The sequence below is a fragment of the Pituophis catenifer genome, unplaced genomic scaffold (genome assembly GCF_029215685.1).
Source record: "Pituophis catenifer annectens isolate HBS135680 unplaced genomic scaffold, rPitCat1.0.hap2 SCAF_1, whole genome shotgun sequence".
In the NCBI taxonomy this organism is placed as follows: Eukaryota; Metazoa; Chordata; class Lepidosauria; order Squamata; family Colubridae; genus Pituophis; species Pituophis catenifer.
The window spans coordinates 80,635,466-80,707,554 of record NW_027256881.1 but is presented as its reverse complement, the minus strand read 5'-3'; positions in this window follow the sequence as shown (position 1 = coordinate 80,707,554).

Here is a 72,089-nt window from a genome sequence, read left to right as displayed (position 1 = left end):
TTAATTTTTGCTCTAAAAGATGCATTAGAGATTATTTTTGGGGAAATAGGGTACTAAATGCGTCCATCTGGCTGATGATCTTAACTGGGGCTTATATTTGGGGTAGAGCTTATATTACAAGCATCCTGAAAAGAATCATGCTAGGATTTATTTTTGGGGAAATATGGTATTAAATGCATCTTTCTGGCTGACAATCTTAACTGGGGCTTATTTTTTGGGGGGGTAGGGCTTATATTACGAGCATCCTGTAAAAAAATCATGCTATGGCTTATTTTCCGGTTGGGTCTTATTTTCGGGGAAACACGCTATCTATCTATCTATATATTTTAAATACTTGTACTCATTTTTTCCTGCTATTTAAAAGCACAAACAAATGTTCTCGGGAGGGCTTAAGAGTCTTTTGCATAAAAAGTAATCACAATAATAGAAAGGGTTTAGGCTTAATGGATTTCAGCCCCAGAGCAAACAGTGCTCAGTGGAGCAGCATGGAGTAATTGTGCTCCTAGGGCAAATGTTAGAGATAGTTTTGCTTCAGGCATTCTGTCCAGGAAGCTAATGAGAACCTTTAATAATCAGAGATTGCTAATACTCTAGGTCAAGTCTTGGTAAATTTATTCCCTATCACCACATTCTGTGGTTCATTAATTTTAACCCTAGGAATGAAGTCTGGTTTTATTCTTTATTCGCTTAAAATGGGAACAGTTTTATTTAAACAAAAGCAAAGGAAACCTCAACCTGCTTTTTCTTTTTGCAGATGGTAAGCAATTTTGTTTTGTTTTTATTTCAGACAATATGTCAAGGGCAAAGCAACAACGGTCTATTCCTTTGGTCAAAATTACTTTGGAAAAACTAATGAAAGCTAGAATATTTAAAGGAATTAGCCATGATAATAGCCAGACCTCCACAGTAAAAATACCATGGATTATTCACTTTAACCTACAGGGAGTAGAATTAAATGCATACTTTAAGATACAGTTCTTTTTCTTGCACCAAATAACAACACTTTCCCCTTTTGGAATCTAGATAATCACATTTATTAATTAGTTTTAATTAGAGCCGCAGTGGTTAGAGTGCAGTACTACAGGCTACTTCTGCTGATCACCGGCTGCCAGCAGTTTGGCAGCTCGAATCTCACCAGGTTGACTCAGCCTTCCATCCTTCCCAGGTGGATAAAATGAGGACCCAGATTGTTGGGGGCAACATGCTGACTCTGTAAACCGCTTAGAGAGGGCTGTAAAGCATCGTGAAGCGATAAGTAAGTCTAAGTGCTATTGCCGCTATTGCTATTTTCAGTTGCTTCTCCTCTCTAAGAATTAAAAGAGATCCAACAATCAGTTGCTTTTCTTGCTATCAATATTTTTGAATTTCAGCAGTGGCTTCAATTTGCCAACCTCTGATGCACTGCAGTGATGGGTTGCTACTGGTTCGCCCCGGATTGGGCGAACCGGGAGGGGTGGCGGCGGGAGGCTCAGCCCACCCGCCCGGAAGATTCTTCGCATGTGCAGAAGCGTTGCACATGCACGCAAGTGCATGCGCCCATGAGCGAACTGGTAGCAATGGGTTTTGAAACCTGCCTCTGATGCACTGCCCAAATTATTACAGTTGAAGAAAAAAATGCCTAGAGAGATCTAGTCTTTGAACCGAACAGATTTTGAATCTGTTCAGCTAGACTGGGCTCAGTTTGTAAGCATCTTCCTCAGAGTGGGTGGCAGAATCAAGGAACAATTCCTATCTGGGTAGCAAACCACTCCTGATTCTTTTCCACAGATAAACTGCCTGTATCTCTTAAAGTCATCTGGAACACATTGTCTTTCAAAGCCAGTAGTCTCACGATGAAACAGCAAGGGATGTTTGTCTAGGCATGAGCCAACCCTGCGTGTTTTATCTAGCACCGACTGCTGATGAAACGGCATCATTACCCATGTGGTGGTGGGCAAGCAGGAGGGGAGCAGGGGAAAGCCCCATGATGTGAGCAGAACTCTGCTGATGTTTCATTGGGTGTCATCCAAATCTTAGTATAATCTATAATATATATTTTGAACCCTTGAAACACTCAATGAAAGTACGGTAGCAATCTATAATACAGGTAGTCCTCAATTTATGGCCACAGTTGAGCCCAAAATTTATGTTGCTGAATGAAACATTTGTTAAGTGAGTTTTGCTCCATTTTACCAACTTCCTTGCCACAGTTGTTAAGTGAATCACTGCAGTTGTTAAGTTAGTAACCCAGTTGTTAAGTGAATCTGGCTTCCCCCATTGGCTTTGCTTGTCTGAAGGTCGCAAAAGGGGAATCACTTGATCCTGGGAACCGTCATAAATAGGAACCAGTTGCCAAGTGTCCAGATTTTGATTGCATGACCATAGGGATGCTTGCAATGGTCGTAAGTGTGAAAAACAGTCATAAGTCACTTTCGATGTTGTAACTTTGAATGGTCACTAAGTGAACTGTTGTAAGTCGAGGACTGCCTGTACAGCATGTAAGCAGTTGTCAGAAATCAGTTTCGCATGCGAGAGTTTTAATTCTATGATGTGGTTGGAATCATGTGATGCTCATGCATGATTGCCCTGGAGACTAGGTACCTGATTCTTTGTCCTAATGTTCTTTACTTGTTGTTCTACATTATCTTCATTTCTATGTGTAATAAGGCTGCAATTTATCTTACAAAATTTACCAGTCATTTATTTTCTCTTGCGAAATGTTCCAGAAGTGCCTGTTCTGGTGTTCTGTCAAAAGTCAGATCTTTTGTGCCCATTTTTTTTTAACAGGGGTGCATTTGTTTTGCTAATCAAACTCAAGAGTGCAATTTTGGGGATACCATTACCTTGCTATTCTCTAATCCATTTTAGTACTTTAATAATCTCCCATTTCTGTGTCATTTTATAAGGGTCTACTTTCCCTACCATCCTCCTTCTTGGCAGCACACCAGAGTTATTGTAGATGTGATTGATGTCTAAAGGAGAGAGGTACAGTACTTACTACTTGAGCATTATTTTTGATTTTCTCTTATTTTGACCAGTTTAAATTTTAATTGTTCTTTATTCCACATGTTTCACTGCTGCTTAAAATCTCTGTGGGGTTTTTTTTTAAACCAATGATCTGTTTCCCATACTCCTGTATATCCATCTAGATTTTCTGTTTATTGTACAGTTAGCATTTTGTCTATTTGCGTACATAGCACTTGCCAATTTTTTTGTTTTGATGAAGGAATTCATGGTACATGGCTTCAGCTGTTGAAGTTTGTTTAGGTAATGAAATCGCACCCAGACATTACAGACTACAACTTCTTGATTAAGAACTGAGTATGGTAAGTAAATCTTGAATTCTAAAAATAACGTTGCCTCCTAATTTTCCATGTTATTTTTATTAATAGATGGGATTATGAGAGCAGAAGGGAACAAGAGAGACGTTCGGTGATCTGTGGTTCTTAGATTATATGTAGCTCCTGGATCTCATGAAGTCTTGAGGGTAGCCCCCAAAATCCCTTCCTTCTCCTCCAGCTCATCCTTTGTACTGCTAGAATTAAAAGACAGAGTGGCTTTTTAAATATCCGTAGTAATATTTTAATGGCTTCTTTTTGTTGAAGGTTTTTCTTTAGAAGTTTTACCTGTTCAGAATTTTGAAGAGGGTGTTTAAAGATTTTATCATGTTTTCCTGGCCATGCCAAGGTTATTGCATCAGAATTTTTCTCACTTTTGGGTTTACCAACCATTAGCTACGAAACAAACAAACAAATGTATTCCTCGACTTCTTCCAGGTTGTCCAGCACTGGGATAAAAGAGCAAATTACAGATTGTGTTCCCTTTTCTCCCATGTTAATATATTACTATTTAGAAGAAGTAAGCAGCCTTTTGATTCCCAGATATGAATCCTGAATATTTTTTGAGGAGGAAGAGGAATGCAGCAATAGCACTTAGACTTTTATACTGCTTCGTAATGCTTTACAGCCTTCTCTAGGGCTTACAGAATTAGCATATTTTCCCCAACAATCTAGGTCCTCATTTTACTGAACTCAGAAGGATAGAAGGCTGAGTCAACCTTGAGCCAGTCAGGATCGAACTGCTGGCAGTCAGCAAAATTAGCCTGCAATATTGCATTCTAACCACTTGCACCACCACGGCTCAGTATTGGTGTAGTAAAAGGGATTTTGTAAAACAATATTAATAGGTGGAGTCACTATTTCCATTTTTTCCCCATGTGCAGTTTTAGAGGCAGGCAGTGGTGGGTTTCAAAAATTTTTACTGCCGGTTCTGTGGGTATGGCTTGGTGGGCGTGGCTTGGTGGGTGTGGCAGGGGAAGGTTACTGCAAAATCCCCATTCCCTCCCAATTAGCTGGGACTCGGGAGGCAGAGAATAAATGGGTTCGGGGCCAATCAGAGGTGGCATTTACCGGTTCTCCGAACTACTCAAAATTTCCACTACCGGTTCTCCAGAACTGGTCAGAACCACCTCCGGGGGCAGGTCTAAAATTTTATTTTTTTAATCTTTAATAAATCATGTTAAATCAATTTTAGATCTTAAACCAAGGGTCCCCAAACTCATTTATGCCTTCATGAAGCTGTGGATGTTCAGTGACCCTCCCAAACATTTATTATATGAAAATAATTTAATAAATACTACTTGATCGGTGGTCCAAAACACAGAATCCAGCCTAAGCATCTGGCTGACTGTGCAACCAACCATAAAAATAGAGGTGAGTCATGGCTGCTCTCACTTGTGTCTAACCATCCAACCTTGGGTAACACTTGTCTTTCTGCTAACCACCTCATCTTCAGAACTAGGAACTGCCATGGAGCTCCACGCAAACTTCAAAAGATAAATTAATTCCCATCAACCTTCCATCAGTTATCAACCACCTACTGATCTCTTTTCATCACTCAAACATTTAACAAAACCTCTTACATAGTCCCATTGACTCTTGAGAGTTGATAATGATCACTTTGGGGTATCCTGCGTTGCCCTAATCAGACTACCAATTTCTGTCAGTTTTGATCAGAGGGCATCAAGGATTGCAAGAAACACCTTCAGAGGCTACGATTCACCCCGGGGCCTTAGGCCCGTGATGGCGAACCTATGGCACAAGTGGCATGCAGTGCCCTCTCTGTGAGCATGTGAGCTATCGCCCCAGTTCAGCTCCGCTGTGCATGTGTGTGCACCTCTCACCAGCCAACTGGTTGTTGGGCCTCTGGCACACATGTGTGGGGGGCGTGGTGTGTGGGAGGGCTGCGTGCACATGCGCAGGGGGGCAGGGCACATGCAGGGGGTTCATGTGCATGCAGCAGGGGGCATGTGGGGGGCCCCACACGTGTATGTGGGGGGGCAGGGTGCATGTGGTGGGAGTGCAAGCACATTGCATTTTAGGGATTCAGACACAGTTTGGGAATTCTGTCCAGAAAAGGTTACCCATCACTGCCTTAGGCTGCTCATTCTTGCCATATAACATACACTGAGTTGCAAAAGTAACATGCAGTGATGGACAATATATGAATGATAATAAAATAACAACTGTGTAAGCACAGGCCCTTCAAGTGTCCCATTGTGGATGATCAAGTTTGTCAGAATACAATAACCACATTTAAAAAAAAAAAACTTTTCAGCTTCTTCTGGCACATCTTTTTTCTGTTTCCATGTTTAGCATTTTTGTTCAGTTACTCAGAGGCTTTCAGTGTTTATTTTCCTTTTTGCTGTGGTTTCCGAGTTTCTTCCTCCTGAAATAACATTGCATTGTACTTGTTTGTTTTTTGTTTTCTTGCAGAGCATAAAGCTTGTGGGTCGGTGATAACAATAAAACAATTGTTTTGGTCAGTTGTGGGAAGATAGCCACACTGATGTTCCTTATTAAACTATTTCAAATTATTTTGTTATATGTTAAAAAAATATGAACACAATTAGCTCTTTTTAAATGGAGCTTAATAGAATTCCATATTCCATAGCATTTCCCATAGCATTACCACCTGTTCAGATAATTCCTGCCTGAGGTTAAAGAAAGGATTGTAATCCTAATTTCTGAAAACTCAAATAAGGCTGGGTTAATATAATCTTTTATGATAGAACAAGGCCATCTTAATCAGTTTCTGCGATTAAACTTTTTTGAAATGCTGACCTGCTGCCTAGTCTGATTTCTCGTTTATGCAGTATGGAGCTATTTATTTCCTGGTAAACTTTGCTGGCCTCCCTATGGGTTATCAAGTGGGGGGGGGGAACCAATTTTAGATTACATTCTTTAGCTTTTTCTGGGTAGAACAGCTCAGCACCCTTATCCTTTACATTATGGGAAGGCAAGTTAAACAAATCCACAATAACAAATTAGTTTTACCTTTCTATGGAAGGAACCGCGTAATTGGCATATTGATTGGGTAAGCTGTAAAATAGATTGAATCAGATGAGTTAAAATATGCAGTGTATATATTGTTTGATGATATTGAGACTCCTTTGCAAAAGAGCTTAATTATGGCAGATTGTGACTTTTTAATAAGTAATCATCTGTGTTTCTTCTCAATTAAGTGAAGCTATAACTACAATTAATATTAGAAAACATTTAATATTCAGATAAATTATCAGCACAAGTGTTTCCTTCTTTCCATTTGGAGCATGGAGAATTGTGGTGTCTAAAAAGTATGGGGCTTGCAAGCTGCATTGGCAGGTATTATATAACAGAGGAATTCCCTTGTCCTATATTCTATGAGAATTTTTGCCTTAAATGATCAATGGACTCTGGCTCCAGACCTTAATTCAGGAAGGAACAGCCAAAGGTGAGGGACAACTAGCAATAATGCATTGGAGGAAAGCTATAGAACAAGAACTGTATTGTTTGAGCATTCCCTACACTGATTGCATTAAGAAGCGAAATTTGATTTCTTCATTAATTAGATAGAGATGAAGTTGCTGCTAGATAAACCTCAGAAGCCAGAAAGTGGCAATGCCTGTCTGATTTCCACAGTACCACCTAGTAAAATTATGAAGAAACCTTTAGATTGGTTCATCTAGAACTCTAGAAGGAAGGGAGAAAAAAGAGACAAGCTTGAAACACTATCATCCTTCAAAGAGATTAAAGATTGGTGTGTTACTTGAACATTCTTACAGTGTACACTAATATTCTTGTATTCTTCCATAGTATAATGACATTTTAAAAAATTAAATGTAATTTAATTATCACTAATCAGATGCTAATTAAGTAGAGGTCAGAATATACTGCAGTATTGTTTCACAGACCTTTGTGTCTGCGTTTGGGGATCCATATGCTGAACTTTAAAGAGGAAAGGTCTCATCTTGAAGAGTAGTCATGACTAACAATGCTAAACCTGGAGAATCCTAAAAAAAGTCAGGGCTTTGAGATTGTCCATCAGGTATGAAAAGCTGGGCAGTGGAGAAAGCAGGCCCATAATTATCTTCTCAGTTTGTGTTGTTTCTGTTCGTTAGTTTACTACATACATACAATGCATGTTCACCCATCATTATTTGGGGATGTGTGTCCCTCATACATAACCAAAAGAAATGGCGCAATGAAGATGGCCCTAAATAGTGGCTCCTCTCTTTTCAAACAGAAGGCTTTGAATATTTAATTAACAAAGTCTTTATACTGGTTGAACATTATGACCTGCATTATTTATGTCCTCTCCAAAGGTGAATAAAGAGGCTAGGAAGTGAACCATGATCCTAGCGAGGAGGGTCAGAAATGTTCATAATTATGACTTGTTTTCTTCAATCACAATGCCTGCATTACAAGGGGCTTATTTGCTGGAAATTCCAGAATAAGAAACTTGAAAGAACTAATTAAAAATCCAATTACTTACATGAGAAATTGCCGACCCATACAAATTCTGAGGTACTTGATTGCTAAAAATAGTCCATGAACTATTACATTCTTGCAAAATTATAATGTGATAGAAAGTTTGAGAGAAATGGAAAGAGTGCATGCAAATACCAGAAACATACATTCCATATTTATATGCATCTTTTTCATTGTGTTACATAGCTAACATGACCTGTAAATTATTAGCAAGCCAAAGCCTGTCTAACTTTCTCCTGTAAATTCTGCTTTTAATTTGCAGCTCTGTAGATGTGCAAAATGCTTGTGCTTTTTTTTTTTAATTGCAACAAAGTTTGGCAGCCCAAGACCCCAAATTAAGCATGGGAGCCAAATGGCATATCTAAAAGCATCTCTTATCATAGCTTTCTTGCTATTGTTCCATCACCAGATTTTACTGTTTCAGACCGAATCGTAGCAGATCTCTCGAAGCAAAAGAATAATATTTGCTTAGGTGCAGTATAAACTCATAAAAATGAAACACAAAAGGGGATCTGATTTATATTTCTCATCTTTTATCGTAATACAACTTGTTTATTATATGTACAGTAATTCCTATTTAAGATACAGATCAAGTAGGAATTTTCTGTGGAGGGAGTTGTCATTGATACGTATTTTGAAATTAATTTCAGATAGAAGCTTTTATGTTGCTGCCTTATAGCCGCCTATAATATCTGTATTGCATTTCAATGTTTGACATTCTAAACTATCTTTTGCATACTTACCATTATTTTTCCAATTAATAAATAGCAAAACTACATATTTCCTGATTGTTAGGATTATAGCACTTGGTATATTTTAGGATTATTAAAAACTGTGTACTGATTTTATATTTTGGATGGAATCCTACTTTGCAGATCTCCGAGTTGGAGATGATTAAGTGGGGATTGAAATCGGAAAGGGACAACTTGCCAATTCGCCAGAGCCAACACACCATGGCCAACTCGCCACTGGCCAACTCGCCATGTGACAACTCAACTGCAGGACAATTTTAACAGTTATATTTAATTATTTAAAATAAATATAGAAAAATAATTTGTGCCATTCACATTTCATTTTGTCCCTCCTTTTGCATCCTTTCATTAATGATTCTATTCCAACATTTCTTTGATATTAGTGTAACTCTTGTCTTGCAGGGAGTTGTCCTGTGGCAAGTTGACCTTAGTGAGTTGTCCTGCAGTGAGTTGGTAGTGGCAAGTTGGCCATGGGGAGTTGGCCATGGGGAGTTGACTGTCGCATATTGTCATAGACCCAATAGAAATGTCCTTCTCAGCTGCACTCCTGGGAAAAGCACACATATTTCAGTGATCCTTGGTCCATGCAGAGATGTAAAAGATATGGCATGGCATGGCATGCCATGGCTGTCTGTCTGTCTCTGTCACTGTCTCTGTCTCTGTCTCTGTCTCTCTGTCTCTGTCACTGTCTCTGTCTCTGTCTCTGTCTCTGTTTCTCTGTCTCTGTCTCTGTGTCTCTGTCTCTGTCTCTGTCTCTGTCTCTGTCTCTGTTTCTCTGTCTCTGTCTCTGTCTCTGTCACTGTCTCTGTCTCTGTCTCTGTCTCTGTTTCTCTGTCTCTGTCTCTGTTTCTCTGTCTCTGTCTCTGTCTCTGTCTCTCTGTCTCTGTCACTGTCTCTGTCTCTGTTTCTCTGTCTCTGTCTCTGTGTCTCTGTCTCTGTCTCTGTCTCTGTCTCTGTCTCTCTGTCTCTGTCTCTGTCTCTGCCTCTGTCGCTCTCTCTGTCTCTCTCTGTGTGTCTCTCTCTCCAACCTCTAGAGTCAAACTAAAGATTTTTTGAATCTTATGCAAAGAATAGAAGATAATTGGTACAGTATTTCAATTTTACCCCTTAAGACAGTTCTCTCCTTCAGAAAAATAAATGTCTGTAAAATGTCTGTAAACTGTAAAATTCCAGACATTCACTGCATCAACACTACATGAGTGAGTTCACTACTTCACTACATGAGTAGATTTCATGTCCCAGAATTCCCTAGCCGGCATGGCTGACTGGGGAATTCTGGGAGTCCATACATCTTAAAGTTGCCAAGTTGAAAAAACCCTGGTCACATGGCAGCAAAATCATATTTCTATATCTATCCTGCCATGTATTGGTCATCCAGATTGATGCAGACCATAAAGGTCTAAACAATTGTTTTTCCTCATGCATTTGTTTGTTACAAATATACCACCTGTTGCCAAGAGAGGAAAGCAGAGCAATGGTTCACATAGCTTAGTCTTGTCTACATCAAATTGCCTCAGCTTCCCAGAGTTCCATATTGAGGATTTCCCCATCATAATATCCCAGAATACAACCTCTCTGCATGCTGAAAATGTATTTCATCAGTTAGTTATCCACAGTTCTTCCTCAAAGACAGACTTTGATGTTAACTGTATTATATAACTGACAATATCCATAGACCAATGCAGAATTCAAGAGCCTGGGAGTCACATTAGTATGTACAACTTTAATAAAACAGAAGATCCATCCAGTTTAATACTAACATTTGAAATAGTGGCCTTGCCTGTGTCTCGTCGTATGCCTGGCATCCTTAATGTTCATTAATTTTTCAAAATATGACCAAATTTCATTCCAGGTCTCTAATTCCATTTTGTAGAGAAAAAGCTAAGTATTCTTCAGAGTCTGTGCATGGTAAGTGGCTATTAAATCAGAATTCAAAAGCTCAGTTTGAAAGCCCTGGTTTGATCCTTCATCAGTTCTCATTCAGGCACACACCATTTGATGTCAACAGCTTCAATTGAGTGATAGGAATGAAGGGCCAATTTATCCTCAAAGTGCTCTGCTAATCCTAACCTCGCTGAAGTGATTCTGATTATTACTCTTTCTTTATCTTGTCTTTCATTCACCTCTGCTTTTTATAAATACAAATAACTCATTTCAACGGTCAAGACCAAGTCTTTATTGCTTTTGTTCTTGCTCCAAATATAGCAGATAGATCAACGTCTATCTTGCTGTAATGCAAGAGGGTAAAAGTATTGGATTAAATCTTCTGTACCACTGATCATGTCAGGTAACAAGACCTCTTTCAGTGGGGAACTGGGAGAGTAATTCCAGCACTACAACCTTGCATAGTTGAGCAAATGTCAAAGGTACGATCTTTTACTTGCTTGCTTACTTACTTACTTGTATCCCGCTTTTATTATTTTTACAAATAACTCAAGTTGGCAAACATATCCTACACACCTTCCTCCTCTAATTTTGCCCACAACAATTTCATACACTGCTCCTGCTGTTGCCGGGAGCAAGGGGCGAAGGGGCAGCGGTGGTTCTCATGCTGTTGCTTCTGGCTGGGATGCTGGAAGAGGAAGAGCCGCTGTCAGGGAGGCGAGCTGTCCCAGGAGGGCCAGAGAGTGCAGTTCCTCACGCATGGAGACACCGCTGAGGACCTGGCTTGCTGGCAGGGGAATGGCTATGGGAGCTGTCTGGTCACTCTTGCCCTTTGCCCTGTGGCTGCAGCTGCTGCTGCAGCTCTTTTGGGGTGGCGGGGCTGCGCAGGAGCTGAGTCCAGACAGGAGGAACATCGGTCCAGTGCCGGGGTAAGAGGTGCACCAGCCAGGAAGTTGTCATGATCCCTTCGTAGAAGTGGTGGGGGGCTGTGCTGGCTTGTTCTCGGTGGTGGGCTGGGGGGGTTGCTTCATTGACACTCTTCCGGTTTCCGGCGTACACATGTGCACTGGCCAGCTGGTCTTTGTGCATGCATGCATGCCAGAAACAGGAAGACCAGGTGGTCAGGGTGCATGCGAAAGCCGGAACACAGAAGAAAGCAGCTGGTTGGTATGCAAGTGCTCTGGACCAGCTGTCTGTCACATGTGTGCGTGAGAGAACCTGGAAGAACAGCGGGCTTCCACCCACATGGGCACCAGCCAGCTGATCGGTTCCAGTGCTCCGGCGCATGCATATGGTCCAGTTTCAGCACTTGGTGCCAAAAAGGTTAACCATCATTGCACTAGACTAAACTGGATATATTTAGTTTTCATTCATATTTTCTTCTGGGAATTGAAAGACATACCCTGCCTGGTTTAGTCCATATTTCTTCCAAATTTAGATGGCCTATCATACTGTACATAAGTCAACTGTCGTTCTGATGAAACTCTTGTTTTACTGGAGTTGAGTCCTTGCAGCTGTGACTTCACTCGCCCGGCCCTTGTTACTAGCCGCCTCCTATTGGTTCCGACGCGAGCAGCTTAGTTAGCGGGAAATCGCTGCTCGCTTATTGGTTCGTGCTGTCTGACAGCTTGGTATTTAAGCAGCTGTCAGACGAAGTTGCGCCGGTTGCCGCTATGTGGTTTGTGTGGCTTGAGTTGTTCTTAATAAAGTTGATGTTACTTGCAGCCTAGCCTCAGTGTCTGTCTGCCCACCGGATCTTACAACTGAGTTATTTGGTACCACTGTATGGTTCTCTGCTATGTGATTGTTGTACTGCTCTCTGTTTTTATTGATGCAATGAGCCAGTTTAAACTATGCTGAGGATTGGTGGGATATAAATGTTTTAAACATCTATTTTAATTCCCCACAATGTCCACAAAGCTGGGATTGCTGTATTGCATGTGTGAGACATTGATAGCTAGGAACTATAAACAGGTTGAAACAGGTCATATAGGAACTAGTGGTTCTCAGATCAGACATGTTGTTATGTAAATGTACAACTACTTGACTTCAAAGCCATGCAAGCATCTCTTTACTAAGAAGGATAATAGGGAGAAGGTTTCAATTTAAACACTTGAGATGGCTTCAAACACTTTTATGTCTCTGTAATCATCTCCTCTATATAATTTCATTCTTGTGTGCAGTAAAGATTCTAATCTACCTGTACCACATCTGAGAGTTTTTAGCTAAATCAAACTGACTGGTTGAGCTAAGTCATGAAGCATAAGATCTATGATCCTAGGACCTAGGTTGAGGCTATGTCAGGATTCTGAAAGAATCTGATAGTTAGAAGTTCATGCTGATCAGCCACCACTGTCAAGTTAACTTGCTATGGCCCACTGATAAGTGTTGGCCAGGGAAGTGAATGAGCAGGCCAGTAATCCCCCAATTTGATAGATCTAGGTGTAGCAGACTTTGGATGCAGTGAGCACAATGTATATTTTTGCAAATCCCAGAAAATCCCATTCTCCATGTTGTACGTTCATAAAATACATGAAATATGCATGCATAAAATCCCATTTGCCATTTTACACATGCCTAAAGTCTCATTCATATTTAATGGGCATTTTGTTTTAACACAAACCCCTTGCCTTCTATTTGTTTGTTAAATTGAGACCTTACTATAATCTCTTATTTCCACTATAATGTTACACAGTACTGCACAGTGCCCAAACATATTTTTTAATCAATCCATTCAAAAGAATGCTGAAAACCTCTGCTTGACAATACTGTGAGCTGAAGTAGGCCACAAGATATTATTAATAAACATATAGCATCCAGTAAGGGAAACATTTTCATAGACTGGTCTCTGGATTTGATTGATGTATGTAAAACATTTACTGAATTTTTCTTCAGCAACTTTTGAAGGCAAAATGTAAAAATCACTGTTACCCTGAACTGGGCCTGTGATTCTTCAGGAATGGCATCTGACACACCAGTTCCCAAATGCTTTGGAAAGAGTGCTTCTAGTATTGCTATGAAATCATTATGGGAAATTGTTCAGTTTATTAATGCAATGAGGTCATACTAGTGGTGAAATCCTCCGTGGTTTGCCACCAATTCACTGCCCTCACATGTGCGGTGTGGCCCAAAAGCATGCGCGTGCATGCACAATATGTGCCAAACACATGCTGCACGCGGAAAAAGGAGGCTTAAGAAGATAAGTAGAACAGTGAGGGAGAACAGCTGTGCCGCACAATTTAGATTTGCTAGAAAGTAGGATTTTCTGCTTTCTAGCAAACATAAACTGTGCGGCACAGCTGATCATCGGAAATACCAGATCAGACGAACCAGTAGCTTTCTTAAACTACCAGTTCACTTGAACTGGTACCTTTTAAACTACCAGTTCATCCGAACTAGTAGCATTTCCCCCCTGGGTCATACTAACCCAGATTAAACTTTGTAGGATAATGAGTTTATGATCTCAAGAAGCACGGAAGGAGCTCTTTGGGCCTGGCTCCATACAGTAGCTCCTCACAAAAATCTGTCCACTTATCATAAACAAATGAAGAGTTGTACCTGACAAAGTAGCATCCAAAATAAGTTCCTTTTTGTTTTGTAAATAGTCAGATTTTGCTTAGTCAGATGCAGTGGTGAAATCCAATTTTTTTTACTACCGGTTCTGTGGGCGTGGCTTGGTGGGCATGGCAGGGGAAGGATACTGCAAAATCTCCATTCCCACCCCACTCTGGGGCCAGCCAGAGGTCGTATTAGCTGGTTCTCCAAACTACACAAAATTTCTGCTACCAGTTCTCCAGAACCTGTCAGAACCTGCTGGATTTCACCCCTGGTCAGATGCGAGTAGAAATGGTCAAGGCAAGTTTATAAGTAAGCCACCAGAACTGACTCTTGCTCAGACTCAGGAAGAAGCAATATCATACAAGCAGGAATCTGGCCAACTATATTGGCCACTCTCCAACAAAGTCCTTGTTGTTTCACCATTTGCTTAAGCCTTACTATGCCCTTGCAGTTGATGAAGGATAATAATGATGACTCAGATAAAGTTACCACCCACAGAATCCTTCAACTTTGAAATAAATGCAGACTGATTGCTGAGATGACACTGTCAGACAATCCATAGGTTGCTAATAAACAGTGCAATGCTGAGTACTATTGTACTCAGTGTTTGTGATAACACTAAAATCAATTCCAATCATTTTGTTTTAGAGTCCAATACAATTAGGAATTTCTTTCCCTGATATGATTCTGCAAACTATATTAAGTTTTGACTAAGATGCCTTGGTTAAATCCCAAGGAAAAAAAAATGCCTGCTGGGGTATATGTTGAACAGACTGGCATATGCTGCATATATGTACAATATTTTCAGTGTCTGAGTCAAATCCTGGCCACCAGACAACTTCTAGTTGAAGCTTTTGTGTGAATTATTCAAGGATGTGCTACATGCTATCTGGTTAGAATGGTTTATGACTGTCTTTCCTTCCAGAATGGCAACATGGTTCTCTCACAGGAAACATCCTTTATGGCAGACATCTCATGCTGGTGGTTTTGGGATGGTTAAATTCTTTGTAAGCTGGCCAATCTTCTATAGCCATTTCAGCTAATTTGGATCCTAAAGAGTAAATCTTGCAGTTTAATCAGCCTGAAGTGGTAGGTCTGGGAGGACTTCCAGATCAAGACTTCCAACGATGGTGGCAATACAAAATCTGGCATTTGATACAGTAGAAAACATCTGCAGTGACCATTATTTATCCTGGCTTATACACAAATGTGTAACCATAAGCACAAGGATCCAGCGCTGCATACAAGATGAGCTTGGTATTTGGAAAGATTCCCAAAATATTTTTTTTAGTCAATAGAGATAGTTGTGGAACTTCTTGACTCCTGGGATAATGTCAACCTGTTCCATTCAGTAGAAGATATGGTCCTAGAATAGTAAGTAATTGATACCTCTTTGCCATCGGCCAATCTATAATTAGAGAAAGCTCCACAGTATAAAGAAAAATATCAGTGACCTGCAGCATTATTTTTCATCGTAACGTACACACATTGCATCAGAAGTCAATGTAATTTTCTGGAAAACATCCTTTGCCCAGTAAACCATACAATGGCTCAACCATTTGATCAACTTTTTGAGGAAAGAAGATGTGCTAAAAATTGAGGAACCCTAGAATTTCTGTTTTGTTTTTGGAGTAGGTCCATCATGGACTTCCTGTTCTTTCTCTTGGGTCGGATATATTTCTTTTTTAAACTGAATATCTGATTTGTCAGCATGGTACAGAATTTCCTGAATTATAACAGCAAGTTTCTCCTCTGTTGATCTCATAACCAGGACATCATCATAATATGCCACAATGCTGAAAAAATATGGAGTCCTTATGAACTATTGGCAATGCTTTTGAAAATATATTATTTGCTTCTTTTAACTGGCCAGTTGTGATGTTGTGCACCCCTCAGACATTAATTCTCAATTATAAGAATATAAGAAACATTATAAGAATGTTTTAATTTGTTTTAGAGAAGCCTTTCTGCATATAAGTCCCAGGAAAAAAACTGACAAATGTCAAACTTTCAGTGTGCCCAAGAGCAGTCATTTTGTTTTATATACAATTACCAGAATTTGCTAGGTTTTCAATTAGAGATTGTTTACCAGAGCACTGTGGGTCCATTAGGTATTAATTTATAAAGACCCAGCAGTGAAGCCAGGGTCCAATGTTCTTAATATTCTTCAACTAATAACATATTATTGGCCATTCACCAAATATCAACTTAACTCAAGTAATGTGTCATAAAATGCTATTCATCTAATGATACTATTACAACAGAATCCCCTACTATTTTATTCATACCTTTATTTTTTTGGGCACCAATGATCAATTTTAATCAGTTTTTAAAATGTTATTTTGAATTTTGTGAAAATGATTTGTATATATGATCTGAAGTTTTGTTGAAGCATCAGCATGCCAATAAATTTAATTTATTTAGGTAAGTTTCCAACAGATTTTTCCCTAACCCAATTGTGTTCTAGATGTCTCAAACCATCATCATCAAACTCATGCACGATAGTTGGGTATAATGGCAGCTAAAATCTCTCTTTTTTTTGATTCAACTCTTGATAATAATGCAATTATTTTATTTAGGGACAAAGAGTAGCTCCCGGTGGTCTTCTGGGTATGCTTCAAGGTTTTGGTTACCATCTTTAGAGCGCTCCATGGCTTAGGACCTGGTTATTTACGGGACCGCCTACTACCACAAGCAGCCTCCCACTGGCCGGTACGCTCGCATAGAGAGGGGCTCCTCCAGGTGCCGTCAGCTAAACAATGTTGACTGGCAGCCCCCAGGGGGAGAGCCTTCTCTGTGGGGACACCCACTATCTGGAACGAGCTCCCCCCAGAGATACGGAAGATCCCGGATCTGCGCACTTTCCGCCGTGCTCTTAAGACTCTCTCATTCCAGCAAGCCAGCCTGGCCTAATCTTCTCCCCTGTTTTAAAATTCTTTTAAATCAAAATTTTAATCTGTTTTAAATTATTGGGATTTTTAATTGTCTCGGGCTAAATTATTTAATCTGGTTTTAATTATGTTCTTAACTTTTGTATCTATGTATTTTATTTTGTGCCTGTTCATTGCCCTGAGTCCTTCGGGAGTAGGGCGGTATATAAATCTAATAAAACATAAACATAAACAAACAAACATAATGATTTGATTTGGTTCAAATACTTGAAAACACTAATTTGTTCTCTTTTGATACTGGGTAACTTTAGGTCAGTCATATTATCACAGTCCAATCTATCTTACATGATTGTTGTGGGGATAAAATTATAGACAGAAAAAGAGAATGGTATAAATGCAATTAATACATTGTGATAATAATCTAAACCATTTTATAGATGCAGTTGGGTAATAAATGCAAAATTTGTAACTACACAGCACTAATTGTAAGCTATGGTGAAACTGTAATTAGGCAGTGCTTTAATACAACAGAGTTTAAATTAAAATGTATAGAAAATAGAGCATTTTAATTAAAAGTAGATTGATATATATATAAAAAAGCAATTATTTTGAAGATAATAAAAAAGGAATCTTACGCAGAATTCTTGGGAGCTCCAAAGTTGTGGATAACCAGAACAAAGGTCCTGTCACTGTTCTTTTTGTTCTGAGCTCATTTGGGTTGAAAATACATACACATTTTTTTAAAAAAATAAAAGTAATATTAAAACCTGAACCTAACTGTAACCCTAACTTCATGGTTTTTAACATTATATGGTCCTTAACAGAGGAAAAAGAAGCAAAGTTGACAGTGATGGAATTCAATTTTTTTTACTACTGGTTCTGTGGGCGTGGCTTGATGGGCATGGTGTGGCTTGGTGGGTGTGGCAGGGGAAGGATACTGCAAAATCTCTATTCCAGCCAGAGGTGGTATTTGCCGGTTCTCCGAACTACTCAAAATTTCCGCTACCAGTTTTCCAGAACCTGTCAGAACCTGCTGAATAGCACCCCTGAAAGTTGAGTAGGGCTTATGTTTATTTAACCATCTGTGATCATCTTTGTAGGCTGTTGTCACAACTTATTTTGGATAATTTGCTGGGACCGGCATTTCTCTCTCTCTCTCTCTCTCTCTCTCTCTCTCTCTCTCTCTCTCTCTCTCTCTCTCCCTCTCTCTCTCTCTCTCTCTCTCTCTCTCCTAGAATTTCATTTTTGCTATCCTCCTCCTTCTTGCCCTTTGCTCACAAAGTGAAAAGAATTAGTCAACCATTACTTGCCCACAAAAGTCTCTTGAAATCAGGCTAAAGACCATAGGGGGGGGGGAAATGGAAGGCCTTCATGTGGTGCTAGCAGTTGTCCCGTCTTGTCTACAAAGGTTTTCAAAGATCATTGTCTCCAGAGAGTTCCCAGTCTAAGGAATGAGTGTATATTTCACTTTTTTTTTTTAAAAAAAAGTCCTCTTACTTTTTTTTGGAAACTTTGTAAAAATAAGGCACGAATACAACAAAACATTCAAAAATACAAATTATGCACTTCCCAAGAATATATTGCCTAAAATATGGGGAAAGAGAAAAATTTCCTTGTACTTGCCATTAGTTACTATGCATTTATCTACGAGTAAATGCAAGGAACTTCCATTGCTTGTTTAATTATCTAACAGAGCACACAAGTGTGAGGGGCACACAAACAATTTTCTTTAACAATTCCTACAACTTATTTCTTTCTAAAACTATGCAAACCAAATAAACTGGACTCCCTTGAAAATATTAAGCATCACAGATCCTGTGAACAAGATGAAATGCTATGGAAACCAGTAAATTTGCATTTTTGAGATGAAAGGAATCCCACAAACGTCAATAATAATAATAATAATAATAATAATAATAATAATAATAATAATAATAATAATAATAATAATAATAAAAAATTAAGATGCTGATGCTGTACACTGGAATAATGGAAGCCAGGACTTTCATTTTACCTGTCCAATCATTTCTGGTTTAGTTATATCAATCAGAAAAGATCAGACTGGAAGGCATATGAAAACATCAGCTGGCAATGTCAATGCTAACAATGTTGTGCTTGAAAATGTCATCTTTTCATGTCTACGTAAAATATCCTGTTTGTGAATTAATGTAACAATCAGATTACATTTACCAGAGTTTATATTATTCTGAATTTAATGATGTATTATTGATTGAAGGGAAATATCTTTAGATTGGAATGTATGTGTCAACCCTCAAGCTGACCTGACCGAAACCATTTTGAATCTTCAGAGTTACTACACTGGAGCTGAGGGATAGAGAGGGGGGAATAGAGATAGCTGGGGTTTTGTAGCCAAAACAAAATACTTTCTCCTGGGAACCAAGGACATTCCCACACCTGGTCAGAGAGAGAGAGAGAGAGGGAGGGAGAGGAGGAGTGATGTTACCAGGCAACCGGATGGAACCTTGATTGGACCATGTGACTGATTGTTTGGGGAAGGTGAAAAATGTTTGCTTTTAATTAGGTGAAAACCGCTGGAACCCTTCAGAGTCGGTTTTCACCAGAACTGTGCCAATATGATATAACCAATAAAACTATTCTTCGAGGAATCTACCTGCCTCGGAGTTTTGTTTGCTATGGGTGTATTACTTGGAACTCTGACAGTATGATTTCTATATATATATATTGGTAGCCCTCAATTTACAACCATTCATTTAGTGACCATTCAAAATTACAATGGCGCTGAAAAAAGTGACTTATGATGGGTTTTCAACGCTTACAATTGTTGCATAATCCCCATGATCAAAATCTGACCATTTGATGGCTGCCATGTGTTTATGCCATTTGCAGTGTCCCCAGGATCATGCGATTACCATTTTATAACCTTCCCAACTGGCTTTCAGCAAGCAAAGTCAAAGGGGGAAGCCAGGTTCGCTTAATGACTGCATAGTTCACTGCAATAATTGTGATTTGTTTAACAACTGTAGCAAAAAAGGTCATAAAATGGGCACAACTGCCTTGCTTAGCACCAAAAATTTTGGGCTCAATCGTAGTTGAGGACTACCTGTATTTATCTGAGGATAATTTTTTTTTCAAATTTTCTTACTGTGGTTGTTGTCTTTTAAATATTAGACTGATTAACGCATAGTTATTGATCTTTACTGTTTTTATAAATTTCAAAAACCTATTTTACCGTCTGTTTTAGAAAGGGACATAAAATAGCAATGTTTTTATTGAAAAAAAAAATCAGATAAATTTTAGGGGAAATGTGTGTGTGTAAATGTCCATTGATATGTGAATTTTCATGCAGAGCATTAAAGAGAGATTGATGCAAAAAATAGAACAGTATGAATGTACTTTGTGAAATTCACCCAGCTAGCATTGAAAACTGATGACACCCACACTAAGGTTTAGCTCCTTAATGATCCTAGAACTGGCTGTGATTCTCTCTAATTAAGTATTCCCTTGACCATTTGATTGAGTGGTTGTTTTGCCGACTCTTGAGAAGCTCTTGAGAGATGGATCTGTAGGAGTAAGGGAGAAACAGAGATAATTATAGGAAAATAGTTGCTTTTAAAATATATTGAATGAACTGACGAATATAATGGCAGTTCCCTATGGAACTTCAGCATTTGTTCTAATTTGTTTTATGTATCCTGGGGAAGAGGATAGTAATCTGCATGTCAATTTAGTTTAGTTTTTATCAACTTAGTTTCATAGGTTGTAGGGCTTTACTGAGATTAATAGACAATTTAAGTTAGCTAGGAAAAACAACACAGAGGATCTTGAGTGAGCTTGACCAATATAAAACAGCTTCATTTTTCAGTGGTTCCCTACCCATCCACTAAGAATTTTCTATTTGTAAAGCTGGAGCCTGATATCACATCTCATCCAAAAATTGTTTTTTTTCCCAATTGTTTTCCATAAATATTTGCAGAAATAGGTAAATAAGAATGAAACAAAAAAAAAAAAGCCTTTTTGGGGCAAAACCTGACATTGCTTAACAGAACAGAGTTGGAAGGGACCTTGGAAGTTTTCTAGTCCAACCATCTATCAGGCAGGAAAGTCTATGCTATTCCAGACAAAGGGTTGTCCTTCTTAAGAACTCGCAGTGTTGGAGCAATCACAACTTCTGGAGTTCCACTGGTTATTTGTCCACATTGTTTCTCCTTACGAAGTTTCCCCTTAATTCCAGGTTGTTGCTCTCCTTTCCATCCATTGTTTCTTGTCCTGCCCTCTGGTGCGTTGAAGAATAGGTCTTTAAGGAGCGTGCTTAAGCACACCAGCGTGCCTACCGTCCTTGTCCTAATGTTTCCTTTATTCATATCCATCTCATGTATTCATAATTATGTTTACACTTGTATCTGTTATCAAATACATGCATGACAAAATACACAAATAAATAAAATAAATCTGTGGGCCATTGTTACTTCTCTGTCTGATTATTCTGCTTTGTTTGAAGTTCACTATTGGCTGATACACTCATTGGTTAAATTTAAGAGCAAGCATAGAAATAACAAACGATCCTCAACAAATACAGGTAGTCCATGCTTAGCAACCACAATTGGGGCCAGCAACTCCATCACCAAGTCCTATGCAAAACATCATGTGAACACATTAACTCTGCCAGTTGCAAAGTACACAAGTGGTAATTATTTGATGGGATCCTGCAACAATCATAAATGCAAGGCTTGGTTGCATAGCTACTACCTGTAATACTTTGGGTATGCCATGTTGGCAGACTGGTGAACATAATACTCCAGTATTGCTGAAATAGCTAGATTCCAGCTTTCTGACTGAGCACTGAGTCATAAAATATGTGATTATTGAAACATGGTTGGTCATAGTTTAAAGAGGTGCTCAGAATGTAAAGGAAGTAGAGTTAACCTGTCTCATGATTTAATTTGTTTTTAATTAAGGTGAAGGAGATCTCCACAATAACTTCATGCTTTGTATTCTAAATTACCTTCTGCAAAAGGTAAGAGTAGGCCTCATTTTACTGTCTTGGTAAAGTATCTCCTTCTAGAGGACATAGTTGTTTTGTATTTTAAAGGGTGCATGACAAGCAACTATCCCACCTCAGCTTAGTGAAGGGCTGCAGTGGGGAGTCCCACCAACAAGAGGTTCTTAAGAACCTATACATTGATAGAAATGCTCCATTTGTATGCTGTGTTGCACAGAAACCTACAAAGCTGTCTTGTGCGGACTGTTCCACCCAGAATTCTAGTGGTTTGGACAGTATAATAAACTAAACAAAATTAACTCGTTTCTCTAAATGGCAGTAACTCTATTCAAATTAAAATGGCAACTTTCTGTAGGCTGTCATTCAGCTATGATTATTCCCTTAGCACTATGTTTTAATTGGCCAAATCTAATTTAGATTCTGAAGGACATGTATTTATTATTTAAATTTTATTATGACCGCCCACTCCAGTAGTCTCTGGGCAGTTTATAAAATCTAAATAAGCAGTTAAAACAGTTAAAAAGTATAAAACAAAATGGACAGTTCAGACTATAAACAGTCACAATAATAACAATAAAACACAACAGGAGGCCCACAAATACGTTAACCCCAGGCCTGGGAATTGAAAGTTGAAAGACTATCTTGGATGTGCTACCTCTGGGTTAATTCCCAGCAATTTTCCCAAAATAAAGATCCAGAATATTCTATTAATTTAGGGATTAAATTATTGTTGCCAGTTTCATTTTTTTCCAGCAGTTTTCAAAACTTCAGATTCTTAGTTTCTTATACATGTAAGGCTAATACCGATAATGCTACAAATAGCTTATATTTCATGCCCAGTGCTGCAATTAGGCACATTACAAAATAATAAAATATAACAAATAGATTAATGCAATACATTAGTACTGTCCCATTTAAGATCACAACTAAAATAGAAAGCTTTGGTAACCTAAATATTTAACACTGAGAACAATAATCAGCACCTATATTTAAACAACAATACCTTTCTGAATAAAGAATTATTACTCCAGCCGCCTTCACAAAGACCTCAAGAAAAGAAAACATGTTCTTGTCATAAATGTCAATTTTGATTTATTCATATTCCAGCTGAATGGAACATGATTCCAGAAGACTGGGGCTTGATGGGTAAAGGTTCTGGTTATTTTAATACTAGAAAGTATCACCTGACCCCAGAGAGATGATTGAATCAAACACACAAACATATGAGCTACAAGAAGAATTTCCAAATAAACGTGTCCATGAACTATGCCTGATGAGTTCACACTGTTAGGAAATGATTATAACCCTAACTTGTTAGGTTGGCAATATATAAATCATCAATATAGCTTTAAGACTGCTGTATTGCTGTATTGCATCATACTGTCTCCTGATTGGTTAGCTCTGTAGCCAATGTCCTTAAGAGGGAGCTAGAAACATGGTTTGTCTCTCTTTGCTGATATCTTTGGTGTTTGCTGTGTGCTCTTTACTGCTCTTTGCTGTGTTTGCTACTGTTTGCAGCTGTTTATTGTGTATGACTACAACGACTGGTAAGAAGACTTTGTTATTGGATTATCCCTGGACTATTGTTTTACTATCTACTGCTTTATCTGTATATGACCTGGACTGTGTATTGGACTGTGCCTTACTATTTCCTGAAATTAAACACAACTCAGTGTATCTCTGTGTTGGTTGTGTTATTTTGTAACTACTCTCAATCGCTTTTCATGTACATAACCTTGCTACTCAAGGGTTGCTCTGTGAATTCCTTAACACACACCAGCAAACTAAACTTCTATTTTCAATCATCAACTCCACCATTGAGCTGAAGAAAATGTTTCCAATCAGCTGTGGCCAAATCATCTAGGGCAGCTATTCCCAAAGCAAAGGGCGGTTTGTCATACCTGGCTGCTATTTGGCTGTTGGAAAAGAGGAATTATTTCGGGAAAAGAAATGCAAATGTAATGCAAGAATTCAAAGCCAAACTTCTAATAATTACACATTCAAAGCCATATACTTCAATGGAGTAATCGGTCTTATTATTCTCTCATGTGTGATTTCTTGTAAGGAAAGGAAATATTTATCCATCCCTATTGGAAAGAAGTCATTTTTGTTTAACAATTGCTTCCCATTCTGTTATCAGTTTTCAGAAATCCCTGCGCTTGGTCTTCTAGTTGTCCAGAGTTTCTCAATAGTAAGATAGGAGGTATATAAATTAAATAAATAAGTCTTGGGGAAATGTGGGCTTGAGTTTAAATTTGAAATGAATCCCACAGATATTGGCTTGGATAGTTAAAAGAAAGTGAGAACAAAGAAGCAGATAAAATAACATATTCAACTAGGCTATTAGCTCAATTGGATGAAAATTCATCTCATGTAAAAAGCTGATTTTCCTTTGCCATCTTCACATAATATTTAGAAAGAAGCTCTCCCATCATCTTAAGCTGACTTTCTTTAAGTATTTAATTCATAACTTATAAATTAATATTCCACTTATCTGTTTATTGATCTCTACAATCCAGTTTGTGACAATTAAAACAATACAGGTTAGAAAGTGTTAGAAAAATTGAAACAATTACATTAAAGCTAAAAAGTCAAAATAGGCCTTAAAATAAAAGCTCGACAAAACAGATGTGTTGTGACAATTTACCTAAATACAGAATGGATTGAGAGTACTTTCCATTAACTTAGAGCCACACAGCAGTAGGTTCTGGTCTATGGACTTGATATCCAAGGTTCTGGTGGTGGGTACCTTTAGATAAACTTCTTGGTGATGTATCATTTAAATTGGTTTTAATCAGTGGTGGGTTTCAAAATTTTTTACTACTGGTTCTGTGGGTGTGGCTTGGTGGGCATGGCAGGGGAAGGATACTGTAAAATTTCCATACCCTCCCCACTCCAGGGGAAGGTTTCTGAAAATGCCCATTTCCTCCTGATCAGCTGGGACTTGGGAGGCAGAGAATAGATGGGGGCGGTTCTCTGAACTACTCAAAATTTCCACTACCGGTTCTCCAGAACTGGTCAGAACCTGCTGAAACCCACCTCTGGTCTTAATATTGGCTGTGTCATTGCTTACTGACTCCATGACTCTGGGTTTTAATGGCGTTTATTGTTGTGGCTGCTTTATGAAATTTTGTTATTTTCATAAAGTTATTTCAAAATAACTTTATGAAATGTTTAGAGAAAGACTCACATTGTTTATAATGTATGAGAACATTATAATTTATAATGTATGAGGCATTAGAAAAAAGTGATAAATTCTTGAAAACCAAATTTATTTCTTGACAAGGACAATTCTATGTTAAATAATTTAGGAGTAAAATCCACTGAATTCATATTATTTTTGTGCAAAATTGTAAGTATAGGGCTGATTGTACAGCTTCCTATATAAGAGAGAGGAGTCTTCACATTGTATTTATTATTAAATATTTTAAAGAAATTAGGTAATATAAATATAAGTCAAAGTGTAAAAGAATTTAAAAATAGATAATAAAGATAAAAATTATAAACAGTAAAACATGGATGGATAATCAACAAATTGGAAAGTTCATACAATATCTATTAAATTTTAAAGGCACTTGCCAGACACAATTCAAATCATGTTTAAAAAAATGAAATGAAACTATAGATAATAAACATTAAGACAATATTGTAAATTATATATCAATTATATGTCAAGATTTAAACTTTAACATCTGAATTTTGAATGTGGCACAACTCTATGTATAAAATTATAGTCTGAAATTGTTTCCAAATATAATTGAATTCTACATTAGATTTACTTTTTAAATATGAAGTTATCCTAGAAATTGAAGCATTGCTTCAGAGTTTGGTTAGACATTCATTCAAAGAGTGAATCAAGATTTTTTTATATAAAGACACATAAAATCCTTGCAACAGATATACAATATCAATTCTGTATATTTTGAAGGAGTAGATGCATTGTATGTGTAGCTATGGCTTTGTTCTCATATGTTTATATGAGAACAAAGTTCCTATGTTCTCATACATTGTAAACAATGTGAGTCTTTCTCTAAACATTTCTCCATGAAGTATTTTTTTCTATTCTCTATCTCCTTTGTGTAGCAGAACTGTTGTCTGTTTGCTTGCTGAAAACGTAGTAAATGCTGAGTGGCATTTAATGCCTTGACTGCCCCTGGCAGGTGGAAGTTTTATTATTTTCTTTCTACGTTCAGCAATAGGGCTTTGCGGTGATTTATATGGCTAAAATTGAATCACCCACTCCCAATGTGATCAGGTCTGACTAGGGTGATGCATATTGATCTAAAATCCTGGGAAGCTTTTGCCATTCAGCATTGGAAAATATAAGCACGTATATAGTCAATATACATAAAATTAGGCAACTTTATTTCCAAAAGCTTCTATATTTCTGATATAGGAGGGGAAAAAAAAAATAAAACTCTTCTCTGAACTTTAACATTAATAAGAATAACAAAGACCTTGAAGCAGGCTGTCTTTTCATCTGGCCCAGAACAGGAAGTACAGGTAGCGAGTTCTTTTTTACTTTGCATTTCTAGAGCTCAACACAAGAAGGCGCTAAAGCACTGTAATTACTCACCTGCCATTAGAAAACAGAGACATCTTTGAGCAAGCTACAGATGAGAGAGTCACAGTTTTTGTGCTGTGTTTCTTTTTCCCCCTGGTTTTGCTATAAACAAAAGAAAAAGGCTTTCCTAATAAAGCTCTGTGAATAATAAAAAGGCATTTTTTCATAATTAGTTAGTAAATATTCCCCTTTATCATTCCTTAAATGGAAAGGGAGATAAATATTATATCAATACAACTCTTGAATAGAAGAAAAACTTGGTCAATGAAAGAAGGTAGCTCAAAGTAAACAATTGTCCCTCAACTAATAGAATAAGAATATCAGGAATTAATTTCAAGTTTTTAAGACAAGTTTAAGTAATAAATGGTTCACGTTTTTCAAATGTTTGATTCTAAATTCATGTTTTTACTTTAGAATGTTCTCTCTCTTTCTGTCTCTCTCCATTTTTAAATAATGAGTTGCTTATGGTGACTAGCACATCCTTTTCTGAATACCTCATTATGATGGGTTAAAACAATACAGAGACATATTTTACCTTGGGGAGACACAAAGTAATGGAATGCCTTTTTTGGAAGTATAATCAATACAAATTAAGTTCACAAAAAGTCTATTAATTTTTAAAATACAACTGCTACTATTGAATTTATTTAACAAGACCCCCTAATCAAATTGATTAAAGGTGGCATGCATCGGGTAAAAAACATAATAATAAAACAATACAGAAACAGGTACAATATTTATTCATTTAAACAATTTATAAAGCTGCCCATCTCACAGAAGTAATTCAGGGCAGTGTAGAAATAGGAAATAATAGCTGTGCATTGAGGAATATAAGAAAAAGGTAACTAATTTTCCATACCAATCCATTCACAAATTCTCCTGCCTTATAGACCCCCCAGAAAAGCCAGGTTTGTAATGCCTTCTTAAGAGTCAGCTGGGCTGGCATCATTTGGGCTGGGAGGGAAGAGAAAACTATTCCCTAATGCAGAAGCAGAGACATGTCTCCCATGTTTTCCCCAAGATGGTATTGTTTGTTGATAGGACTCAGGGCAGGGCTAAATATCTATGGAGATTCTCAGTCATCCAGGTCATGGTTGTCCCAATGGTGCTTTTTCAAGAGGCAACTGGACTTTCTGGTTTTTCTTTGAAAATGTTTCACTTCTCATCCAAGAAGCTTCTTTAGCTCTTGTTCTTCCAGATCTTGAACCTCTAGACTGTGTGGGTTTTATTGCAGCAGACCTCCATGTCTGTTCATAGTTCATAATGTTCAAATTTCCTCTTAAAGATCACCCAGAACCATTCATCAAGAATTTATTCTCTTTGGAGGACTTCTGGGGGAGCAATGGTGGACCTAAAATCAGCTTTTTATAGAGCTGATGACCATGAAGGAACAAGGATCAGCAAATGATTCAGAGACATGTGGCCATTAAACTTATTTTGTCAGGGTTTCCATTAATACAATGGGTTCATTACAGGATCAACACAGGGCAGTTGGGAACATTGTATCACAATTGGTATTTATGTGTTACTATTAGTGGTTGTAAGGAAGAGAGAGAAGGAACGTATGGATGAAAGAGAAAAATATTTGCATGTCCATTTTGACTCTGTTCTACTCATTAAATGCCAATATACTGTATAGGTCTGAATAATGCAATGCAGAAATCAAAAGAAAAGGTATATATTTACCCCTTCTAAAAAGTAATGTTCTAATGTCATAATGCTTTATAATATAAAGTAGTAATGTCATAATGCTTCTGAGTGTAAGAAGGGATAGTCCCTATCAGAACTGTCTAATGGAAGAAGAGAGAGAATAGGATATCTATGGATTTATCATATACATCTGAATATAAACTTTATATGCAAAAATCCATGTGTAAAAGAAAACACTGGCAGCCACCCTTGGACTTTGAAAATGTGCTCTGAGAACAACTAATAGTAAGGAATCAGGAGACTGTGAGTTCTAGTCTTGCCTTAGGCATAGGTGACCTTGGGCCTTTCACTTTCTCTCAACCCTAGGAAGGAGGCAATGGCAAAACACTTCTGAGAAACTTTGCCAAGAAAACCGCAGAGACTTGTCCAGATAGTTTCTGAGAATTGCAGTTGACAGGAAAAAAAATAAAAAAATAGACCAGTATATGTAGAAGAACAGCTAACTCTCAGAACTCTTCTCTTAGAAGCCCTTTTGATCTTCACATCTTGGCCCTGTCTATATGAAACTATATGGTAGTTTCAGTTGCCCCCACTTCTTTTTTAGAGCAGTGGTCTCCAACGTCTACAGCTCAGCAGACCGGTGGAGGTGGCAGAAGTGGCAGCAAGAGGGAGAGGGGATGATTTCAGGTGGGCACTGTTTTCATAAATACAGCAGAGGTGGAATTCAGTCGGTTCGGATCTGTTCAGGTGAACTGGTAGCTCCGATGATCTGCTGGTCCCACCCACCTGCCCCCGCCATATCCTGTCCTTTATTTCCTGCTTTCTAGCTCATCTCAATCACACTGTACAGCTGATTCCCCTCCCCCTGCTGTTCTACTTACTGTTGCTGACTTGGAAGGTAAGCAGCTGAGCTTCTAAATGCTCTATGTTCAGCTTTATTTTCAGCGCAAAGTGCATGCTCACCGAATTGGTTGTTAAACCGGCAGCATTCCACCACTGAAATACAGTATTGTGCTTGCTCACCCGCCACTTCCGTGACAGGTTCCAAACAAGCTGCAGTCTGGCACTGTGTCATGGAACGGGGGTTGGAGACCCCTGTTTTAGAGAGTACCACACTTGAACTTGATACTCCATATCATCATTCCGGTCTGGAAAACCCAACGAACTCTAAAACATTTCAACCCCGTAACTTGATATGAGAGAGAAATAGGGCTCCTACAACCTGTGCCATCTATCGGGCAATTAAAATGTCAAAAACTAAAAACATGGAAGTCATTTCAATAAAGTTCCGTCCTGTTCACATAGTGTAGAGCAGAGGTCTCCAACCTTGGCAACTTTAAGACTTGTGGACTTCAACTCCCAGAGTTCAATTGAAGTCCGCAAGTCTTAAAGTTGCCAAGGTTGGAGAGTTCTGGCATAGAAGTTAGTAGAAAAAGTCTTTCCTTCCTTCCTTCGAAGATAAATCAATCTGACCAGAGGGCATCAGAGTCGGATACCTTCATAATGGCTACTGCAGTCATGGCTACTTTGAAAAAATAGGAGTTTGGAGGGAGTCAATCTGTGGAGGTCCAGATGAGAAACTTTCAGGTAGTGGCAATGCAACATCTGAATATTCTTCTCAGATACTAAACATGATGCCTTTGGTCACGAGTTGAATATTTTAATAGTCCAAGCTGTTTAGAGCTTCCGGTTTTCAGAGTTTTCAGCTTTAAGCTGTCATTTTATGCCACATGTAATTAATTTTATTTTGTTTGTTTTAAATACACATTTGAGATGACAAGCTAAAATTATCCAAAATGAAAATAAAGTAATAAAATAATAAACTAAAAAGATTCCCCAAGGAATAAAAGGCTGTTTCGGTGCATGAAATAGTTGCTATAAATAATGCTGTAGAATTAAAGTGCCTAATTCTATTCAGCAATCATAGAATTCATTTTCTATAAGCTAATATCCTGCGAAATGTGATGTTCCACACTGATAGGTAGAATGATAGATTTTAACCTTATTTATTAGTGCATTATACTAAGCACATCAATTCCAACTGGCTTAAATCCTAGAACTTTTATTTATCATTTTGTACCAAAATGGTAACATTCCTTTTAAAAATCATTGCATTAGATACCAATAAAACTTCACCTCATGAATTTAGATAAGAGTTAAAAGACAAAAGCTAATCTCTTAATTCACTATAGCACCATATCAATCTTCTCAAAGAGAGAAAGAGAGACTGCAGGTAGCAATGAGTACATAAAAATGCTGCTATGCTCCGTCTTTTATCATTGCCATGTCCTAGATACATAAGAACGCATAGTTTTTGCTTTGTCAACAATTTCTTAGCAGAAAGCAAACATTCTAGTAGTTAGGAAACTAGTTATGCTGAATTAATTTCCATTTTCTCTTAATAATAACAAGAAACTTCTTCATTTGGGGAAAAAAAAACCCTACTAGCCCAAATGAAATTTGGTGCAATGTCAATTTTTGTTTGGTAATATTGGTCACACCATTAGGCACAGTGCAACAACGATTTTGGGTGGTACACTGTGACCATAGTTGCTGGTGGCACAGTTTGCATCTGAAGTGAATAGCACTCTGGCTGCTTATTCTGTATGAATGAGAAGGACACTTGATGATGTAGCTGTGTGACATTTGTCTACAAATGAAGTTACTGGAGTGCAGCTTTGGTTTGAGAATCTCTTAAAATCAGTGGTGGGATTCAGCTGCTTTGGGCCGGTTCAGGTGAACCAGTAGTTAAATTGCTGTACGGCCCCTCCCCTCCCCACCCCGCCTCTTCCAGGAGTCCCCACATGCCCCATTTTGGCTCACACATAAGTGAAGGGAGGCCTACTAGGCCCAAAATGGAGTGCAAGGGGTGCGGTGCACCCCTCTGCAGCCCATTTTCACTCCCAGGAGGCTGCAGGGAGGCCTCCTAGGCTAAGGTGACCAGACGTCCCGCTTTTGGCGGGACAGTCCCGCTTTTGAGCAATTTGTCCCGCGTCCCGCGGCGTTTCAAAAAAGTCCCGATTTTTCTTGAGCCCCAGCTGATGGCTAGAAGAAAAAAAAAACTGTTTAAACTCTTGCCCGGGGCTTCAAAGGGCCGCCCTACAGGCAATCAGTGTAAAGCAGTTTTTTTTCCCCCTAGCTAAGCTTCAGAAACGAAACCGAAACCAGGGTCTTTGGTGCAGTGTGACAAAATGAGGCAGAGAGAGATTTATTTTTATTTTTATTTTTCCTCCCCAAAAAAGGTAGGTGAAAAATTGCAAACAATGGGAAATTTAGGAGGAGAGTTCAAGATTTTAAAACACAAAGGAAAAAAAGCTGTATTTAACTAGGGAATTGTAATAATTGAGATACTATTAATTGTATATTGTGTTGAAAGCAGAAATGGTTAAGTTGTGGTTCGGAGGAATATATGGGAGAAATTATTTGGTTTATTATTATTGGTAAATATAATTAATTGATTTGTAAGAAATTGGATTGCATGGAAATAATTGGAATATTCATGTTCATATTGATTAATATACAAAAAAGATAGTTTTATAACTAATTGATTTATATTAAAATGTTGAATTTGTATTAAACAACTGTATTACATAATTACATAATTAAACAATGTGAGGATGGATATAAAAATAGATGACAATGGGAAGGGGTATAATATAGAATAGAAGGGAAAAATTGAATTTGATTAAGATTAGAGATGAGGATGAAGGGTAATATTGGTTTTTTTAAAAAATAGATGAGGAATAAATATGGCAAAAAGGAAATATAGAAATTGTAAATTTAATTGAAATGACTAAACGCTGTTTAAATTTGTGAACCAGCCAAATATTCTGTTCAAAGAAAATACATTGTATGTTTGTATGTGTGTTTCTAATTATTGCTATTTATTCATATTTGTTCTCTTTTATTCTTCAAAGTTTAACAATTCATTCTTTATCTTAATATCTTTATATTTGTTTGGGGTTGGCTTTCTTCCCTTTCATCTTTTTTATTGTACAGCAATCTTTCTCCTCAAACCTACCACCACTCTCTTTTCTTTCCTTCTTACTTTCTCTTCCCCCCACCCTCTTTTTCTCCTCCCTACTTCCTCTTTCTTTCTCCTTCTCCTCCTCTCTTCCTCCCTCTCTTACCCTCACTCCTACTCTAATTTCCATTCCTTCATCCCTCTCTATTGCTGTAATCCTTTAATGCATATGGACTACTCAGAGGGCTGAAAAAGTTATTTTTGACTGGTCCTCACACTTTTGACCAGTCCTCGAACTTATGACTGTCCTCACATTTTACATTTTTGCCCTATCTTGTCATCATGGTGAAGAGAAGCAGTTGTGAAATGAGTGACATGGTTGTTAAGAATGCTGCACGGGCATAAATGTGAGGATGGTCATAAGTGTGAGGACCAGTCAAAAGTGCGAGGACCTATCAGAAATGACTTTTTTCAGCCCTCTGGTTAGTCCTTTTGTGCATATGGACTACTCAGAGGGCTGAAAAAGTTATTTTTGACTGGTCCTCACACTTTTGACCAGTCCTCGAACTTACGACTGTCCTCACATTTTACATTTTTGCCCTATCTTGTCACCTTGTTGAAGAGAAGCAGTTGTGAAATGAGTGACATGGTTGTTAAGAATGCTGCACGGGCATAAATGTGAGGATGGTCATAAGTGTGAGGACCAGTCAAAAGTGTGAGGACCTGTCAGAAATGACTTTTCAGCCCTCTGAATAGTCCCTATACACATAGCCATGGCCACCCGGTCACATGACCAGGTAGCCACGCCCACCCAGTCACATGGCCTCCAAGCCACGCCCACACAATAAGCCACGCCCACAATGGTGTCCTTCTTACCAATGTTAAAATCTGTTCACCTTACCCTATAGATATAGCCATGGCCACCCGGTCACATGACCAGCTAGCCACGCCCACCCAGTCACATGACCAGCTAGCCACGCCCACAAAATAAGCCACGCCCACAATGTCCCTCTTTACCAATGTTAAAATCTGGTCACCTTATCCTAGGCCCAAAATGGGCTGCGAAGGGGTGCAGCGTGCCCCCTCCGTGGCCTGTTTTTGCTCCCAGGAGGCTGCAGAGAGGCACCCACCCCGGCCCCATTTTTGCTCCAGGAGGCTGCAAGGAGTCCCCCTAGGCCCAAAATGGGGTGTGGAGGGCGCATCCCCTCGCATCTCATTTTTGCTCCCAGGGGGTGCAGGAGTCCGAGTGCTGCCTGTCACACTCCCTGGCCATGCCTACCATGGCCACGCCTACCCAGTCGGATATTAGGGCAGAGAACCGGTTGTTAAATTATTTGAATCCCACTACTGCTTAAAATGATGTCATTCAGTTGGCCAACTTGAGAACGAGTAGTGGTACTGGATGTATATAGAACAGTATGCATGGACGGAATCAACCAGCTCTATTCTGAGCTCAGGCTGTGAGATCTCTTACTTGACTTGTATTGTTTAACATGATTAAGGCAGCCTTTTTTGCCCTGATATTGATTAAAGTTTTGGGAATGTGAGCCTTCAGTTCCTCAACCAGCAAGACCAAAGTTTGGTGAGAATTCTGGGAACTGTGGTCACCGCATGACTGGAACAGTTGAGCTGAGGAAGGTTGAATGAGCATGCATCATTATTTCTCTGGCCTTATGGAGAAACAACAAAGTACTTGAAATGCAGGATTTCATTTCAGATACTGTATTGTTTATCTTTTTAAAACTGGCAGCCATAGCGAGCTTGATCAAGTATCATTACATGGTTCCCGAGGAAAGGGGTAAATTGATTATTTCCCTCCATTAACCTGTTGAAAATGAGTAGCCTCCCCACTGCTATTCAGTTGGTCCAGGATGAAACTGCAAAACCATCAACTTCAGATGGAACTATGAGAAAAAATACAATAATAATCTAAATGCATACAAGGCAGTTCTCTGATCCTTATCAGACCTCTCTGTGACTGGAGTCCTTGAAAAGAAGAAAATTCGGAACCATGAAAGATTTAAAATTATTTCAATCTATTTTAAATTATCGTTGAGTATTTTGAAAATGTACTTTAGAGGAGAAATTTGAGCAAATATTCATAAAATTAAACCAAGGCTAGATAAGAGAGAAAGTAAAGGATTTGCTTTATGTTTATCTGGCTAACCAAGGAACCCTTCTGCCTTGTTATCAAACTTGAGAAGATCTGCTGATTCTGTGGATGCCAAATTCTAATGAAATAAAATACAGCAATATTATCTCCATCAGCTAAACTATTTCTCTCTGTTAATATGGTCGCTGAGTGTGCTGTTTATATATAGTTGGTTTGCAAAAGTCCATGGTGATCCAATTTTGATTATTTATAAAGGAAATTTTGAAGAAAGAAAACCAATAAACTGATGAGCTGATGGGAAATACACAGAGATAACAGCACGTACCTGACCTTGAAAATAATAAGCCGACTATGACTTGCTTACCTCCTGGTTACGAAACCAACACAACAATTCTAATAAGCAGAAAAGTAAAAGCAAGTATTATAGAAGATAGCAGTGGCAAATTATTTTGACATTATTACCAAGAAAACAGCATGGCATAGTCACATAATTATCATAAGTCAAGTCATGGGAAAATTTACTTCTTTAGAGTACACCTGGCAAAAAAATAAATATATCGTATTTTTTAAAAAAATCTGTTTTTTTCAGATAGGATCAGTGGTGGTTTCAAATTTTTTTACTACCGGTTCTGTGGGTGTGGCTTGATGGGTGTGGCAGGGGAAGGATACTGTAAAATCTCCATTCCCACCCCACTCCAGGGGAAGAATACTGTAAAATCTCCATTCTGTCCCCAATCCAGGGGAAGGTTATTACAAAATCCACATTTCCTCCCAATCAGCTGGGACTTGGGAGGCAGAGAATAGATGGGGGTGGTGCCAGTCAGAATTTTTACTACTGCTTCTCTGAACTACTCAAAATTTCTGCTACCGGTTCTCCAGAACTGGTTAGAACCTGCTGAAACCCACCTCTGGATAGGATGGTTCCTAGAATCGAATGAGCATTTTGATATTAAAGGGTAGGAAGGACTGTATAAATTATTATCTGTAGGGTGTTTATATTGTTCACTGAAATTGTTTACACACCAGTTCTATAGCTCAGATTTCCATATAGAAAAATACTTTTCTGAAAACACAGCCTATTTTTTTTATATTTGAATGAAGAAAGAGTAGAACCAAACCTACTTAAGATTAATAGTTTTGTCTATATTCTTATAAAACATAGCATAATCTGAAAGTTTTAGGGTTAATACAGCACAGAAGAACCATTTAACCAACAAGACAACATTTTCATACAATAGTCAGCTACTTTCAAGTTATTGATTACAGGAAAAAAGAGATATTAAAAGTTAGGATGCTTTTTTTCATCCAAGTGCAATAAATGTATCTCTTTCTCTCTTTTTGACTGTGGAATTGCCCTTGAGAGCTGGGATCTAAGTCTCTACATGACGGTGAAAGGCTCATTGGTTTTGGAGGCTATGTCGCATGGTAAACGAGAGACAAATCATTGCACCATATGCTACAGGTTAGATCTATTATAGCTAAAAGAGAAATGATTAAATCATGTGAACCTTGCAACAAAAATCCGGAAGATTAAACTGCAGTGTTGAAATAAGCAGAAAATGTTGCTATTCCTATTTGCACCAAACCGCACCGCATGCTTAATATGTCTCTTAATTTTGGAAAACATTTTCATAAATGCAGATGGCAGCTGTAGGAGAGCTTAGTAAGACTTGGGAAAGTGAAATGAGAGAGAATATTTTTTTTTAAAAAAAATCTTTTTTCCAACAATGGAAAAGCGCGGCCCCGCTGTGAACCGGTAGTAAAGGTAAGTAGAACCCATCCCTGGCTATATCTATGCATATAAAGTGATAGTCCATCATTTTTTATCTGCACTGAAAGTCCACCCACACAGGATTGCCAGCTAATGACTATATGAAATGGATCAAGGTTCTGAGTTCATCAGAGATATGGAATGTGCTTCTAAAGATTATCATATGACCTTAATGTTTTTCCCACCTCAAAGTTGAGAGAAGAGCCTCGTTTGAGTCAGATGAAATTGCAGTAGTCCTTGAAATGCATTCTGCTTACATTCTAAGGCAGCTTCAGGCAGCAAAGAAGGATACGCCAGCTTCTCTATGGATCATAAATACTGAAGGTTTTTTTTTTTACTTTTTAGACTAACACAGGTAAATGTCAATCCATTACCTCATTAACCGCACAGTTACAGCATCATAAACAAATACCAAGACAAATACAACACTTCTACTTTTTTAGGTTTGAATTTGGTGCATTGCAGCAAAAATAGTTTCATTTTTCAAAAGTTGTTAAAGGGAATGATCAACCTAAGGAAAAGCAAGAAAATTGTCTCGCCTTGCAGAGACACCAGATTGAAATCCTGAGTGAAGAATTGCAAACAGATGGCATCATCCAATCAAATGGGTGGTTGGGCGAAGTTCTAGAAGGGTAGAACTATATCATTCTGTCAATGGGATTAAAGTGTTGATGCATCGATACTAGACTAGTGCAATTTTAGTGGATTTTATCATTGGGGGGTTTAACAGTTATTTCCACAAAACATTTTCAGCAAATTCAAAAAGCTACATTTGCACATCATACTTCGTTTGGTTCATTTTTTAAAAAATAAGGTTTTGCAGGAAATGTGTTCTCCAGTATAAAATATGACATGATCACAAGAATGGAAGACTATCTAAGTGAGTTGTGTACTTACTCAGTCTGCTGTTCGTAATAAATGGCGATGTACTTTTTCTGCTCTTAAGAATTTATGTTGAGATGCCTGGAAGTTTTGAGTTTAGGCTGAAAAACTTTAAAACAGAACTCTCTTAACAGAATTCTAAGTCATATCTGGTCATTGCTTTCTGCAACTTTCAGGCAGATCTTTAAGAACATTAAGGCAACACAAGGATTCTTGTGGATTTTTTCACAAGAAAAAATCACTTCAGAAGTTCAGCCTTTTAATCCATGAACAATAATGGGCAGAGAAGATGTAACCAGAATGTAACCATTTTCTGACACTGGAACCAAATAAGGAAAGCTACCATTTAAAGAACTACTATCACACATATCAGGGGTGTGATACAGGATACAGGAGTGACATCATCACACAAATAACTTGTTTGCATCAGATGTATTGCAAATGCATAATTGTGGCATGTTAATGTTATCACATAAGTGTCTTTATTTTGAGACCATTGCAATTTGTTACTGATGCTATCGATTGCTACTGTTTTATTATGTGTTTGATTGATTGATGTGATATCAAATCATTATCAACTCTTAGTGACCAATAGATATATTTTCTCAATGACAATCTGTCCCTACCCTGCTTTTCAGATTTTTCCAAAGATTCATTCATTGTAACTGAATTTGTTGCTGGTCATCCTTTTCTTCTTCCTTCCATCTTCCCCATTTGCATGTTGAAAAGAATAATTTCTCACACCTTTCTCATCTGAATTTCATTTCAGTTTCTTATCTCTGCTGAATATTTCTTACTGGGGTGCAAGACAAGAAAGTATCTTTGTCTATATCGAAATGCTGGAGCAGAAGGGGAGAGAATTATCTGCTTACAAAGGAGACGATCTTTTCATAAAGAATTCAATTCTGAATGTGTGAATGTAGGAACAGTTTCTCTACACTGAATTCATTTCAATGGGATATGCATAGATTATGCATATCTTCCAAGCATTGAAATCAATGCTTTGTGGCTTAGGCCTTATCCAGTGTCTTCTAGACATGGCAGGGATTCTGAAGTTGTGATCCCAAAATACTGGAGGATACCAATTTAAGGCAGATGGTACAGACAGATGGTCTACTGATATACTCAGATGTTTGTGTTTTGAGGAACCAATATTTGCTGTCTTGACTCATTGCATGTATACATGAATACAATAGTAAAGATTATATCTGGTTCTGGATTGTTTTGAATCATGGTAATTCTTTCCGAGCATTAGGGATTAGGCAGTAATCAGTCAGTGATCACAAGCAGTTTCATATTTATGTTTAAATAAATATGAGGGTGGGGGGTGGGGGGAATACATGAATTCCCTCCTGTAGGCAGAGCTGTCTGTGCTTTCATGCCAAATTTCTTCTATCCTGACTTTTTCTTCATCATTGATGATTGGAGCCCTGGAGGACAAAACCCCACCTCTTAATTATCCTAATAAAGCAAGAGTAATACATTTGTTGGTCATATCTGCTCAATAAATGAATGCTTTAGTCAAGATAATCACTCAGTAATCTCTTTGGAACTTCTGTAATGACTACTGTAATGTTGGCTTTGGCTTTGGGCTGTTGCTTAGCAAACATTCATTGTCAGTTGGTATTATACTAATACCACCAATTAAGATAGGTAATTATTGTCTTGTGTCAATTGGCTTCACATATTCCTCCATCATTTCTCAAGTCTCCCTATCTTTCGTATTAGTATAAACCAGCAAGCAGTTGATAGAAATAGGAGAAAGGAGTTTTATAAGAATTTTACAGGTTCACTTTTCTACATCAAAGAACTCAAAATATTCTGCAGCCTTAAAGCTGTAAAATTCTAAGGAACGCCCATAGTAATTGATTCAACAAATGATTAAGGTTAAGATAAAGCTTGCTAAAGGTTGTCTGCAGAGTTGAAAACAGAGATTATCTTTGAACAGAAAATTTCTGTTATACCCAGGGAGATGCAGACAGAATAGACACGATTCTCATCTATAACCCCGCAAGAACAGCATCTATAAATCAGATTTGGACTGAGCATGGATAGCAGGGCAACACTTAAATCCTTTCCTCTACAACATTTCCCTAATGATAACTGTTAGGGAATGGCTATTGCCTAACTGGTTGGGTTGGCAATATATATATACCATCAATGCATGTTTGCAGTCAAAATGTAATGTATAGCTTTAAGACTGTAATGCTGTATTGCATCATACTGTATTCTGATTGGCTAGCTCTGTAGCCAATGTACTTAAGAGGAAGCTTGAATCATGGCTTATTTTTCTTATTACATTATTATTGCTACCTCTGCTCCTCTCTGCCTGTTCTCTCTGAATGATCACTGATTGATCATTGCTACTTGTTGTTTTCTATTGTTTTACTGATTGTTTTACTGCTGTACTTGTTCCTGTTTGCAACTCCAAAAAAAACCTGTTTTATTGCATATGACTACAACAACTGGTAAGAAGACTTTGTTCTTGGAATATCCCTGGATTGACAATTTAACTATCTTTATCTGTGTATGACCTGGATTGTTTATTGGATTTTGCTTTGCTTTTCCCTAAAAGTAAAAGAATATCACAACTCGGTATGTCTGTATATTGACAGTGCTTATTCGCAATCACCCTCAGCCGTTTCTCATGTGCACAAATTTGCTACTCAAGGGTTACTCTGAGCATATTCCTTAACAATAACTGTCCCCTCTCCAAAATTATTCTCCCCTTTAAGAACCAATTTACTTAGACTTTATCTATCAAGGCCAATAGACAACCTTGACAAGCTGGAGTGATGGGGGAAGGGGCACAAGACTAAATTAACCACTTCTGTGTATCCAGAACTCAAATACTTTTGTAGAAATTTTAGAGAGATGGAATGACATCTATTACCATGTTTCCCTGAAAATAAGATTGGGTCTTATATTAATTTTCTCCAAAAGACGCATTAGGGCTTATTTTTTAGTTAGGTCTTATTTTGGGGAAAATACGGTATTAAATGCACCCATCTGGCTGACAATCTTAACTGGGGCTTATTTGGGGGGTAGGGCTTATATTACGAGCATCCTGAAAAATCATGCTAGGACTTATTTTCCAATTAGGTCTTATTTGGGAGAAACAGGATAGGGATTAATAAATATCTTCAACACTGAAACTTTTAGAGTTGGTTGGGTTTTCCAGACCGGAATGATGATATGGAACATCCACATATAAAACTTTTTTACAAACCTGCCTTGAGGAAGAAGACAGGGAATATGACAGTGGACATTCCATATGTCCTCACAGGCTGTCTTATTCTCCTGGAACCACAGGACATGACAAAAATACTCTATGCATCAATTCTTGCATCAATTCCTGCATCAATTCCTGCAGGTCCTTAATTGGAATGCCTAAGAATGCTTATTCTTTATGGTAACATTTGGGTCCATGCTTCTGAAATATTTTCTACTGCTGCATGTTTATTTACATATTATTTATGTAACTAGGCATCGTTGTCAGCTATTCATTGTCATCTCTGAAATTCAGACATTCTATGCATCATCACTGTCCATGCCCCTCTGTCTTGCACCAAAGGAAACAAACAAAATGTTAAAAAGTTATATTTATGTAGTTACTTACCAAGCACATCTAAAATTATATTAAAGTAACCAAAATATCTATACAATCTCCAAGGAGTGTCACAACTTTTGAGCACCTCTAATGTTTGGAAATTGAAAGTTGAAAAATTTGACATGCCCTACCATTTCCTTCAGATCTTTGGCAAAATATGAGTATTATCAAATGCAGTAGACTAATATTTTGCAGTTAGCCGAGTAATGAGTAGATTTAAGATGATTCAATTCAGAATTTGAAATTATCCAGGAGCATCATTGGGCGACGGCAGGCTATTCCTGATATAAGGAAAAGAAGTCATGGTTCTGCTCAAAGCAGACTGAAACTTTCTTGTTTCAAAGATATTTTGCTCTAATTCTATAACATCTCATTTAGCCTTGGCCACCATATTAAAATATAAATCCTACTTGGCTTGATAGGACTTGCTTCTAAATAAATGATGCCGTTTTTTTCCTCTGGTGGCAAAAAGATTTTATGTAAAAAATCTACTCGTTATATAAACTCACATTTAAGACAATTTACACTTGTAATTAGGAAATCAATTTTCTTGGATATAAAGTTGTTCTAGTTAATTATGACATCAATATGCATGGTCATCATTTGAAAGCATTCATCTGAAAAATCTTGTTTAATCTTATAGGGACTAAATGCCATCAATTAATTAGACAAGTAAAATAGGGGTTCTCTTCTATACTGTGTCTGATACAGTCAGTTGATGCTATACTTTTGTCCAAACTCTGAATGACATTTCTATTTAATGCTAATTTCTAACAGCATTTCGATCTGGCTAATGTAAATTTATTCCAATATTTCATTTTCTGTCATCCTTCTGGATGTTGAATTTTGAGTAACAATTTAAAGCAATAAAAGCAAATTGGGGTCATATTGATTGAAGGAGGGGAGGAGAGCAATCTAAAATTAATAGAGGCAACATCAGTATTTGTCCAGCTCAAGGTTAACAAACTAGGCGCAGATTTTCACATTTCCAGATTGCATAGAATGGTTAGGAGTTGTTGATTTTTAAAATGGATGGGAGAGTGATTGAGGAAAGAGTCACCAAACGTGTGAGCTGTTTGAACATATATGTAAATTCATTTTAAAAAGAGAAAGATAATTGTGTGTTGGCTGACCTATGTCTGTACCAGGTTATATGCTTAGGAGAATAATACAAATTTCAAGATATGCACATTGGATATTTAATCAGATACAGTGTTGTTGGGTTATCCCAGGAGATCGTCCAAAATATGCTGGGAAGAACAAGCTGCGAATAATTATTGGATTCCCATTTTTGTAAATAGGTATTGCAGTATTTAAAGCAAAAATTGTTATAATGCTTTTGTGAGATGCACAGATACATACGTATAGAACTCTGGCACTGGTGGAATTCAATTTTTTTTACTACCAGTTCTGTGGGCGTGGCTTGGTGGGCATGGCAGGGAAAGGATACTGCAAAATCTCCATTCCCATCCCACTCCAGGGGAAGGATATTGCAAAATTCCCATTCCCTCCCCACTTCTGGGGCAAGGATACTGCAAAATCTCCATTCCCTCCCCACTCCTGGGGCAAGGATACTGCAAAATCTCCATTCCCACCCCACTCCAGGGGAAGGATACTGCAAAATCTCCATTCCCACCCCAGTCCAGGGGAAGGATACTGCAAAATTTCCATTGCAGAGGTGGTATTTGCCAGTTCTCCAAACTACTGAAAATTTCCGCTACCGGTTCTCTGAACTGCTCAAAATTTCCACTACCAGTATAGCACCCCTGAACTCGGTGAAATACAATGGCGCCCTGTAGAAGAGAATTGTAATCTATAAGGAAGTAAATCTTGGAAAAGAGTAGTAAGTCAGGCAGCCTGCAGGATGAATACTAATGATTTTCCAAGAATTCTTTCCCAATGGCTATTAATTTTTTTTAAAAATGAAACTATGATTTGGGCTATATTTTCTTATATTTAGTATCAGTTGCTAGCTTTGACCTTTCAAAGAATTATGAGGAATTTCACAGTGATTCTTCTAACCACATAACAAAACAGGTCCAATCTCAGACTCTTGCTCTAGTAAACCAAAAACTGAAAAGTGTATGAAATACCCTTCACATTTTAGATGTTCTACAGCAGAGTGAATTTTATGTGCACCAGAAATGTTGAACTCTTTTGGAAGAAAGTTGCACTTTAGTACTATGTGTAATGCATCTACAGAAAATATATATATATATCAAAAATTGCTGTAGAGACAGAGATAGACTGAAAAAACATGGAAAGCTTCCAGACTTTTTATTAGCCTTTTCTTGTGACATACTTCAATGAATAGGGGCTGCGGTGGCTCACATGGTAAGATGCTGAGCAAGCTCTCCACTGAGGTCAGCAGCTTGGCAGCTCAATTCCCATGAGCGAATAAACCATGTAGAGACAGAAAAGGAGCCTCCCCCAATTGCCTACTGGCATTCAGGCGTCCCATGGGTAAGATAACACCACCCAAAAAATTTCCTTTCACAGAGGCAGCCAGCCACTTTGGTGATCCCTGGCCAACACGTGCCATACGCTAAATAAATAAACTTCAATGAATCAATAAGACATGTTATTGGATTTTCCAAAGAAGGGCTAATTGACACAGTCAACTAATCTGAGGAAGTTAGATTAGCCCTAACCATGCTTAATCTTTCATAATGTCACAGATTTTTTCCACTGGGATTATCTAACACTTTACCTCTCCTGACATTAAGAGGCCTTCAAGAGGCCATAAAAAGGCCTCTTACAATACCCTTTTTCTGCTTTAAGTAGTATATAAAACACAAGAATAAGCAAAAAGAAGTAACAAGAACTCCCTGGATTTGATCTGGATAGCATATCTCCAAAAATACACCCCAGATATTTATTTATTTTAAAGTATCTTAGAGAAAAGAAAAGAAGCTGGACAGCAAATAACAGGTCCTCAAACTGCAGTTTCTTGGAAATCTACAAAAAGCAACTGCAATAGATATTGCTGATGTACAGTAGTACGGCATTTATTAGGAAAGGATAATGATGAAGCTGAGTCATTTTGTCTTGGGAAATGGGCCATCATCCCATTATTGTTCAAGTGGCTTATTAAAGCAATTGCTTTCAGGGTCCAGATGGCACTGTATGGTTTCACATCCTCGTTTACTTTTTTCTTTCCAATTTCCAAGAAAGAAGAAATAGGGTGGAAGAAAAGTGGAATAATTGCACACTATCTTTGGTAAATACGAGAAACTTTCTACCTAGAAGCATCTCAAGGAAAATGCTAAATGCTGATTGGACTAAAATTTTGCTTCCCCTTCCCCTTCTCACTTTGCCTCTAAGGTAGAGGTGGGGAACTACTGTCCATTTATGACTTGTAGACTTCAACTCCCAGAATTCTTGAGCCAGCCATGCTGGGCTGGCTCAAGAATTCTGGGAGTTGAAGTCCACAGGTCATAAAAGGGCCATAGTTGCCCAACCCTGCTCTAAGGGAATACTCACTTACAGAAGTCAATGCAATTTCTGGCTTGATGAATCTGCTCAAAAAGTGGACACAAGCCACAATAAGCAACTTATGGAAATAATGAAAATTCATTAATATAATAAATTAGTAAACAGCAAATATATCTCAATTCTAAAAGTAGCATTTAAAAACAAACCTCAACAGAATGAAAGACAATGGTATCCATCAGGTTACAAAGCACTGGAAGCAGCTGAATGACTGAACAATATCAAGTTTTCCCTCTCTCTCTCTCTCTTTTTCTCTAATTCCAGACTGCCATTGAATCATTGTACTGCAGTAAAAATAGATTTACATGTTGCTGTCATTTTGGGTGTTTGTTATTGTTATTTGAGTTTAATATTATATATTTTGTTTATACTTACTGGCTTGTATTTCATCTTGGTGGAGTGAAAGGGTAGGATAGATATTTACTGAATTGTAAGGATAGTGACAGCAGCAGCAACAATTCTGAATATGTTTAGAACTGCTTCTTCAAGATCAACATCAAGAATAGACAGATGATAGATGATAAATGGAATCCATTCCCAGGGATAATTTACTAAAATGAGCACTGGTATCTTTCTCCTGTTGGCTAAAGTCTGTTTATTTATCAAACATTTTAGCCCATTGTATCATTATCTTTCAGTTTTATGATTTCTATCAATTTAATTGGTTAGTATGGTTTCTGGGTTTTTCCCCCTCTTTCAATATTATTTTTCTTGAATACTATAAGCCTGCAAACTCACAGAAACTGACAAACGTACAGTAGATCATATTGGTAATTGATGTTGATTTTAGCTTTGATTCATAGAAATTGTAAATACCAACAGTCCATCATGTTAGACATTTTAAAAGGCATTGTTATATTTATGAGGGAGAATAATTGGGACTTTGTAGTTTTTAGTCCTGAAGTCTGCTCTACAGAGAAGGTATTTGTCTCCTTTAAGTGTCTTTTATTTGAATGATGCTTCGGGACTTTGGGTATGATATGCTTAGTCTCTGGGACAAGCTTTTGCAAATCATTGTGGCTAAAAAAACCCCAAAACCCAGTAACTTATTCTGTGCAGCTGATCCATCCCAAAAGAAATTCAATCCATCTAACTCTGAAATAGATACAGTACTGGAATTCCCCGAAATATTAAGGCATCATAATGTATGCAGAACAATAAACTAATAGCGCATGGGATGCTATCCTGGAATACAAATCTAACCTTAATAGGTATACTTTGGATTCTTTAGTTATGAGGAAGAGAAAAAGACAGCAAAAGAATTACATCGCTGCAAGACTGAGCTAGTTAATTGAATCATACTATAAATGTTGATGTTCGGTGGTTTTTGTATCTGCCTAACTACTTAATCAGTTCAACCCACCTCTAGCTATTCAGGTTAGAATAGCACTTTCAGATCAAAGTTTGCTTGCTATTGTAATAATCTAGGCAGCTCATATTTTTTTCCTCCAATAAAAAGAAAACATGTTCTTCTGAAATACTGAAGCCTTGAAAGAACAGCTTTCCTTCTACTGGTTTCTGCTACACAATTTCCCAGAAATTGTTAGAAATATCTGGAGGATTCCAAGAGTAACATATGGCAGATAGATACAGAGTTCATAGAAGCCTGTCTTCTGAATGTTGCTGTGTAAATCAAACCTTTCTCTCCTTTGGCATGTGGAGTTATTGTATCATGTACATAAAACACACAAAAATGTTGAGCCATGGAAGCCTCATTCATCCAGCCTCCTCCATCTTTATAGAAGATCACTGGCTAAATATTTGTTTGTTTGTTTGTTTGTTTATTTATTGTTTGTCAAACATGTACAGGATAGCAGATATGAATATGAACATAGACATGAATGAAGGAAATTAATACAAATAAATGGGGACAGTAGGACAGGGATGGTAGGCACGCTGGTGCGCTTATGCACACCCCCTTTACGGACCTCTAGGAATGAGGTGAGGTCCACGGTGGACAGTTTAAGGTTGAAGCTGTGAGGGTTTGAGGATGTAACAATGGAGTTGGGTAGAGCATTCCAGGCATTGATCACCCTGTTGCTGAAGTCGTATTTTGTGCAATCGAGTTTGGAGCGGTTTACCTTGTATTTGTATCGATTGTTTGCCCATGTATTATTGAGGTTGAAGCTGAAGAAGTCGTCGACGGGTAAGACATTGTAGCAGGCAATTTTGCGTCCTATGCTTAGATCAGACCGCAGGCGGCGCAGTTCCAAATTGTCCAAGCCCAAAATTTCAAGCCTGGTGGCATAAGGAATTCTATTGTGAGTAGAGGAGTGGAGTACTCTTCTCGTGAAATACCTCTTGATCTGTTATTTATGTTATTTATTTATGTTATTTATCTACTATTTATATTTATCTCTTGATATTTATAAATATCCAGAGATAAATATAAATAGTAGATAAATAACATAAATAAATAACAGATAAATAGTAGACATAGATTGAAGGAGAGATTGAAATTTAGTCCAACTAGGGCAGTCCAAGCTTAGAAAGATTGGTGCTGTGTAGAAGTACTTCTCAACTATGCTGTTTGTTTAGTCACATCTCACCTGGACATTTCCATCTAATTTTTGCTTATGAATGAAATTCCTGAACAGGCTTTATGGTCAATGTTATCCTAACTCTTTTTGTTTCTCCATTCAGTTAGTTTTTACAATAGGAAATGCTTGAATCACAGGCAGGGCAGGACAGAATAATCTGTCTTCTGCATGCAATGTATGCCTCTTTACTGATTATTATTTAAAAGTGTACATGATTGGATAAAGCTGCAAAAACATTGGTGTGATGTTTATAGATTTCATCATATTCCATTTTCACGAAATCCCCCTTTTGGCCTTATTTAACCACTAGAAATTTACAACCTTTATACCAGCTGAACTCAGGCAAATATTTTCAGGCACTTATTTAACTTGCACTGTTGAGGAAGTTTGGATATTAGGGAAGGTCTTTATATTTTTGGCACATCCCAAATTGCTTGCCATTAAAACAGAATGAAACAATGGGCCACCTGATGATTATGAATTGCTGCAATTGATTGGTGACTAACACTTTAACAAACTCCACAGAGATATATGAACCTGGCCATTAAATATTATGCTCAGTAGTTGTATTATTAAATCAGCTTTCGAGGCCATCATGTAAACAAGATTGTTATAAGCAAATTTGATAAGGGAAACCATCCATTGAGAGCATATTCACACTGTACTCTTAAACTGCACCTGTTCCATGCTGTTGTCAGCTTAACTCTCATCTGGTTTAAAAAAAATCAGTTCAGAGATATTTCAATAGTAGCTTGCAAAGGATTTAGTCCGTACTGCAGGTTACTATGGGGGTTGACATTGGGCAATTTTCCTCTTGCTCTGCTTGTCCAATTATTTATTCCAGGAAAGAATTTGCCAATCACTTTTCTTTCTGTCTGCAATTCTTATTGGATATACATTTGTGTGTGTAGAGAAAGCTTAATAAAATTTGCATATATTAAATACACACATGTGTAGGCACAGTAACCGGCTTTAAAATAAATATCCCCTTCTTGCATATTCCTACCTTTTTCAAAACAAAATCTGCCACTGGCTCTTTTTCAATTGCTTAACGGTTACATCACTTGCTTACCATACTGAACATGCCCAGTTAAAAATGAGGTGAAATATTTCCCTTTTCTTTTTAATTACTTAGTTACTATTTTCCTTCCTTCATCTATATCTTTTCCACTGCATTTTTTAAAAAATCTGCCCCTTTGCTCCATTTCATTGTTTTCCTAATTACTGAGGTAGAAGGATTTTACCTAAGCTACCAAATTGTCCACATAGTTATTTGGGAGCTGGGGGTGAAAGGCCTTTACCTCAAATGATTAGTAAACAATGAAACCAAGGATCAGTAGACTTAAAAAAAAGAACAGAATAACTCAGAGGAGGTGTAGGCAGTGGAAGAAAGAAAAATAATAATGATTAAAAATGTTTCTGCAGAACCAGGGATATTTTGTCTGTCAACCAAGTGTTATAATCAATAAGCCACTAAGAAAGATCTGTAAAAAAACATTGCAGTTAATCTTTTTGAGAAAATGCTGGGGAAAATTGAGACGAGGGAGGTAATCCTGGCTCTATGCATTTACAAATCAAACTGCAGGGGACTGATTAGAACAAAGTAAAGCTCAGCAAGCAAATGGATGACAATTCTTGAGCTAGCCTGAGCCAAGAAAAACAAACACACATTACTTTGTTTTTGGAGTGGGAAAATATGGGTGGATGTTACATTTATAGTGGGCTGGAGGTGAGTAGGAGACCATTCATTTCTGCCTTCCAAAAACTCTTGGTGATTCATACCCACAATCCATCCTGACGGTGTGGATAAGCTCCCAAATGTCCCACCTTCTGGTAAACTTTGTAATAACAACTGGAAGAGTGTGACTCACTTCCTAATCCAGAAGATGTGCTCTGGAAAGCTACCAAATCACTCATGGAATCACTCGGTTATGAATTCCCAAAGAAAAATAGAATATTCTGATCTTTTCTAAATATTCTCTTCCTGGCATGTTGAGTTTCAAACCCTGAGAAGTCCAATATTCAGAGAGAGTGTAATTAAAAAATAATCCCTAGACAGCCAGTACAAGTAATGTAGTCCAGGGGGTCTCCAACCTTGGCAACTTTAAGACTTGTGGACTTTAGCTTCGCTGGCTGAGGAATTCTGGGAGTTGTAGTCCACAAGTCTTAAAGTTGCCAAGGTTGGAGACCCCTCATCTAGTCACTATGATGATGGTATATTTCTATTTGAACACTATTTGTGATTTCCACAGCTCTGCAAAGGAGCACTTGCAAAGATTATCCTTATCTATATCTTCTTTTATTTTCTTCTTTATTGGTGTTCTGTTTGAAGCCCAGATAGGAATAACTTCTTTTTGTCCCAGCTCCAAAAAGCAGAAAATGTTTTCCCTTCTTCTTTTATTGCCTCCTACAATCTATAGCAGTAACCTGTGAGTTGGGACTTGTTTGGAGACTAATATAAAAAGAGGCATTGATCTTCTGGCAGAACCATTTGCCTTACTCTCTGATTTCCATTATCTTCATACAATATATAGTGCAATAGAAATGTAGAGTAGGAATAACAACAACAAATCTTTTGCCATTAAACTGTGTTGGATGAAGACTCACAGACAAGCTGGAGTGCTAATAGGCTACTCTATATTGCAAAAATAGAGAAAAATATACAAATTCATTCCTGTGCCATAACAAAATGTACATTAAAAAAGTATAAGATATGGGAAGATAAGATCATTTGCTAATTTTAAGAGGAGGTGATAAGTTACTCTGTTTATACTCACTCCTTATGATGTCAGTGGGAAGTCATATGTGCATGCTTTACTATTTTCTTTTTTTCTTTTCTCTCTCTCTTTTACCTTTTCTCATTCTTTTCTGCATCTTCTATTCTTTTATTCTTCTATATTTTTAAAGTTTGTATAGTTTTTACTGTTGTAATTATGTTTAATAAAATTACTATTTAAAAAGTACCAGCTATATAATGGTTTCCTATAACATCTGTTTTTAAACAGTTGCTTTTTCCAGACTTGTAATCTTTTTCCACACTGGGATCTCTTAAAAGATAAGGACATCAGGTCATTTCAGTCCAAGAATCTTCCAGAAAATATGACAGTGATTTTTTTCTCTATGGTTGATCAAGTCATCATCAATTCTTGTAAATAAGTGAATAAACAAAAAAGTTGGTATTTGCAGTTTCCACCTGTATTTATTCTTTTTGTTCATAGCATCAGAGAGTTGGGAAGGAACACTTTGTTCTGACCTAGGCTTCCCAAGTGCATGAAGCAGACTCCTTGTCCTGACAAAACCCCTTTTTTATTAAGTTACTGTGAATTCTTCTCATTCACATCCAGCAAAGTCTTTCAAGGGAGAATTTACAGTCACAGACTTTATCTGGCTTGGAGAGCTGCCTCTCTGAGATCTTCAAAACTTGGCAAGGAGTCACGAATCAATTAAGCGAACTAATTGTCTCCTGCAAATTTCACTCCCCTTTTGCTCCTCTTTTATTCCCTCTGGGAGGGGCCATTCATCATCCACCTGTGGTCTTACTACCAAGTCCACCCTTGTTCTTTAGCTGTTCCCTTCGTCTGGCAACTCTGTGCGTGTGCACACTGGGAACAGGCTCCAGCTGTTTGTCTGCCTCACTGATGTCTGACTCCAAAGGCAGCTGATAACTGGCATACAGCCCTGGCCCCCTCTCTGTCTCTGATGCAGAGCCCTCATCAGAGCCTTCCCCAGACTCCGGGACTGATCCATGTTCCTCCCCAACCTCCTCACTGTCTGAATCTGCTGCCAGCTCTGCTGGCAGGCCACAACACACTTAAATCATTGACTCCAGTCATTGATCAGTGCAGGAAACTAATTTAAAGATCTAGTCCTACTTCGGTTGGTACACATCCAATTATAGGGAATCACTTCTGTGGACACTTTATTGTTGAATTCCTCTTGCGGTCACAGATCTTTTCTAATTTGTTAATATTCAGCTGAAATCTGCCTTCCTATAAATTTCATGTCATTTTCAATCACCTGGGCATTGTGATTACCTTTCATTAAATGATTCTGTTTTTATCTGAATCCTCCTAAAGTATACTGTTTAATATTTGTGATACATTCAGAATCAAGTGAAACTATAACTTTCCACGATATGGAATTATACTTCTGTTGATACAACCCATCACTTTATGATAGCTTCTATATTTTCTTAGCTACTGATGTCAATCTGACAGTTTAATGGTTCCATATTTTGATATAGGGATGATGCCTGGTGGGAAGACTCCTCAAGGACTTTTCAAAGGATTTCTCAAATAGATAAGGATTAGTGATTTAGCTAGTAAATTCCTTCAATACCCTAGAAACTGGAGGATCCCCCCCCCTTTTTTTTGTTCACAGATTTGAATGCTTTCAAAGTAAAAATGGTCTTCCTTGTCTATGTTTATGCCAGCTTCAGGCTATATTTTTGATCCTTTAGTCTATTATTGTTAGCTGTATGGTAAGACACTTACTTCCTTATTGGAGAAAATTGAACTAAAATAAGAGTTGAATAGGTTTGCTTTTTCATTGTTAACAAAAAATTTTTGGCCAATTTTTTTCTGAGCAACTGGTTTACTATTTTATTTTATTTTCCTTTTTATTTCGGACTTTGAAGAAGTCTTGTTTGGAGTAATACTGATAGTTTTCTTACATTGCTCTCACTCTCTTTACCACTTCAGTTTATTCTAAACTTTATAACATTTCTGAATTTATTGTCCTTTTTTCCCAATTTCTTTTTCTGCCATGGATTTCTACTTACATGTTGATCCTTTGTATTGATCTTGATTTGGTGGTTTGCCCATTATTTTGGTTCGATGACATTTCTGTAATAACAGGAGAGATTATTGTGGTTTTTAATGATCTACTACTTGCATTGTTTATTTGTAGATCAATAGCATCGTTTTGAATTATTTTTAAGAGAAGTCAATAATTGCAGCATTCCCTTGTGGGAATTGATACAGGGCAAGTTAGAGTACTATTTAAGATGTAATTAAAAGGCTGTTGATCTCTAATTCCTTGGTGACTATAAACAAGATACAGTTAAATGAATTTGAGCTACAAACCACTAAGAAAACTTCTTAGGATGAATTGTATTGAGAAGAAATTGGAAAACAAGACATTAGGAAGATTTCCTTGTTAGAAATTAGGAAGAGCTGAGGTGGCACTGTATTGCAGCTAACTCTACCCACAGCTGGAGGTTCAATCCTGATCGGCTCAAGGTTGACTAAGCCTTCCATCCTTCTGAGGTCAGTAAAATGAGGGGCCAGAGATTGTTGGGTGCAATAAATATGTACATATATAAGAGTAAATGCATTGCAAGGTAATTTGCAGAGTGGAATTTTCATTTATTCTACTTCTAATCAGTTACTTGTGAGAAAACAATATCTTAAGATAACAAGAAATTGCCAGTATAGAAACAGCCTTAGCTCTGGAAGGCTGAAAAGGGAAGAAAAAGATAACACAATAACAAAAGTGAGTAATAGCTATGAACTATTGGTCTATCAAATTTAAAACAACATACTTATGTATATCTTTAAAAAATCAATACTATGGGTAATATCCACAAGATACTAGTAAACATTACATTATAGTAAGCTATGAAAACTAGGAACTTCAGTATATTCTTGAACTTGCTTGTGATATTTATTTGCTGAAGATACAATTGAATCTTCTGTTTCCATAGTAGCTGTTAGATTGCCCTCTTACATAGGGGCAAACTCTGGAATGATTTGAAGGGATATCCTAACTTTTCCAGAGGGGAAAGTACAAGATAATTCCAAAGGAGAGAAGAAAATTGCAGAGAATTTGTAACCTTTTCTTTTTTGCAGATATTTTGCAGTTGGATCAAGATGAATAACTCAGGGGTGGGTTCTACTTACCTTTACTACCGGTTCGCAACGGGATCTGGAAAGAGGACAACAACTTATGTCATTCTTGGGGAGGACTGGGTAACACTTGCAGTTTGTGAGAGGGGGATGTGTGTGGATGCTGGTTGAAGAGTGTGTTGTTGACTGAGGGCATTAAGTGCTTGAGCAAAAGTGCCCTAACAACCTAGACAGTGAAATCCAATTTTTTTTTTACTACCGGTTCTGTGGGCGTGGCTTGGTGGGTGTGGCAGAGGAAGGATACTGCAAAATCTCTATTCCCACCCCACTCCAGGGGAAGGATACTGGAAAATCTCCATTCCCTCCCCACTCCTGGAGGAAGGATATTGCAAAATCTCTATTCCCACCCACTCTGGGGCCAGGCAGAGGTGGTATTTGCTGGTTCTCCGAACTACTCAAAATTTCCGCTAATGGTTTTCCAGAACCTGTCAGAACCTGCTGGATTTCACCTCTGAACCCAGACAACTCTTGAGAGTATAAATTACTTTTCTGTTGTGATATGGTTGGAACCATCAATCCTGGAGATGGATCAGGATGGGCAGGGAGAGGAAGAATCTATGAGGGTTTAAAAGCAGGTTAGAACATCTCTATGGCAATGGGTAGCAGGAATTATGGTGGGAGACAGGAAGCAGGCCACCTTTGGGTTAGGGTTAAGGCCCTAATATAGGGCCTGGTGTCTTGAACCAGTGCCACATTGAGTCCAGCTTCCTGCACTCAAACCCTTGGCCAACAGACCAGGGCATTTGGAAGTTTGGGCTTTCAGCTGCTGCTTTTGAATACCAGGTCAGTCTGTAGTAGCAAGGTCTTCCTCATTTGTGATGTGATCTTGGATGAGAGAGCTGGCCTGATGTGACTGAAACCCGGTTGGGCTTGGATGGAGTGTCCCTTCTCAGAAATGTGCCTTGCTGGGATTTGGATATAGCATCTGCTGAGATCCCAGGGAAAGTGTGGAAGAGTGATGATTGTTTTTTTTTTTATTGAAAAAGTTTTTCAAATACAAATTTTTCCCCCTTTCCCCCCCTCCTCCCTAACCCCCCCTCCCCCTCCCCTCCCCCTGTGGCTTCTTCAGAGTACAACCCAAATTCATAACAGATTATATAATACTTTACCATCCCCTTGCTTTCTAATAATATTATTATATCCCCCTTATACTATACATTTCGAAATAACATTCTACTATAACATTATATAATAACTCCTAATTTAGCATAGTAATATTATTATATCCCCCAATTTAACAATTTTTATTCATGATCTACTCTTTTACTCCTCCCCCATACATGTATCTCTTAAATCAAATCTTTTTTGTATATTAATATGACATTTCAAAGCAACCTTCCACTATAAAACTATATAATAAATCCTAATTTAACATTTATTCAACTCATAGTCTGCCCATTTCCTCCACCCCCATAGATATATCTCTTAACTCAAATCTTTTACATATATTCATATCTAAACATAATAGATATATTAATATAACATAATATCCCTTTTCTTCAACTAAACCATCAATAAACTAACCTATCTCCACCCACATTCCTACAGAACTACCATACATAATAGTTCTTGATCTCTTTATTCTTCTGCCCACACCACTAAGAAGTATTCCCTTATATAAATAAAATCCTCATATGACTTTAAACTTGTAATCCATATAATATCTTCTGTAGTGTCTTTCAGATGGATTGTTAACTCCATCACCCATATTAGGGTAACATCACATCCTAATTCCAACAGTATGTTCGGTATCTTCAATTACCATCTGCCCCCATCAACAATAGATGTCTTGATATATAAAAAACAACCACCCGAGTGACTTTATATTTGTATTCCATATAGTGTCTATAGTAGTGTCTTTCATCTAAATTATTAATTCCAACCACCGTAATAGGGTAACAACCAGATCTTCTGCGTGCCCCAATCCAATAACTCTCTTGCCTTGTAGCTCAACATAAACGTAATACATTTATCAAAGAATCCAAAATAGATAATTCCAATCCATTCAGTTTAAGGCCCTTTTCACATCCCAAAAGTACAGCACTGCAGAGGTCTGTCACTGTCCTCAGGATAATATAAATCAATACTTTGCCTCAGCTATCTTTTCATATATTCAATCATCTCTTAGATAACTGGCATTGCACTGTTGTTTAGTTTAAAAGTTTTTTGTTTTTGTAAGACCTGCTTCTTCTTTTCTTGACTTTTTGTGGGTTAGATCTCCATCCTGATTTCCTTTCTATAAATTGTATATCAACTATTTGGTTTTCATGCTGATCTATAACTTGATCTTGTTGGTTTTGCTTTTGTGGCTTAAGTCTCCATTCTGGTTTCTTTTCTTTAAGTTGTATATCAACTGATTGATTTCTATGCTGGTCTGTAACTTGATGAATCATCACATTAGAATCCAAAGCCGCCTCTCTTGTATTTATAAATAGTCCAGCTGTAACCTCTGAAGGAGAATCCAGAAACTGCTCATCTACAAAGTCCTCTGAAACTTGTTGTTTTTCCATTACTTCCATCTCTTTCTGCTTATCCTGAATTTCTATCTCTTGTTGATTTTGCTTTTCTTTATTCCACTCATGTATTATACATGAAGAAGTTGAACCCATTTTAAGAACCTTATAGTAAAATTCTTCCGCTTTTTCAACATAGTTTAGTTGATATCTTTCTCCTTAATATCTCAATATTATGCCAACTGGGACATCCCACCTGAATGAGATGTTTTGTTTGTTTAGCTCAGTCACCAAAAATCAGAATTTCTTTCTATCTTTTAATATCTTGGGCGGCAACTCTTTATATATCCAGATCTTTCTTCCATACAATTGTAGAGTAGAATTAAAAGATTTTTGCACAATATCATTTCTTATTTCTTTATCTGTAAAATAAATCACCACATCTCTAGGCAATTGCCTTTGCTTTGCAATCCAAGAATTTACTCTATAGGCCTTGTCGATCTTACAAGATACCTCCTCTGGATGAATCTTTAAAATCCCAGCCAAAACTTCAGCAGATATTTTTCTTAAATCATCTCTATTGTTTTCCTGTAACCCTCTCATTCTAACCGCAAATTCTGTGAGCCTGTATTGCATCATTGTAACTTCTCTTTCAATCCCTTGTTTTATATTTTCTGTATTATAAGTCTCGTGATCAGCTTCCTTTTTAGACTTTACTTGTAAACTTGAAACTTGCTCACATAATTGTAAATGGGGGAAACCCCCCCCCCGCTGCTTGTTTGTCTGGCTTTGTTAATTTTAACGCCATCCTGCCACACAGACAAACTCTTTTTGAAGAAAAAGGACTTCTCTCCAACAAGATCAATATCAGATCTCCAAGAAAAAAAAAAGAAACTTAGAATAGAATTTTTTTTTCTCTATTCTAGCCAGCACTGTTTGCTCCGCTACTTTGTAACTTGTTACGGAAGGACTTTCACTTTCGGCTACTTCTCAAGCCTCAGCGGCCGCCATTTTAAGCTTTTTTTTTTCCTTCGCTTAGAAACGCTTATAAAATCATTAAAAATACTTGCAATTTAGGGTCCCAAGTCCAGATCTCATCCTCTTTAATTAAGCAATCTGTTGTTTTCATTGAAAGGCTTGATCTCGTCGCCTGGCTCTGCAAGAGGCAGAGGTCTCCCGAAGCCCGGAGCAGCGGCAAGGAAAATAGGGAGCCTCATCCTGCTTCGTCCCCAAGAGTAAAGGAAAAACTCTGGGGACTTTGCAGAGGGTTCTACCTACCCTTGCCTGCTCTATCTCACATTTCCTTATGGAAATGGAGTTTTTCGAGCCGCCTTTCAGATGTAATTATGTTACTATTATATCAGCCCAGTGGTGAAATTCAAATTCTTTTACTACCGGTTCTGTGGGCATGGCTTGGTAGGCATGGTGTGGCTTAGTGGGCGTAGCTTAGTGGGTGTGGCAGGAGAAGGATACTGCAAGATCTCCATTTCTACCCCACTCCAAGGGAAGGATACTGCAAAATCACCACTCCCATCCCACTCTGGGACCAGCCAGAGGTGGTATTTATCGGTTCGCTGAACTACTCAAAATTTCCACTACCGGTTCTCCAGAACCTGTCAGAACCTGCTGGATTTCACCCCCTTGCAGCATAGCAGCTTTCCTGCAGCAGCTCCTTGATCCCATGACCAGGATGGTGGTGGAATTTTCCAAGATCACAGTCACAGAACTATCTTCCGTTTACCATACCTCCCTTGAAAGAATGAGCTAAAAGACACTTAAGACTCAGTTTCTGTGTCAGAATTTGCTTTAGAGTACTGAAATTACTGCTAGTAGAACTGCTCTGCTGTTCAGTTCTAGCGAATTTGGCCATTTGGGTATATGTGTAAATTGCATCTTACAAAATCACCATCTATCACAGGCAAGTGCTTTCTCTGGACCCATTTACAGGCAAATGGGAAGTGCCCTAATAATATACCGCAGATAAAGTCATGCTACTCTGATTAATAGGTTTTGTTATGCATAATAGAAACCTTTGATAAAAAAATTAATTGGAAAAACACAACCAGATCTTGGTCTGTCCACTATCCACCTCTGAGAAGAAGAAAATAAAAAGAATATTCTTTTGAACCAAGTGTGGTCACAGCTGATTGTTTGCAGATTTAAGAGTGGTCTAGTCATTTGATAAATTTCTCCAAGAACCAAGACCTTAAAAATTAATGGCCTGAGGCAAACACATTTGCTTCTCTGCATTCCAGTACTCAGTGTTCAGAAATGTACTGAGGCCTTAACTTTAGAAATCAAAGACTACAGGTGGCACTTTGGCCCCAGGATTCTAAAAAAGAGCAAGTGAAGTGAAATTATTAGATTAGCTGCCATTTAGAAAGCAATGTTCCAATTTTTCTTGAGCTCTTTTTCAGAGTTTGGCATGCTTGCTTGCTTATTTATTTATTTCAACAATCAGAATAGAACTGGAAGGGACCTCGGAGGTCTTCTAATCCAACCCCCTGCTTAAGCAGGAGACCCTATACCATTTCAGATAGTTTTTTCTTAAAAACCTCCAATGATGAAGCACCTACAACTTCTGAAGGCAAGCTGATCCACTGGTTAATTGTCCTCATTGTTAGGAAGTTTCTCCTCAATTTCAGGTTGCTTCTCTCCTTGATTAATTTCCATCCATGGTTTTTTGTTTTGCCTTCTGGTGCTTTGGAAAATAAGGCTCACAATGAACAAAGGCTTGTGACTAAAGTAAAAAATAACAAAAAAAAGCTTCTTCCAACATATTAAAAACAAGAAAAAAGTCAAGGAAACAATTGGCCCATTGCTGGGAGAAAGTGGCAAAAAGGTGACAAGCAACCAGGAGAAAGAAGAACTACTTAACTCATTTTTTGCATCTGTCTTTACACAAAAGGAAAAAACAGTCCAACATATCAAAAAACAGCACCACAAAAAACAGTTATTTCCCTATTTTAACACAAGTTAAAATAGGGAAGAAAATGGTAAGTGAACACCTGTCTATCCTAGACAAGTTCAAATCACCAGGACCAGATGGATTACACCTCAAGTTTCTGAAGGAACTGGCAGACGAAATCTCAGAACCACTGAACTATATCTTTCAAAGATCCTGGAGCACAGGGGAACTGCCAGAGGATTGGAAAAGAGCTGATGTAGTTCTCATCTTCAAAAAAGGAAAAAAAAATAGATCCAGGAAACTACAGACCTATCAGCCTGACCTCAATACCAGGGAAGATTCTGGAAAAGATAATCAAACAACGAATTACCGAACACCTAGAAGCAAACCAAATAATAACCAAAAGCCAACATGGGTTTGTCAAAAACAGATCATGCCAGACTAATCTTATTGCATTCTTTGACAAAATGACAAAATTAGTGGACCAGAGGAATGCTGTCGATATAATTTACTTGGACTTTAGTAAAGCATTTGATAAAGCAGACCATAACCTACTACTAGTTAAAGTAGAAAAATGTGGGTTAGACAGCATCACCACCAGATGGATTCGTAACTGGCTGACCAACCGCACTCAACGTGTAGTCCTCAATGGAACTGCATCTACATGGAGGGAAGTATGCAGTGGAGTACCCTAGGGCTCTGTTTTAGGCCCAGTACTCTTCAACATCTTCATCAATGACTTGGATGAGGGGATAGATGGGGAACTCATCAGATGACACCAAGCTGGCAGGAATAGACAACACTCCAGAAGATAGGCTCAAGATACAGAAGGATCTTGACAGACTTGAACATTGGGCGCTATCTAACAAAATGAAATTCAACAGTGAAAAAAGCAAGGTTCTGCATTTAGGGAAGAAAAACAAAATGTACAGGTACCGTATATGTGTACCTTGCTCAATAGTAGTAACTGTGAGAGGGATCTTGGAGTCCTAGTGGACAACCATTTAGATATGAGCCAGTGTGCAACAGCTGCCAAAAAAGCCAACAAAGTTCTAGGCTGCATAAACAGAGGGATAGAATCAAGATCACGTGAAGTGTTAATACCACTTTATAATGCCTTGGTAAGGCCACACTTGGAATATTGCATTCAGTTGTGGTTGCCATGATGTAAAAAAGATGTTGAGACTCTAGAAAGAGTGCAGAGAAGAGCAACAAAGATGATTAGGGAACTGGAGACTAAAACATATGAAGAACGGTTGCAGGAACTGGGCATGTCTACTTTGATGAAGAGAAGGACTAGAGGAGACATGATAGCAGTATTCCAATATCTCAGGGGTTGCCACAAAGAAGTGGGAGTCAAACTATTCTTCAAAGCACCTGAGGGTAGAACAAGAAGCAATGGGTGGAAACTAATCAAGGGGAGAAGCAATTTAGAATTAAGGAGAAATTTCCTGACAGTTAGAACAATTAATAAGTGGAACAACTTGCCTGCAGAAGTTGTGAATGCCCCAACACTGGAAATTTTTAAGAAGATGTTGGATAACCATTTGTCTAAAGGGGTATAGGGTTTCTTGCCTGTGCAGGGGGTTGGACTAGAAGACCTCCAAGGTCCCTTCCAACTCTGTTATTCTATTCTATTCTATTCTATTCTATTCTATTCTATTCTATTCTATTCTATTCTATTCTATTCTATTCTATTCTATTCTATTCTATTCTATTCTATTGACCTCCTCTTCTTTGTGACAGCCACCTCAAATACTGAAATACTAGTATCATGTCATCCCTAGTCCTTCTTTTCTCTAGACTGGCCATACTCAATTCCTGCAACCGTCCTTCATGTTTTTATCTCCAGGTCCTTAATCATCTTATTTGCACTTCTTTGCACTTTTTCCAAAGTCTGAACATCTTTTTTGTAATGTGTTGACCAAAATTGGATGCAATATTCCAGGTGTGGTCTTACTAAGGATTTATAAAGTGGTACTAATATTTGAGGGAATTTTGAGTCTATGCCTCTGTTTTTACAACCAAGGATTGTAGGTATGTATGCATGTACTTATTTATTTATGTTACTCTAAAAGTGACTCTGGGCAGCTTACAATTAAAATCACAAATATAAATATAAATATACTAAAAACATTGGATATAGAGACAAGTGGCAAAAGGCTAGATCAGTACAACGGTAGCATTTTCTCTGTTAATCTACCAGCCACCTCCAGCAAAGTGTGCCCCCATCAGGGCCCCAGGCCAACTGGCAGAGCCAGTTTTTAATGTCTTTCAAGAAGGTCAATAGAGTGGGGAAAACCTCACCTGAAGTGTCAAGATATTTCCTAAGAGTGGGGGCCACAGCAGAAAAGGCTCTTCAGATGGCCGAAACCCTTTAAGTGAGGGGTCTGCAGCCTGCCCTCCTTGTTCTTGTTCTAGTTTATGAATATCCTTTTTTTTCCTGTGCCTGCCTTTCTAATTCCTAATTCTGATTTGAAGGAGAAAGAAGCAGTGTTGAGTGTTTAGTAGCTGGACTACTTTATTCTGCCCTATCACAAGACTAAATCCCTCATATTCTGATCTGTAGTAAGAGATAAAATAAGCAATCAAAAATGAGCAGTACAATTTTTGCAGAAATAGGAATGTTGCTGTCTAAAATAAATGGAAAACATTTCATTTAAATCTCACTGTTGTTATAACTACTACTGCTCACGGAGATTTCTATTTGCACTTCCTTTGCAAAAGAGAAAGTCACAGAGCTTTCACTAAGGAAAAAATTAGGAACCAGAGTGCCTGGAAATTGTAGGCAACACAATATGTCTAATGCAAACATTTTAAGCTCCACTATGGGTTTTTGTCAATTAATCACTAGTTGAAAATTGAATAAATAATTTTATTTCTTGTACCCAGCAGACTTGCGGTAAAATATTTGATGTTGCTTTTCAAGACATTCAGCCATGTAAATGAGAAATAAATGTTGCAGCTAATTAAATGGTACACCTTGGACCACAGATTTGAATGAATTTGAATTATGAATTGATTTTGGTCTGAGCTCATCTAAACAGAATTATTGAAGCATTTTGAAGCTTTTGTGTAATGACGCTTATATAACCCAATTACTCAACTAAACAACCTCCACAATTCAAATCAGCAGGAAATCAAAATTAGAGAAGAGTTCCCTCTAAACAGTGTAGTATACAGAAATATATGCATGAGATGTGAATGAAGTTCAGGAAAAAAAAATCTAGCTGAATTTTTTTTTAAAGAAGTTACTATAGGGGTTTCCCCACTTTTCTTTTAAAATCTATCAAGACTTCTGAATTGCCCAGGGCTTCAATTAGAGACAGACCAGAAGAATTCTGTAGTTTATTAAAATCTTCTGCCAGTCAAAAAGCCTACAAAGGATATTGGATTTGGAAGGTAGAAAGCTTGAGCACCTTCTATATGAAGACAAGAAATAAAAGAGTTATTACATGTATAATTGTTATGTTTGCATTGCCAAGGATGTACAGCAATTTTTGTCAGGCTACAAAATGCCTTCAAAGACTTGATTCCGCTCGTAGAACTGTTTATGGGAAAATTTGTTTTTTTCCTTCATTATTGTTTAAAAGAGATAAATGAGTTAATATTCCAGACCTTCTCCATCACTTCTTTTGCCAGGCTGATAGGGGTTATTTGTCTTCCCACTCTCTCCTAATTTGTTTTTGTTGTGGTGGTATGTCTGATTATATGCATGAGGCCACAGAATGAACTACTGTATTTTTTTTGTAAATTACTCAAGGAAGAGTTGTTTTGCTTGTTTTTTGACTGATGTATGAGGTAAAAAAAAATCAGGATTGGGGTAGTGATAAGCCTAGCCTAAACTTAGTGATAAGTTTATTTTTTCTGTTGCATATGGACTAATTTTATTTAGTTAAATTAGGTTTAATTGGTAGGTTTAATAGAACAGTGGTGGGTTGCTCCTGGTTCGCACCTGTTCGCAAGAACCGTTAGTAAAAATTTGTAGTAGTTTTGAGAACCGGTAATAACATTGGCTGGCCACACCCCCGAACCAGTCCCCGGCCCGGTCGCCACTCGCTTACCCCGCCCACCTCATCAGAGGCATTTTTTTTTTTACTTTTAAAAGCATTTTTTCCAAAACCTCTTCAGCCGAAGAGGTGGTAAAAAAGAAAGTCTCTGACGATCCCAGCTGAGTTGACCTCTTAAGGTTGTAGAAAAAATGCTTTTATAAGTAAAAAAAAAAAAAAGTTGGCCACGCCCACCATCACATTACCCCTCACCAAGCCACACCCACAAAATAAGCCACGCCCATAGAACCGGTAGTAAAAAAATTTAGAACCCACCCCTGTAATAGAACCTAGTTTATCTGCTTTTTCTATTATAAAGCAGTTACCTAGTTGATATTCCAGTATTCCTTTAGAGCTAGAGCTGCCCAGATTTTGATGTGTCTCCTTGGGTTTTTGGTCTCGAGAAATTAAATGATATTTCTTGTTTTTCTGTTCCCCATTTAGTTTGTAAGTGTGATATTATTATGGTTTGTTGCAAATGTTTAGATTGGATTAGACATTTTTATCTAGCTATTGAGTCCTTCCCAAAGACCTGAGATAATTAGATATTGTTTGATGGTGTTACGGGTATCATGACAGAATGTAAGCTGTTCCAAATAAAGCTGCCTTTTGCAAATGGTGGGGTTTTTTTTTCAATGCCGATGGTGTTCAAGTGATGCTCCAGGTGTTTTGAGATTGCATTCAAGATATCTATCACTATTGCAACTAGATTTACTTTCTTTTGCCACAATCATTCTGCTTATATTTGAAGTTTTTGTATTTTGTGATTTTCTCCAGTTCTTTCTCGTCTATTCTGGGGTCTCCAGGTACTGCAATGTCCACTATCCAGACTTTTTTTTTGTTTTTCTCATTGACACATTTTAGGTCTGAGATATTATGTGGCAGGAGCTTATGTGTTTGAATTCTAAAGTCCCACAGCACTTTAATTTCTTCATTTTCAATTACTTTATTTACTTTATGGTTACACCACTTCTTGCTTGCAGGCAAATGGTATTTCTTGCAAATATATTCCAAGGTTCTATTGCTACTACTTTGTCAATGTAGTCAGACTATAAAATCTTTTTGCAGCAGCTATGTAGGTGGCCTACTGTTTCTTCAGCTTCTTTGCAGAGGCAGCTTTTGCTGTCTTTTGCTGTCGTCTCAATTCTGTTTTTCTATGCATTTGTTTTAAAGGCTTGGTCTTGTACAGCCAGAATTACCATCTCTGTCTCTTTATTCAACTTTCCTGCTCTTAGCCATTGGCAGGTCTTGTTATCTGGTTGGCTTTCTTTCTTTCTTTTTCAATGTACTGGTTATGTTGTCTTACTTTATATTATAATCTGTTTGCAAAAATGTAATTTCATAGCTGCCAGTTATTTAGTTGGTAAAGGTAAAGGTTCCCCTCACACATATGTGCTAGTTGTTCCCAACTCTAGGGGGCGGTGCTCATCTCCGTTTCAAAGCCAAAGAGCCAGCGCTGTCCGAAGACGTCTCCGTGGTCATGTGGCTGGCATGACTAAATGCCAAAGGCGCACGGACGCTGTTACCTTCCCATCAAAGGTGGTCCCTATTTTTCTACTTGCATTTTTAATGTATTATCGAACTGCTAGGTTGGCAGAAGCTGGGACAAGTAACAGGAGCTTACCTCGTTTTGGGCACTAGGGATTCGAACCGCTGAACTGCCGACCTTTCTATCGACAAGCTCAACGTCTTAGCCACTGAGCTGCTGCCTCCCTATTTAGCTGGTATTGGCCTTCATATGCATCAACTGAGGTCTGGACCGCCCCCACCCTATTGGCCTTCTGCAAAGTGGTGAAGACCTGGCTCTTCCAGCAGGCCTGCGGCCATTGATCTTGTTATCTTGCGAGACCTGGCCACAAATTGGAGTGCATGTGTTTTAATGTTTTTAAAGTTTTTAATGTTTTAATGTTTTTCTTTTTAACATTTTTTATGGGATTGTTCGCATTGTTTTATTCTTTGTTGTAAGCCGCCCAGAGTCCCTTGGGAGTTGGGCGGCATAGAAATGCGACAAAATAAATAAATAAATGAATGAACTTCTTCCCAAGAACCTAGGATGTTAATATATTGGCATAGTATATGTGCAGATTCAAACAATGTGGACTAGTGAAATTGATAGGAAATGTTGTCAATACACAGATTTCCTAAATGCCATTATTATTATTATTCAGATACAAAATAAATAAATAAGGAAAAAAGACAACCAATCTTCCATTCTTTCTGTCCATTCAGTAAGTTTGGGCAGCATACCTCAGGTCCCTTCCATCAAATAGTGCCATTTTTCAGGACCCAGGAAAGGCAAAAGTCTGGAATAATATTTTCTCAAAGATCTGTGTAGCTCTCACTGTTGAGATGTTCCAGAAGTCTTTAAAAATATGGCTGTTCTCCCAGACTTTGGGGTAGGGTATTTGTGGAGTCCAGTGGTCTATGGTTTTGGGTTTTTTTGGTTGAGGTAACTCCAGACACATAGGATACCCTTTCTATTGTTTTCTGTGTATTGTTTCATATTTTTAGTGTAAACTGACCTGAGTTGCTTTGGAGTCAAGATCCTTGTAAATCAAGGGAGGGAGGGAGGGAGGGAGGGAGGAAGGAGATGAGAAATACAGAATCCATAGATTTCAGTTTATTCTACAGAATTCCATATAATATATGGCATTCAAGTTAACACAGGCTTTTCTAAGATTTGTACATGTCATAGAAGGATAGAAATCATATGCCTAGTGACAAATTTCCTTCTCCCAACACATAATAATTTAATTTGCTAGGAAAATAGAAATAAAGGCTATAGTATAAAACAGGTATCTGGGAGAAAACCCTGTCTTGTCTTTGTTTTTTTTTTGTTTTTTGTTTTTTTTTTGCCCTGTTGGGAATTACTTTTGAGTTAAATTTGTATGGGCTGGAGCTACATGTATTTTAGTCAATCCATATTTTCTAGCCAAAGATTTAATGAGTAGTTACCTATTGCCAAAAAGGGGAAATGATACATTTCCAATCAGAAAGCAAAAGAAAGATAACAAAAGAGAACAGCAGTTTGGGTGACATTTCTATATACTAATTTATACCAACATCTGCATATGCAACATTTCAGAATAATCACTATAATTTAAATACTAGAAAGCCAATACATCTCACCATCATAAGAAAGATTATAACTAGAATGTTTCTGTGTTTGCTCCATCTTCTGTTTCCCAGGGTGGCCAATAGCAGGCAGCTTCAAAATATGATACTTCAATTTTTATGTATAAATTAACTTGGGCTGGATATAGATTGCAGATTTGGATATAAGCTGTCAGGGATCCGACAGATGCCCTAATTAAATCATGAGGAGCCAAGCTTCAAAAGAAATCCAGCTATTTATTAAGACATAAGTATTTTATGACATAAGATTCCCCAGTCCTTTTTTTAAAAAAAAAAAATCTTATTTTTTATCTATTTATCTTACATCTTGTAGATCTGCCTTCTATCTAGAGGGCCAATATAACCTGATGAAATCTTATACTACAAAGCTATCCAAATGAAATTTTAGAAGCACTGCATAAAACCACTTTACTATTAGTTCCCAAGCCAAGGACATAATTTAGAGACGTGAAACTTATCCTTTGCCTTGCAGGTTCTATCAGTAGGAGTGTATATTCAGAAGCTGTTTCCTGCACTGGATACTTTATTGTTGGATGCTTTATGGCACATTGTTCAACTTGCTCAATATGAAGCCCAATTATATAAATATTTGAGCTGGTTGGATAGTTTATTGAAAAAAAAAAGAAATTTTACATCCAACATCTAAATTGACATAGTGTGTGTGTTTGTATAAACATTGCAAAGTTTGCAAGAATCTCTTATTTCACTTAGATTCTACTATCTCAATGAAAACATCATGGTGTTTCTTTCCTTGTCTCCAGGTCTGATTAAAACTTCTTAGAAGACTTATTGGCTGGAGTGTAGTGACACTTTTCCATTTAAAGGAGAGATGGTCAATTCTTTCTTGGCGATGAGCCATACTTTGCTTATCAAGGTTATGCTGCAGGAAGCTACATCTTGAAAAATAGCATATAAGTCAAGTAAAAAATTAAATGTCATTTCATTTTGTTTAAATGGAATATAGCTAATACAATTATTTTCCAATCATGTATGTAATAATTTCCCCTTATGGTTACATTAAAAAAAAACATTTGGGAACTTTGAAAGGTCTTTATTAGGTACACTGAGAGTCAATGGATAACCTTACTTTGTTTACGCATGATTTAAAGGAAAGAAATCATGTCTTATAGTTTCCTTTCTGATTACCTCTTCTTGTACCCTGCTCTTATCTCTATAAAGGTAATACAGTCCACAGTTCTTTATGCTGAATCCCATGTTTGTCTTCCATGTTTGCCTTTGTTCATCCTTGTGTATTAGGATGAACATTGGCATTCATTTAAAAGCCTGTGAGAAGTTTTCAAATGGGATTTGTTCATTTGCACTGTAATTTTAAAAAGGAATAGGGAGAAAAGAAGATAGGTTGCTTGTTTGCTTTCTTTTTTAGATGGACTTTAAAGAAGACTTGTATGATTGAAAAATGGGCTTGCAAGAAGCATGATCAATCAAGAACCTGAGAATTCTCAATATATTATGGGCTGTATTTGATTTGATAAATACGTATGCAAATATGTATGCAAATCTGTCTTTTGCTATCCCAAAAATTTGACAGGATGTTTTTTTTCCCCATCAGAACTTTCTCCTTATAGTTCATTGCTAAGCCTGTTTGAATCTAACTTGCGACACTTTCTTAAATTGGTAACATTTACATACAAACTCAAAATTGTCTTAGTGATTTTTTAAATGTCAGTTGTGAGGCATGATAAGAATTATTATTTTGGGGAAAAGGCAACTGCTCAGTCTGGCTGAAATACACGTAGATAACTGAATTTAGCTTGATTTTCCTGTCCAGGCACCCAATTGCCTTGAAAGTCAACTTTAAATTGCCATTTTCAAATGGCAAACTTTCAAATGGAAAACTTTCAATAAAGAGGGCAATGATCAGGGCAATAAAGATGATCAAATGTTGTTAATTGCCCTAAGACTGCCAATGTAAGCATGCTGTGCTTTATGCAGCCTAACATGGCTAACAGTCAAGTTAATTAAATGTCATCTAAATCACTTAATCTTTCAGACTACTGATTATATAGTTAGCTTTTGCATGTGGATTTCTTTGGCCTTATTAGCAAGCAATTTTATCTGTGTAACATCTGAAAATTGAAAGGCAAAAAAAGAAATATCATTTAATTTGTCTTTTAAAAGCCAGGGAAGATGGACCCAAGAATAGGAAGTTATCAGGGCTATTTTTTGATGTGTTTCTTGGCAAGGTATATGGTTTGTTTATTTGATTCCTATGGCTGCCCCTCTCAACAAGTGACTTTATAATTTGTTAGCGATTATATTATACAAGTAAAGATTATACAACTACAAAATAAAGAGATACAGTACGTTAAAGAAAATTAAAAACCAAGAAAGTGCAGAAAAAGAAAGAAGTAGAAAAAGAAAAAAGAAACCTTCCCTTTTATTCCCGGCAAGTATCAACATTAAGAAGTTATAATTATTTCTTCAAATAAAACCAAAATGTCATCATTCCCTATCTTCTCCAATTTCTATTAACCCATGAACCTTATCCTTAAGTATTGCAAATTCTATCTATTACACCAAACCTGACTCCATCTCTTCCCTTTAAATAATCCCCATGTCCATTTCTTCTGTTCAAATAAGCAAAATTCAATCTCACTTTAAAAAAAACCAATTAAACATTACCAGAAGTAACCATTGTCATTCAATCCTAATCAAGAAGCCATTAAACTTCCCCCAAATACTTCTGGCTGGGCCATGTGAAGGACTGATGACCTAGACCACAGCTATGTGGAAATGAATAGTTGAGTAAGTGAAAAACTTTTACAAAATGTGCATCAGTTTGCTCCAGCATGATTACAAATCTTGTGATTCACTAACAATTGTTTCAAGACAGGAATGCATAGGGTTCCCAAAGGCAGTCTTTTCTTGCTTGGTATCAGAAGTTGTGTTTTTCACCTCCTAGTAGTGCTGTGTGATCAATCTTGTGCACATTATTTAATTCCCCCAAAGGCTAGTGTCATTTGTGGTAGAAAACCCTTGTCTCCTGTAGTCACTGGTTGGTACTCTCTATGGTCATTTCATCATGGGCTGCTAGAAAATCTGTTGCCTTCTGAAGAGACTTTCTCTCATAAAGATGGAATACACTTTGCTGTATGAAGCTGCTTCCACTAATCAGTGTGTTGATACTTAACACACTTAAATTAGAATTTGCAGGATGGATGCCAAAGAAGGAAAACACCAAGAGAGACAGGAATAAGTCTTGAAGAAATGTTCATTAAGAAATTGCACCTAAATAACAGCATCAGGAGGATATCACCCAAATAGCCAGTTGAGTCTTAATGATGAGAAAGTTCATGTTCTGGAACTTGACTCAAGAGAAAGATGGAAAAAAGGGGTAACTCTTATAGTCCCTTTCACTCATTCCCCTGCTCTTTGGAATCCTCACCTTAGTTCCAGGATAACTAGTAAGGAAAATTAAAGCTTGTATTTGCACTTACTGGAGAGGAAGAGATTACAAGAGAGTAAGCAAGCACACAATACAGATTGAAAAGAATGTCTCAGTGCCATTTACTTAGTAAGAGGTGGCAGGCTGCAAGTAAGGAGTCACTTCATATTTTTTTTCATTTTCATTTTATTAAATTTGTATACCGCCCTACTCCCGAAGGACTCAGGGTGGTGAACAGGCACAAAATAAAACACATAAATACGAAAGTTAAAACATGATTAAAACCTAATTAAATAATTTTTGCCCGAGACAATTTAAAACTCCCAATAATTTCATATAGTGAAATTATAGACCACTTCATATAGTGGTCCAAACCAGCAGGAAGGTGATAATTAACCTCTTAGGAGATAATTGTTTAAGCAATCTCTTCATTTGCCCAGGAGAAAACTCTTCCAGGAGGGAGAAGGAAAATGGATCAGATGGTCATACATAGGACAGAGGCCTATTTCAAGCCTCATATGGCCTCCTTAGGGACATGGAGATACTGCTCATCTGAAGAATCAGTTTAGCAAATGTGGGTACCAATATTCTGGTGAAAAATCTGAACAACAGGTATGCACTATACAAATCAATTCAGCTTCACTGTGGTAAATCTAATTATTTTAACCTTCTACTGATGGTCTTTTCTTTTTTCTTTTAACTGATCCACCCAATAACTGCTGGATTCTTGTTTTTAATTCTGGTGAATTAATCCTTCTACTTTTTAAAAAAACTGTTCTGTTGATGGATGGATGAAATTCAGGAATACATGGAAAAGAGGGGAGTCAACAGAGGGAAGGCTCAATCACAAGATTAGAAAGCAGAAGCTACTTATCTGCAAAGATCATCCATGGAGAAGACAGTGATTAAGTGCCTCCTATCCTGGCATGGGTGAAAAAGGGAAAGAAGCTGGCTGATCCATCACATTACTATACTTGATCTTACCCAGATGGTTGGAGTGTGTGTGTGTGTGTGTGTGTGTGTGTGTGTGTGTGTGATATGCATCATTCACTGATTACACAGAAGAAATAGAAGCTGGAATAGTTGAAAGACTGAAACTATCTAAATTGCACATAATGCATTTTTTTAACAGTGATAAAAGAGAGAGTTCACCAATGGGTACTTGGTTTAAAGTAGGAAAGTGCTGTCTGGACAAATCACTTGGCAAGTACCATTGCCAAACTGGAGGAATGGATTGCAATTCTTATGCCAGCTTTACTTTCAGCCTGTTTCAGCATGGAAGATAAGTAGCTTAAGGAGCCATGTAGAAGAGCTCAAAGCTTTTGCTGTTATTAATATTAGCAAATACAAAGTTTAAAAACTATTTGTCAGTGGAGAAAGCAAACGTAATCCAAAAAGTTTGGATCTCAACTCCTATTGTTCCCAGACTATATTGGCAATTGAAATGTGTTGTAATTGAAACATCTAAAGAATATCAAATTGATTGCCCTACTATATATATGCAATATATAAAACAATAATGAAGCAATAAAAATACAGACATTGAAGAATGAATTGCAGTATTTCAATACAGTTTACGTGAAGCGAGGAGATGGCATTATTCTCCTGCATTCTTAAAAAAGAAAATCTTACATAATGAAAATTAACACCTATGGAGTGAATTGAACACCTATGAAGTGAATTGAAATTATGTTAGTTAAGTCGCAGCAAAGCTCTGTTTCTGGGGGTGGCAAGTTCATAACTGTCATCCTATTATCACGGATGGCCAAAGAAGAGTGATGGGGGCAAATGACAATATGTATTGGTTTCATCATGGAAATGCTGGGACTTGTGTCCTTGCATCAAACATCAGGATGCAGGTAAGTAATGGCAGCATTTGTAATGGGGATGACACTTATGTGAGTGACAATATTTTAGTATAATTGCAGTTTGAGGAAGAAGCCAGGGTGTTCTTCTGACATCTAACATGTCACACAAATCATGTTACTATTTCTAAATTTTTAGCTGCATAATATGACCAGAAAGCAGTGCTGTTGTTTATAAGGGTTTGTTTTGGTCCTCTTGAAAGGCCACATAGACTGTTTGAGGGTATACTAAGATCCAGCACAATTTTTGAAGCAGCTTTGCCTAAAAATGTCACAGTAAATATGTTTGCATTGCTTAAGAACTTGCTCTAACTTGCTCATATATACAGCAGATCTATAATTCTGGGGATACAGGACAATATCCTAAAACATAGGTGGCAGAAGGTGCATCTGCATATTGCTTCAATCTTCTCCACTTTGCATCACCTTCCTGTCCTTCACTTGAATGTGATTCTAAGTGTCAGTTAGGCGTTGTAACACTTGTGCAGAATAATTGTATTTGCTGTGAAAGGCAAGACACTCAGAATGTTCTAAAATAAATTAGGAAAGAGTTCACATCTTAATGTCAAGCAATGCCACACTATATTTTGCTGTCTAAAAACGAAGTGTGTGTAATATAATTGGCCTCCTTTCTCATTACGTTTGCTGCCTTAATTCAGATTAAGAGCACAGCAATATAAGAAGCCGCTCAGGATCGTTTCGAATTGCGAAATGGATGGCATATAAATTTAATAAATAAATAAACGAAGAGATGTCACTCTTTCTACACAGAATAATCCTTCAGTCAGGATTCCCCCTTCTCCACAATGCTCTTCTAGATGTGTCTCATATTTCAATTGCAAATCTGAAGTTGTAATTTATAAAGAGAGAGTCATATACATAGAGGTACCGGTGCCGAATCAGGAATCCTGAACACATGTGTGTTCAAGGAAATCTGATTTTGTTTTGGCTTTGGATTGCAAAAAGCCTGTGCTCATTGGTATCCTCAACTCATTTGGTGGATACAAGTCATGCAGATTGGGTCAGATGGTCTTTTTGGTCCTTTCCCATGCTGTCAGCCTATTAGAACTAAGCTGATTCAAAGTTGTCTTTTATTTCTTCTGGAATCATCTGAGCGTTGCCATGGTATCTTCTGCAGTGATGCTGTGGCATTCATATTGATAACAAAGACAGAAGAACCAGCAGTGGTTTTGCGGGAAATGCAATATTGCCGCATGCTATGATTTGACATATGATCCTCTTTAAATATGGAAGCCATAACTCTGAAATTGTACTGAAGGCATGAATTCATTAGCACTTATTTCAATAATCCAAACATTTGTTACTTTCCATCTTGTAATATGAGAAGCTGCAGGCACTTATGGTTTTTCTGTCAGTAAGTCTTAATTGTCTTAGTGCTTTGTATCAAGCATGACATGCTAGTTAAATACTTCGGACAGAAAATGTCATTCCATATTTAACTTCAAACAGCTCTATCCAAAGCTGCTGAATATCAGTCTGCACAATTACGATATTAAATAAAACTTGGGAAGTGATATGCATCTGATATAAATTAACTAGAAGCATCATTGTCAAGTATTTGGAGAAACTACACCTTCTCAATATATGACTGGATGCATCACTTCTAGTTTATTACTGACCTGAAAAAAAAAAAAAAGCAAACAGTTGGATGGATGGATCTGTATTTGCAAAGCTATCATAGAAACAAATATTTACAGTTTATATGTTATATAATATGATATGGTACTATTCTATTGCAGCTTGGTGGATTTTTTAAATGTAAATGCATAGTGTACGCATCTTAAGAATCGCACATTGTTATTATGTGTTGGTAATCTACAGTTAAATTCACAGTCTAAGGATGGTGGAAACTTAATAATTCAAGTCCTAACCAGGGACCTAAGAATGATTAAAGTAGCATCTAAGGA